Below are 72,089 nucleotides of genomic sequence, written 5' to 3'. Positions count from 1 at the left end.
GGACTTTGTAGAATTTTTTAGAAAAAGTCTAACATAGACTCTCTTTTATTAAGAAATCTAAATAAATATTTCCATTTAGATCACTTCACCTCTTTCTGAGAATGAATACAGAATGAACACTTTCATGAGAGTCCAAACTGCTACATCCTGTATTAGCAGAAGTCTCAGCAGCACACCCTGATATGGAGGACCAGTGATGAATACCGTAATTCAAGTGAGGAATGACAAAAACAGACAATTTCCAGAACTGCCCAGTTAATTAGAAAGCCTGAAACTATTCCCAGGATGCTTTTTTTTTTTAAAGTCTAGACAAAACCTCAAGATAACCTTTGTATAATTGATCTAATGCCAGTGGGATGTGAGAAGAGAGTTAAAGATCTGCATTTTCAAAGGGGTTTTTACAGAGAATAAGGTGGAGTAATAAAGAATAAAATGCAAATGGAGACTAGGACAGAAAAGTAAATACAAATCATTTGTGTGTGGTGGTTGAGGGGAGGGGAGGGGAGGGGCAAAGAAACATTCAAGGGGAAGAAGAAACAGTTCTGCAATGTGGAGGAAGTTGATCAGACTTCAGCTTCCCCAGAGGATAAGCACAATATAATTACTAACTTGTATTTGGCACCAGCTTTATTCTCTACACAAAGAATTAACTCAAGCTAGGAAAAACCCTGAGAGGGAGGAGGAGGCATTTTATTTGAAGGTGGGTGCCGTGGATAAAATAATAATTAAAAATATTTTTATTCTCACAGATGACTTCCAACTGGAAGTACCAAACCCCACAGTGACGAATGGAAAAAACAAAGTTGATGAGAGCACTGTTTAGTTCCCTGTCGAAAAGTATTCTTTAGAGATTACTTGGGGTCTAGGGTGAGCTTTGTATTGCATCAAAGCTCTTATAATTGAGTTTAATTAGAGCACTTTCATCTTTCTAAGAATTTTTAATGACCAGAATATTTGGAACTTTGGCATTTCCTGATAGGCTCAAATAAATCTCACAAATAATTCTCATTCGGCCCATATGCAATATATTAGTGATGTAGTTCAAGTACCTTCTGACTTCCCACTTGCTTCTTGCAATTTTACCTAGAATCACATCTGTTTCATTTGGCCAACTGCAATTATAAAATCCTCTCTAAGAATGTCAAGTAACACAAGTAGATACCAGTAGAAGGTGATTTTTGTCTCCCCTATCACCACTTTTTTCCAATTAGCTAAAGTTTCCAAACATAGCCACTTCTATACTGCAGCAATTCTACTTCTAGGTATGTACCTAAACAGAAATACTTCCACCTCAAAGATATACCAGAATGTTCATAGTTCCTTCATTTATAATAACCAAAGACTTAAACAAACCAAAATGTCCATCCACAGTAGAATATTACAAAACAATGAAAAAGAGCACGTTGTTGTTACATGCAAAAACATGGATGAATCTCACGGACATAGCCTTGAATGAAAGAAGGCAGATACAAAATAATTGTTTCCATTGGTATAAAGTTCAAAGACAGTTAAAACTAACTCATGGAGATAGAAGAACAGTGGTTATCCTTGGAGGATATTGACCTGCAATGGGCACTGGGAAGCCTTATAATACTTTCATGGATGTATACACATGTAAAAAGTAATTAAGCTGTATGTAAGATTTAAGCACTTTATTATATGTATATTACAGCTAAATTAAAAAATATAGAAGGAAATGGAGCCTTTTCAGAAGTTTATACTTGGAGATCCAAAATTTAAGCCCATACTCAAGATAGCAGCACTTCATTGGTGATACACTGATGATACAATGATGGCTGTATCCAGTACTTCTCTATGAATATAGTTTGTGGACCAAATTTTAGAAAAGTAAACAAAATAGAAAATTTTAATCAAAATAGCTTTCCATACATATTGGATATCAACAGTGATATAATCTACTGCTCATTGTACATGTGGTTCACAGTACAGAATGTGGGTTTATTTATTTTCAGCAAATATTTTTAATTGTTTCTTTTATTTTTTTATCTTAACATTTGTATTTAATTTTTTTTTTTTTTTTGGCTATGCTGTGCAGCATGTGGGATCTTAGTTTCTTCCTACAGTGGAAACATGGAGTTTTAACTACTGGACTGCCAGGGAAGTCCTTTTATTACTTCTTGTTGCCTTGAGGTTAAAGAATCCCCTCTGAAGTATGGTGAACTATAGAAACCTAAATCAGGTAAATAGCTCCCTTTATGCAATTCTCATAACAAAGTTTATTTCAGTCTGCTTCGCTGTGTTGCAAATACTTTGCCAAAGGAGACTAAAGAAAATGGAGAGTGAATCCTTCTCATAGAATGGTTTTACTTCGGTTTTCTTCAAATACAATGGCCTCCCATTAGTGCATCTCTGATTCTTGTAGTTAATCTTCAGGAGTAATCAATAAAAGTTTGAGTTTTACACATCATTTAAAAAAGAACCATTTTTTAATCAATTGACTTAAAAATTCTTTTACCTTGATTTGGTTGATTTTTCTTAATGATTCAAATAAACCATTGCTCTACTTACAGGAAATGCATGGTTCCATTCCAAGGAGGAAATGCTCTCTTGTATTTAGGATTTTTGAATCCATTTAAGGAACCAATAGATAATGGGACAACAGAGAGGTGAAGGATGCCATTGATAGGAAAGGTCCCACTGAGGTACAACAGACACTTGTCATGAACGCCAAAGAAACCCAAGAGGTAAAGTCATTTGGGAGCAGTTTCATCCTCAAATGAATATCATTTCATTGGGGGAAAAACTGTGCCCTAATTGTCTACAGTGCAACCAAATGGCTGGGAGAGCACTCAGGTTCATAACCCCTGTCTCTGGTTCAATTTTAAAACTCAGCTTCTTAGCTGCTGTTTTGAAACCATGGGAAGAGGTCAATTGAATTTCAGCTGTGGTCATGGAGAAATCAAAACTTAAAGACAAAACACTGAAACAGTACTTGAGCATCTTGAAGAACCTCTGGAAGCCAATGCTTTTAAGACAGAAACCCTAGCCCCCTAGACTTGATAGGTAGATGGAAACCCAGAAGCAATGTGTAGTTGGGGTCTGATTAATGATAGGGTTTATGGTGCATTCTTGATCACTGCTGCCTGCAAAAGGAGTCTTGCACCAGCTGTTTATGGAGAGTCGTGGGTAAACTTCTTAGTCAATATCATTTGTACAATTGTAGAGGATATATGAATATTAATAAATGTGGGGACCAAAAACGGTGAATGTTATAATGTAGAATTTGGCAAACAGTTGTTTTAGTGGTTTACAATTAGTTTATTCAATGTCTACTTGTGTTGAACGACTACTGAGTACCAGCACTGTGATATACATTGGGTGTGCAGGTAGCCTCTAACCTCATAGAGCATACAGAACTGCTCTGATACTAAATTTCTCTAACTTAAAGCAAACATTTCATATAATTATCATGAGGATTAAATGAGATCATGCATTTCAACTTTTTCTACACTGTGTGGCAAATAGAAAGCCTTCATTTTATATGTAGTCATGGATGCAAACACAAACTTATGAAGGACAGGGTGCTGTGACAACACAGAAGGAGTGTGTGTTAATCACTCAGTCAAGGCTGACTCTTTGTGACCCCATGGACTGTAGCCCACCAGGCTCTTCTGTCCATGGAATTTCCCAGGCAAGAATTCTGGAGTGGGTTGACATTCCCTTCTCCAGGGGATCTCCCTGATCCAGGGATCGAACCTGGACCTCTTGCATTGCAGGCAGATTCTTTACTGTCTGAGCCATCAGGTAAGGAGTACATAAGTTAATCTGAGGGTGGAACATCAAGAAAAGCCTCCTTGAGGAGGTGAGTACTAATGTAAGAATGAGTAGGAGAGAGCCTATAGAAGAGGAGGAGATGCCCTTTGGCGGCAGTGTGGTACAAGGGTGGAGAAGTAGTAGGCACTTGGCAATAGTTCATTTTCAGTACAGCTGGAGAACAGAGCTCCAGCTGGGAGGTTTTAAGAGATGAGGTGGTAGGTGAAATATGTTGGTAAACCAGCTCTGGGGTCTTTGACCAATTTCCATAGACTGTGCCTATCCTGACTGATTTCAATCATCAATAACTTAACAATCCAAATTCCTGGATTGTTAAAAATCAGCTCTGTGGCAGTTGCAAGTGACGTCTAGTATATCCTGGTTGGGGGCTAATAGTTGGACTCTAGGGCAACAGGTAGCCTGTGATATGCTGGCAACCAGGGAAGCAGAACATCAGGTCCAAATTTCAGAAAGATCACTTTGGCTTCTGTAAGGCCATAGAGGCAAAGAGGCTGGTGCAGACCAGAAACCCAGTGGATTTGAAATTTAGAAAAAAAAAAAAATGGACTTAGAAGAGATCAGAGCAACAGATGATTGACCAGATGTGGAGGCTTAGGAAGGGCGGGGCATCCAAGAAATACAAATGGGATTTGGGTTTAGGGGGCAGGGTAGACTCTGCACCATTCCCTTTAAAAAAAACCCTCAGAGAGTAGGAAATATGTGGAGGTGGCAGACTGGTGGACACATTTGAACTTAGTAGTTTTAGCTTCTCATCCAAGTGATGATGTCCAGGAGGCATGTCTCTCTCCTTGTCTCAGCCCAGATCTGGAATGGAGGTTGAAGTTAGAAATGATGATCAAAGCTTTGCTAGTGCCTGAGATCACTGAGAAACCTAGAGCAGAATCTTGGGGACATCTCTGTTTAGGGGATTGTGCCAAAGAAAAGGACCGTTAAAGGGACAGAGAGGGGTGGACGGACTTTTAGGAGCAGAAACAGAAGAAGACGATGGTGCTATAGAGTCAGCAGTGAGCCTTTATAATTAAACACCAATAACAAATCAATAAAGACTGGAAAGAAGCTATTGGATTCAACTAGGAAGTTGTAAATATTATCCTTTTTAAGAATAGATTTAACGAGTTCTATCTGCAGCAAGTTACACTACGAATACAAGGTAATGACACTTACTGTTGACACCCAGTAAGTGTCAACAGTGTTTCAAAAAGCATAGTGTGGTAGTGAGATCCCATAGAGAGGAAAGTGGGATCTAGGGAAAGTGTACTGTTTGTAGGTTTGGTTTGTGTCACAGGAGAGACATTTTAAAATGTGAATGATTTAGTAAACACTTCTATGATATTTGCAATGGATCAGGCACTGTTCTAAATATAGAACAGATATATTCTGCTGCTGCTGCTGCTAAGTCGCTTCAGTCATGTCCGACTCTGTGCGACCCCATGGACTGCAGCCCACCAGGCTCCCCCCGTCCATGGGACTCTCCAGGCAAGAACACTGGAGTGGGCTGCCATTTCCTTCTCCAATGCATGAAAATGAAAAGTGAAAGCGAAGTTGCTCAGTCGTGTCCGACTTAGCAACCCCATGGACTGCAGTCTACCAGGCTCCTCTGTCCATGGGATTTTCCAGGCAAGAGTACTGGAATGGGGTGCCATTGCCTTCTCCGAGATATATTCTATATTTACACATATTCACGGACTTAATCCTCATAAAAGGAAATAATCTTATGGTCCTCATTTTACAAATGGCAAAGAACTTGCCTAAGGCCACATGGCTGTCAAGATGAAGTCAGGAATTGTCCCTAGGCAACTTGGCTCCCCTGGTAGCTCAGTGATAAAACACCTGCCTGCCAGTGCAGGAGACAAAAAAAATGTGGGTTTGATCCCTGGGTCATGAAGATCTTCTGGAAGAGGGCATGGCAACCTACTCCAGTATTCTTTCCTGGAGAATCTCACGGACAGAGGAGCCTGGCGGGATATAGTCCATCGGGTTGTAAGAGTCATGTGTGACTGAATGATTAACACTTTCACTTTCCAAGGTACCTCCAAAGCTGGGAGGGGAATGGGGCCAAGAGCACGAGCAGAGAGATCAACTCCAAGCAGGGAGGAATATTGAAATAGGACAAAAATAGAGAGAAATTATGGGTATAGTTGCAGGTAAATTTGTAAGTTTGGTGACAGTAAATAGAGGCTTTTTCAAAAGTGTGGAGGAGAAATGGTCTGAAAGCAATAGTGGGGAGTAAGGAAGGTCCTGATTTAATTTTCAGTCCCAAAAGCTTTACATAGGATGTGGGAAAAGGAGCAGCTGTCACTCAAGAGCCTGCTTGGTGTCTCAGGAAAGAGCTACATTTTATTTAAGGCAAAGAGAGAAGTGCCATGAAGACGTAGGAAGCGTCATCATGGGATGAGAGTGGTGGGAGACTCAGAGCAAAGATTCAGAAGAGAGAAAAGGAATGGGGAGTTGGGATGAGAGGAAATGATAAAATATCAGTAACCAGTGGGGCTTGCACCTTGACTGGGGATCAAGAAGAGCCAGACGTCTCTTCTGTGTATTATCCAGGCTGAGGAACACCAAGAGGGAACTCCAAGAAGTTAGTCTTCTGGTTGGGGGAGGGAGTGAGTGGGTAAGAAGAAGAAAAAGAGGAGAGGAGGGGACGAAATGGTGGGAGTGGTTCAGTGGTCAGATCACCCTGGAAGAGCAGTACTTCCAAGTAAGTCATTGTTCCGGAAGATGAAAAGACTGCAGCCTTTGGCAGAAGTCACCATGATCAGATCCACTTGTGAAAGTTCTTGAGAAAGTCTTATAATTCTTAGAGAAACATTACAAGCAAATAAAAGAAAAGACAAGAAAATCCCTGAAAGAGAAACAGGTAAAAGATTTGAATGAGAAATTCACAAAGAAAGAAATACGAGTGATTAATAAATATATGAAAAAATGCTGGCCCTTACTTTTTTACCTACTGTATTTGCAAGGATATTGAAAACATGAATTCCACAGAGTATACAGAGCATTGATAGAATACTATATAGCCATTAAAAGAATGAGCTCTGCTATGGAAGGAACTTATATAATGTAATGTTAAGAAAAAAAATGAAGGTTCCAACTAATATGCATATAAGATACTACTTTAAAAATCAGGCTGTATATGTGCAGACATGTGCTTATAAATGGTCAGAAAATGTTTGGAAGAATATAGCAGAAATAATTGCCATATGTAACTCTGGAGAGTGGAACTGGAGGTCTAAAGGGATACAGACCATGGGGATGAGTGGAAGCTCTTTTTAAAAATATATCTTGTTAGGGAAAATTCTAAACATTGTCAGGCTGGAAGAATGATATAACGAGCCACCTGCCCATTTACCCATCACGCAGGTCCAACAATTATGAATATTGCTTTATGTTATCCTTTTGTTCTATTTGAAAAAAAAAAATACCATTGGTTTGTATTATTTTTTCTGCTTAAAAAAAAATCCAACATGATGAAAGTGATTTTCCCCAATGCCTTCACAACCACAACCCAAACTTTAGTTTCTGGAAGCAGCAGAAGGCTTCAGAAACTAGGGATGTGGGGAGGTTTAGCCATGTTCCTCTTAAATTCTGTCAGATCTGTAGCTATGGGGACAGCTTACTTTATCCAGATACTATAAAACGATCCTTAATTTTAAAACCAACATCAAAGGAAGACTGTCTACCCACTAAGGGGAATTTAATTTGTTCACCACCCCCACCCATACCCCCTAGTCCATGTTTTTATTAAGGGACAACTTGATTTATCCTGCAGTTTATTTTTATCTCTTTGTTAAGATTTACTTCATTCCCCACCAAAGCCCCAAACTAAGAAAACAGTACCTTCCTCTTCAGACTGGTGTGTCTTGGACAGCCAAGCAGCTGCTGCCAGATGTTGCCCTTGGTCATGGGGTCTGATGAATGTCTCATGCCAGAGGCTCAGAGGAGCTTGGAAAAATACATAGATTCCCAGGGCCCATTTGGGATACAGTGTGAAGTTCTGCACACTGAAAATGAGGACCCCTCTCTTCTCTGTATCCATCCATCATTTACTCAACAGTCAGTCATTCCATATACCCTACCCTCGGCCAGGCTTTGTGCTAGAGTTAGGGTTATAAAGTTGAGCAACACATGGCCCCTGCCCTTCAGAAGCTTATCAAAACTGGAAAGAAACTTTAAAGATTTTCTCTGCTTCCTCTTCCCAGATTGCTCTTCCTATCTTGTCTATATATTCTTACTCATCGTTCAGAATTTAGCCATGAATCACCACCTCTGAAGAACAAAACTTGCAGTTTATTTCTTCCTTTACCAGGAACACTCTTCCTATCTTGTCCAGCTCAACTTACTCATCCTGAAAAACTGGAGTCACCAGTCCTCATCACTGTAGCCTTGCCTGACTGCTCAAATCCTGGCAGGTTACTATGCTGATCAGATTGCATTGTAGATTCTTACATGTTTGCCTTCCTAGCAGAGCCTTTGATTCTCCAGTTTGTACACAGTGCAGAGTGTGTATGTTCATTGAATTAATGCATAAATAAGTGTAACAAGCATAGTTTTTTTTTTTGGGGGGGGTTCATGTCATTTTATGTCTCACAAGCACCTTGAAGATAATCTCTGTGGCTAGCAACCCCTTCACAACTGTCCTTCCTTTTCTCTGTGTTCTACCAAAACACAAATCTTATTAAATTTTGTCTGAGAAGGCCTGATATTCCAAATAAAAGAGCAGATGTATGTCTGTGGTCCCAGCCCTGAGCAACTAAAATGTAACACTCAGCCCTTTGAAAGAGACATTAGCGTGGGTTTCAAAACCATTGCTTGATCCTTTCCATTTTAAATACTTTAAAAAGAAATTGGAATTTACCAATATTATCATGTTTTTAGCATCTTGCTCTCAAGTCTTTGGACAGAGTGAAGGTCTTTGCAGGGCTTTTGTACAACTGTAGAACTCTTAAGAAAGACTAGGCAACATACAGCTGAAGAATCAAACCAAATAAGCACTAGATCAAATCAGGGGACCTAACTTCTCCTTCTTTTTGAAGCCTTAGTTTCTTCATCTGCAAAGAAGAAAGAGGAGAAGGAGGAAAAGAAGAATGAAGAGAAATAGAGGAAGAAAAAGTAGGAGAAGAAGGAGGAGAACAGGAAGAAAGAGGAGGTGGAGGAGATGGACGAGACATCTGAGTGCTTTCAAGGGCCCCTCATGGCTTTAAGTGCTATGAATCCATGAGTCCATAATCCAGGACACAAATCTTTTCGATAAACTGAAACAAAAAGTCAATTTTCTTATCTGGTCTCCTCTTCTATGAATTGCCGTTGAGATATGCGGTAATATAAATTTTTTTTTTCTGCTAACTCTTTTCTGTGAATTGAGACATTTTTAGGTAACAAGCTAGTAAGCAAGCAAAAAAAAAAGTCCCTTTGGGAAATTGACTCAAGAGAAATTCCAAAGTCCATTGTTTTCTTTGATTTCTTTTTGGCAAAGATATCTTAATTCAAGTTGCTATTGCATGTTTTGAATTTAATCCAATGGGAGAGGAGATTACACACTTATTTATAACCCCCCCTCTGACAGCTCCCATAATGGGTGGTAACTCAAGCTCTTTGGAGCCAGTCTGACATCTGAATTTCCGGGCTGTGGCAGTTCCTGCCTGTCCATTCCACTGCTTTCCCAGCAACAGGACTGGCACAGGACCTTTTTACTGTCCAGCTTTTTAAATTTCAGTGTAAGTTTTTGTCTAGCATCTATGATTCTGCTAAAACAAATCAGGCACCATTAGTTGATAATATTGTCTCAATTCAAATTTACATCAAACACCTAAATAGGAGAGGTAAAAAGTGACCTCTACCCAAAATAAAATTAGAATAACTACTAATAATTTTCATTTGCTGACTATATGCCAAATCTTATCTCAATTCTTCCTCACACAACACTGTGAGACAGTACTATTACATGCCCCATTTTATAAATGAAGAAATTGAGGTTTGAAGAAGTTACTATCAAATCTAAGATTACTCAGTCCACCAAATTTGTGTTTGGATCCATAATATCTGATCCCACAGTCTGTGCATATAACTACTGTACTATATTGCTGCTCAAGATATATTGCTGAATGTGCGTGCTCTCAGGGGCATCCGGGGTGGCGCTAGTAGTAAAGAACCCACCAGCTAATGCAGGAGACACAAAGACATAAAAGAGATGCAGGTTTGATCCATGGGTTGAGAAGATCCCCTGGAGGAGTATCAGATCTGGGAAACTATTCTGAGCAGAACCAATGATATAAGGTCTTTAATGGATTCCAAAATGATAATAGAAGCTAATTATCAGCATGTCTCCTGAATTAGCCACAAGACAAGTTTTGGGTATTATAGAAATAGAAGTCTTTGTTAAATAAAGGATACGTTTAAGAAACATCTGCTGGATATGTAGGAAAATTAATCACATAAATTAGTAAATTATATTAGTTAAGGTAAATGACTTCAGTTGTTATAGCACAATGAACATTTATTACTCCCAGTTCAATGTGGTTGGTAGATGGGCTCTGCTCCACACAGTCATTCAGGGCAGGATCTGGACTAGGGGTGGGGTGAGCAGGACATTCATTTCAGGTACAAAATTGAAGGGAGTCACTCAGTAATCAACAGAAAAAATATTTTAATGCCGTATTTTGGAAAAAATCAAAATTAATGCAAAAATACTCATGATGAATAAAGTATTAAAATTTTAAATTAAGACAGGAGCCAACAGAGCTGGGATAACAGTGAGGTGATTCAGACTATGTCATGTTGGCTAATTAAAGGCAGATTTTTTAAAATCCAACTAAAAGTAGAATGACCTTTTACTCAGAAAATAGAGCATGAGCAAAACAAAAACATGCATTATTGCTCCCTCCTGTCATGCCTAGATCCATGGTAAAGGGAAAAAATATCCCCAGGTCAGTGGGGGAGCAAACACTGCATTTCCCCATCACTCCAGGCAAGAGATGGAGCACAAGAATGCAGGCTGGACTGAGCTTTGCTTTGGCAACCAGAGGACCCCAAGGAACTGGGGTTTGCTGCTCAAGACTGGGCGGAACAACTCCTTCACTAACAGGCTTTAGTTGGTGGCTGCCCTGACACATAGCTCCAAAGAGCCTCTGGTTAAGGTAGTTATTATTTTCACATGCAAGCAAGATACCCAATAACCATCTTAAATCATATTGCTGAGGTATCAAGCATTATCTTACATTTTGAATAATATTTATACCCAAATATAAACTCTTAAGGGGCTTCCCAGGTAGTGTTAGTGGTAAAGAACTCTCCTGCCAATGCAGAAGAAATAAGAGACGGGAGTTCAATCCCTGGGTTGGAAAGATCCCCTGGAGAAGGAAATGTCAGCCCATTCCAATATTCTTGTACTGAGAATCCCCATGGACAGAGAGCCTGACGGGCTACTGTCCATAGGGTTGCAAGGAGTCGGACATGACTGAAGCATGACTTAGCATGCACACATAAACTCTTAAACTACACACAAGTCATTATCCTCCTTTTGGAACCAACTTTGTATTTTCATATTCTCCCCAATTTAATATTTTAAAATTACCTGTACCTTAACATCTCTGAAATCAAGATGTCTTATAATCAACATCTTTTAAGTATAGCATTTCATTTTTTTCTTTAAAGCTGTTATTAAAGTAATGGTATGTCTTTCCATCAATGGCAATTTAGAATCAAGAAAGTGTAGTATTTCTATGAAACATGATAGATAGCTTTATAATCTTAACATATTAATAAGTCATACAAAATTATAATAAATGTAGTAATACCTTGAGAGATAAACAGGCAAAGAACATGAACTTCCCATTCGCATAAGAAAAATATAACTAACCAGAAAATATAAAGAACGTTAGTAGTGCTTAAGTAAGTACAAACTAAACAAAAAGGAAACTACATTTCTCTCTTTCATATTAGCAAAGAATAATTTTTTTAAAATCCAGTGCTAATAAACAGTGAAATAGAATGGGCACTACCATCAAATTTTGGTGAGTATATTGGTACAAAAGTTCTGGAAAGCAATTTGGCTAGCTATATATGTTAAAATCCTTAGTGTTCACACCTTGTTTATTATTTTATAAATGTATTACATGAGAACAATCAGAAATAAGTCAAATTTTATTCACAAAGACAGTAAATGGAAAAGTCAAGATTCTAAATGTACACATTATATTTCAGTTGTGTAAGGAATTCGGAAAAAAAAAAGATACCTATTTATGTGTACTTTACAAGTAGATGCATATTATTTTAATAACCAGAAAGAAATTTAAGAGTTGAAAGGAAAGAAAATGACCATAGAATATTTTGACAGAATTTTTATTTCTTCCCAAAGGAAAAGTAGGAAAATTTCTTACCACAAAGTTTGTCCTTGTTTAAGACTTACCACCCAAAATTACACATGTGGGGGCTTCTGAACATGTATGCAGTATGGTTTTTCAATAGGTGACTTAAAATCTCAATTCTTGAATTTTAAATTTTTAGGAAAATTGTTTTGAAGCTTGCTATTGTAATTATTTGACTCTTTTTTTTCACACACTGGCAGGTCATTGGTTAAACGTATCCTGTTAAGCATCATCTTCCTGGATGAGGATGTTTTCAGTGTATGCACTAAAGATGTTATTAGTCAGCTTTTTTATCTCTTGCAAATAATAGTCAGATAGAGCACCTGTATTGTAAATGTTTATTTATCAAAAAACCCAACAGAAACTATATGCTGCTAATTATCAGCTGTGTAATAAGAATATTGCAAGATTTCCTTTTAATAGGACTCTTAAGTCCAATTCAATATTACCTATGCTCAGAAGAATCTCCCAGAGGTCTCTGGCTGTTTTCTATTCTCCCCACCTCCAAGCCTCATCTCGAATCTTGAAATTTTAGTGTTGCTTACATATTCTTTAAGAAACAACAAAATACAGCATGCCTTGACTTGTTCCTTTGATATCAGAAAAAATAATTAGTTAAAACTGTTATCAGGTTTATATACTATATAACTTCTTTATTTCAATAACTTCCATCTTACTATATTTATTTTTTCATTTATTCATACTTTTGATATTTAACTTAGGTATGCTGATATAATGCATATCATTGAGGTGCTCAAGTATCTTGCATGCTAGTTAGGGGTGGTAGGGTTGTGGGGCAGTTAGATTATCAGTAATTATAGTTGAAAGTGAAGAGTATCACTGATTCTTTTACCCAATATAAGTTTATTAAGTGCGTGCCATTGGCCAGAGAGAGTTCTGGGCATTGAGATAAAGTGAGGTATAAGGCATAGGCTTTGCTCCCTGAATAGGATGGTAACTGGACACTCTGAGAGCATGGAAGACAGGTAAACTTCCATTAGTTGTTAATCCGCAATACTCTCAGTTTCTTTCTCCTCACCGCTTATTTCTAAACTCTAGCCAAGTGGGTTTCTCTTGATTTGTTTTAATGCTCTCCTTGTAATTTTGATACATAGTCAAGTTTGGGAACCACTATAATGACTAAATAGTCATAATGATCTCATTCAAAAGCAGATGAAATTATTAAAAGGCATCAGAAAACGTTTCCTTGAATCATCTTATTTCTATAACATCTTGCTGCTGTTAGAATTTTGTTTTGGAATGTAAAATCATTAATGGTTTTGTCCCTAATTCTGTCCAACTATATGGATAAGACTCTTCTGTGCTCCTCCAGATGATTCTTGGCTTTTGTAAGTTATTGAATTAATAGTCAGCTGAAGTTATTTCTTCTGTTCTCATTTGAAATTATCTTCTTATAAAAATGATGCTGCAATTTAGTGTCTTGTTATTCATCTGCTTGGTATAGGCCTATGACTCTTTTATAGTTTCACAAATGTGCCATGTTTTCTTGCCTCTGGGCCCTTGAACATGCTATTCCATTTCCCACTTATTGGCTTATTTTTATTCAGAAATCAAGTGTGAAAACTAATTAATTTTTATGCATATATGATATCAAAAGATGTAACTTCCATGCATCCTATCATGGCAAGATTTACTGAGGATGGGTAAATCTGGATTGAGAATGACAAGACTTGAGAAAGAGCTAGCTAAGGAACAGCAGCCAAGGGAAGGAAGTCCCAGAATGATGTTGGGCAAAAGGATGCAGAAATCCAGAGTGCAGAACTCTAGGGGAAAGAAAAGAGCCCCTGAGAAAGAACATAGACAAACATTTAGCAAATATGATGGAATCATTAGTCACATAGGAAACTGTGCAAATGATAAAAGAAAGTGAAACAGAAGGTTTTTAATATGGAAAAATATAATTCTTGCATATGCTGTCTCAGAAGTGAATAACAGTTGCATCATCTTTGCAATATGTCTAGTATTTCTTTTACTGTTGTGATATGACTTTATTGAGACAGGGGGAGAAGAGAGCTGAGTGTGTGAGTAGTGGTGTTTTAATGACATTAAATCCTCTATCAATGCAAAAAGTCAATAGGGGAGATAAACCAAACAATAGACATATGGAAAAGTAAGATGGAAAAAGTGCCAGCAGAAATGCCTATGAGAATTCAATTGTTGCTTAAGTCAGGTATGGGTGAGGATGTGTACAAGAGACTGCACTGCTGTTGTTTTCTATCAAAGTCTTTTAAGTATTTCTGTTATCACTGTGTTTGAAAAGTGCCTATATTCCTTGATTAAAAAATCAAATCAACATGTACATATAGTAAGCAACTACTACACGCCTGGTGAAGTGCTGAACTCTGTAAATGATAAAAGGAAGGCTAGAAAAAACATTCTGACCCTTCCGGACCCTAAGAAGCCTTGGAGGAGATGAGCTACTACTCATATCTAAAACAAAGAGTACAAATGAACTTATCTACAAAACAGTAATAGAGTTACTGATGTAGAAAACAAACATATAGCTATCAGGTTGCAAGGAGGGGGACAATAAAGTGGGCGATTGGGACTGACATATACACAAACTACATATATAAAATAGGTAACTACTGAGGACCTACTGTATAGCACAGATAGCACAGGGAACTCTACTCAATACTCTGTAATGGCCAAAAGTCTCACCAATAGCAAGACTATATTGAAGAATTAGCCAGACGTTGCATTTTTTGGAGAAGGAAATGGCAACCCACTCCAGTATTCTTGCCTGGAGAATCCCATGGACAGAGGAGCCTGGCGGGCTACAGTCCACGGGGTCACAGAGTCGGACACTATTGAGGGACTAACACACACACTGCATTTGTAATGACATGGCTGCTTTTCAATCTTCAATCTTAGCTCCTTAAAAAAGTTCTTAAGTGCTTCCTTTCTACCAGGCGCTTTGTTCTTATGAGCACCGAGTTCATGTTCCCCTTTGCCCAATAACTGTATTAAAGGATGCTGCAGAGATGACTGAAGAAGGACAAGCAAGTAAGAAAATCAGAACCACAGCGTCAGAAGAATGGAGACAAAGACGAAAAGAGAGCACAAATGTTGTTTGTCAGGACTTCGGGGGCAGTTTCACATATGCATTTCTTGCCAACGTTGTATATTTTACTTGGACATCCTGTCACTTCCTCTGTACCCTCTGTGACAGATCTATTTGTTAAAAAGGTTAAAATCCCAGAGGAAGTTGTTTATGTGGCATGTTCCATGGCAAGAGATTTATCTTCTGGTCCTCTGAGAAATGTTAAGTTACAGCATTCAATTAAGCCTTTTCAAGTTAAAGAAAAAAGAAAGTGAAGTCGCTCAGTCATGTCCAACTGTTTGCGACTCCATGGACTGTAACCAGGCTCCTCCGTCCACGGGATTTTCCAGGCAAGAGTACTGGAGTGGGTTTCCATTTCCTTCTCCAAGGGATCTTCCCGACCCAGGGACTGAAGCTGGATCTCCCACATTGTAGGCAGATGCTTTACCGTCTGAGTCACCAGGGAAAATACAAGCCTATTCAAGTGAGAGGGTGTCAAATGTTCTTGAATAAAGAAAAAAACAAATCTGGGCAGGGGAAGGTGTATCTCAGAGATCCACCATTACACATACCCTGTAAGAATTTTTTCCCAAAGTTAACAAAACCAACAGTCTCAGAACCTGAGAACTGTCTGCCTTTTAGACTAACAGATTTTAAAGGTAATGCACATCTATTAGATTTTTTAACTTTTTATTTTGTATTGAGGTATAGCTGATTAACAAACATGTGATAGTTTCAGGTGAACAGCGAAGAAATTCAGCCATACATATACATTCCCAGGTGGCGCTAGTCATGAAGAATCCATCTGCCAATTGATGAAAAGTAAGAGACTCAGGTTTGATCCCTGGGTCGGAAAGATCCCCTGAAGGAGGGCATGGTAACCCACTCCAGTATTCATGCCTGGAGAATCCCATGGACAGAGGAGCCTGGCGGGCTACAGTCCAAAGGGTCACAAAGAGTTGAACATGACTGGGCAGCTTAGCACCGCATGACTAGTATATTTTAGTTAGCACAGTATTTTAAAGGTTCATTCATGTTTAGTATATGTTAGAATGTCCTTTTTTTAAAGGCTGGATAATAATCCATATTATGTATATACCACATTTGTTTATCCATTCATTTTTGGGGACGAGTAAAGAATATTTTTATCAATTACCGTTTGAATTTTGTCTCCCCTTGGTGTCTGTGGCAGACTGGGAGATGATAATTTTAAGGTCCTTCTTCTATAGTGGAGAGTTGCTAGACCGCATCGCCCAGATAGAGATTACATTTCCTGGCCCCATTTACGTCAAAGTGGGCCTCATGACTAGTTATTGTCAACAATGTGGGAGGAAGTGATATGTCACTTCTGAACTGATCCTCTAAACACCTGCTGGCAACTTTAAAACCACGGGAAGGCAGGGCCCCAGGGAGAAATAGCCTGAGTTACCACCTTGAGGAAAGCCTCCCTGAAGAGCCCTCCTGTCTAGAATCAAATCACATGGGATTTTATTAAGCCTCTGTGTCAAGCCTCTGTGATTTGGGGGCTCTTATTCAACTCAAATGGCTTTCTTGGTGGCTCAGTGGTAAAGAACCCGCCTGCCAATGCAGGAGACAAGGGTCAGGAAGATTTACTGGAGAAGGAAACGGCTACCTACTCCAGTATTCTTGCCTGGGAAATCCCGTGCACAGAGGGTCCTGGCAGGCTACTGTCCATGGGTTGCAAAAGAGTCAGACACAGCGTAGTGACTCAATAACATGCAACCCTAACACAGCTTTTAAGACTCACTTACTTCAAGTTTCTTTTCCTGCCTTTCCAGCTCTTCTTTCCTATTGTCCACGGAGGACTTTTACCCTCTGCCTTAACTCTTGCTTTTCAGCTGCGAGGTCACATTTCACTTTCTTTTTTTCATGGAAGGGCATTAAAGTTTAAATATGGCAATGTATACATGTCAGTCCCAAACTCACGCCGCTTTGCCGTAGTGCCTCTGTCAATCCTCTCCTACCTAAGTGCTCTGCTATGATTTAATTAGGCAGAGACAGACCAAGCAGTATGTCAGGCCAGCTGAAAGCTGGAATGCTAGTCTATAAGAGGTGCTTAAAGTTGATTGAAAATTTTGTTTATACTGATAATTTTTTAAGGACAACCCTGCACTAGCTGGAATGAGGGCTGAGACCTTCATGGCATCTGCTTCAGTAACAGCAGGTGGTCTCTAAGCTGCCTTAGGAAACAGGTGGGTTGTGGGTAATGCAGGGCTGGGTGTTTGCTGAGTGGGGATTAGCACCCAGCTCCTCTATACAAATATGGAGCAAATATGAGAAAATACCAGTTACGGGGGTAGATAGTTAGACAACTCATGTTCCCCACGTATCTTAGTCTGGCCGTGAGTTCAGGCCAGCAGTTTTTCTTTCTCTTTCTGAACTATTATATTTAATTCCAAATGGATCTGCCAGTCATTCTCCCTGCCATCATGCTATCTTTGCCTTAAATCTCTGAGGTTGCAAATTGCCTATGGTCAAACTCCTTTGAATGGATCTGATACACCATGCACTGGGAAGACAGCAGGAGAGAAAAACCATTTAAATAGTTCAGGCTATCAGTGCAAATTTGTTGTCTGATGTGAGGAGCTCAAATCAGGTGCTCTGTGATAACCTAGAGGGATGGGATGGGCTAGGAGGTAGGAGGGAGGTTCAATAGGGAAGGGATGTACATATACATATGACTGATTCATGTTGATATATTACGAAACCAACACAAAATTGCTTACTGTAAAGCAATTATCATTCAATTAAAAATAAATAAATTTAAATAAATAGTGCAGGCTATGATGCTACCATCCCAAATCATGAGCTCATACCAAAAGATGAGGAGATGCAGAAGACATGAGTGTGCTATGCCTGGCTGTTTCTCATCTCTGAATCTTTACTTAGATTGTCCCTTCTTCCAGAATTCCAGAAGACTATATACTCATCTTGTAAGTCTTAGTCCAACAGATATCCTTTTTGTGAAATCTTTTCTGACAAATCTCCTCACACTCCCCACTACCTCCACTCCCTCATTATCAGTTCTTTTCTGTCTTTTCTCCCTTTCCATATCCAGGCAGTGGTTGAAGTATAAAAGCTTAGATTTTTCCAGCACTTAATCAGGTCCCATGGCAGTGTGAGAATAGTCACTGTTGTTGTTTTAAGGGAAGTTATATACATCCTGGTTACAATGAGGGGCACTGGGGCTCTATGGTTTATGCTATGTGCACACATGTTTAGTAATTGCTCCCCACTGGACCCCAAGACTGCCAGCATGTGGAGAACAGACCTGTCCTGTGACCTAAACATAAGAGTTTGAATGTTTCCTTTGGGCAGAGGAATGCCCATTTATCTTTTCCTCTTCCTGAATCCCCTTCTTCATCTGGGTGCAATCAATCATCTTTTTGTTGAAAATAAATAAATTAAATGCCTTACAGGGAGTTTACTTTGCAATTGAAGTAAAGATAGAGGAAGATTATTCTTTCTGTCCACATTTTGACAGGAAATCTCTGCCTTTCCAAACGTGACCCAAAGACCTACTAACCTGAAAGTGGTTGGTTTGAACTTGAGCCAAAATAATTACTTAAAAAATATCTTTACATCACCACCTGCTGCTGTTGCTACTGTTTAATTAATAGTCTCCAGGTGACAGGCCAGAAAGATTGGACCAATAAGCACAAACAATTGAAATTAATAACAATCTTGAGATGCATGAGTTTTATTCCACTAAATGCTCATTATAAAGCTATGGTTTTGAAGTTTTATAAGCAAAGAAGACAGCTGTGAATAAAGCCTCTGTGTGGACTCTACTTACCTTGAGTTCTACCACTAGCTCTGAATTTCCAGCTACACTTCCTTGTTATTAAACAACAGTGTACCTTAAACATAGATTTGGTACTAAAAAGAGATGCTTACTCCCCTGTTTAAGAGTTTTTGCTTTAGGGGAGTTTTTTTTATTTGTTTTTGTTTGTTGTGGAAGTGGTCAGACACTGAAGTAGCATGGCTAAATGGTTCTTTCTTTTTTAAAAGACTTTACTTTTTAAAAATAGAATTGGAAGAAGAGTATAGAGATTTCCCATATATCCCCTATACTTGCACATGCATTGCCCCCACCATTATCAGCATCCACCATCAGTGATCGAACCCAGGTCTCCTGGACTGCAGGCTCAATCTCTAGGTCAGGAAGATTGCTTGGAGAAGGAAATGGCAACACAATCAAATATTCTTGCATGGAAAATCCCATGGACAGAGGATCCTGGCAGGGTAAAGTCCATGGAGTAACAAGAGTCAGGGATGACGTAGCAACTAAACAACAACAAGATATATTATTATGCATTCATCCAAACCCATTGAATGTACAACATCAAGAGTGAGCCCTTAGGACTTTGGATAATTATGAGATGTCAATATAGTAATAACCTCATCTGAGGTTAAAAATGTACCATTCTGATGGGGGATGTTGATAATGGACATGTCAATCTTCAGTTCCAGGGTTGATGTGTTCCTATTCCTTTGAGGCCAATTCTGGGAATTGTGACAGTTTATTTAATGGCTACGGTCTGGTCATCATGTAGTTAACTTCTACATGGTAGGAGTTTCAGTATCTATAAGAAAACTCACAGGACATGGCTTAGAATATTATCTATAGTCCTTGAGAAGGAACTAAAGATTCTTGACTATGCTTAATGACTAAACTGGGCTTCCCTAGTGCTCAGACAATAAAGAATCTGCCTGCAATGCAGGAGACCCTAGTTCAATCGCAGGGTCAGGAAGATCCTCTGGAAAAGGGAATGGCTACCTACTCTGGTATTCCTGCCTGGAGAATTCTATGAACAGAGGAGTATAATGGGCTATGAGGTCACAAAGAGTTGGATGTGACTGAGTGACTAACACTTTCACTGTCCTTCACTTTCAATGACTCAACTATTATTATTTAGTCTTATTGGACTGTTTGCCTTTGTTTTTGCATTTTCTCATTTCTTTGATTTAAGGTTTTCCCACAGTCAGGCAGAGGACATAGTGGGAAAGGACCATAGGGTCTTACTGTTTCACTATGACTATCCCTTGGCGGGATTTTGTGTGGACATAAGTTTTCAACATCACTTTGCCAAAAAAGGTCCTTATAGTCAAAACTGTGGTTTTTCCAGCAGTCATGTAAAGATGTGAGAGTTGGACAGTAAAGAAGGCTGAGTACCAAAGAATTGATGCTTTCAAATTGTGGTGCTGGAGAGCACTCTTGAGAGTCCCTTGGACAGCAAGGAGATCAAACCAGTCAATCCTAAAGGAAATCATCCCTGAATATTCATTGGAAGGACTGGTGTCGAAGCTGAAGTTCCAATACTTTGGCCACCTGATGCAAAGAGCCGACTCATTTGAAAAGACCCTGATGCTGGGAAAGACTGAAGGCAAAGAGACAAGAGGGCAGCAAATGATGAGATGGATAGCATCACTGACTCAATGGACAAGAATTGGAGCAAGCTCTGGGAGATATCGAAGGACAGGAGAGCCTGGCATGCTGCAGTCTGTGGAGTCACAGAGTCAGACATGACTTAGTGACTGAACAACAATGAACAAAATTTTCAACTCATTTAAGAAAATACCTAGGAGAGTGATTGCTGGGTCGTATGGTAAGAGTATATTTAATTTTGTAAGAAACTCCAAAATTGTCTTCCAAAGTGGCTGTGCTATTTTGTATTCCCCCCAGTAATATATGAGAGCTCCCGTGGCTCCACATCCTTGCTGTATCCTGGTAGCTAGACATGATGTACCAGGTGAGAGGAAATGCTGTCAAAGCACCATTCACAGTATGGTGGTGAAGTGTGGGGGAAAGGGAAGTGTTCTGAAGTCTCTGACTAGGTCTCAGTCTTTTAATGAGCCTGTGCCTCGAGTGGGAACTTCAGAAGTGTTTGTCATTTTTCCCTCCCTGCCTTAGGCCAGACAGAATGACTAGAACAGGTTGGGGTTGAGTATTTTCCTATATTTACATGGAAGGCTAGAGGTGACTGTAATTAGATAATGTTCTTCCCTCAGATCAGTTCAACTCTGATAATACCCCAGCAGGTTAGGCTCTGGTTAACTAGTTTCCCCTGAGAAGTTCATAATGCAGATAACTTTTACGGTTAAAGGCAAAAAACCTAAGACCACATTTATTCTCAAGCCTTAGTTTATGCTGGAAAATCAAAGGTTGAAGTGTGTTATTTAATTGTTGTTTAGTCGCTAAATTGTGTACAACCCTTTTTCAATCCCATGGACTGTAGCCCACCAGGCTCCTCTATCCATGGGATTCTCCAGGGAAGAATACTGGAGTGGATTGCCATCTTCTCCTCCAGGGGATCTTCCCCATCCAGGGATCGAACCTGAGTCTCCTGCATTGTAGGCGGATTCTTTACCACTGAGCCACCTGGGAAGCTACATTATTTGATTAGAAAATCTCGTAATTTGTGTTTGTTTTCCCTGGTGGCTCAGACAATAAAGCGTCTGTTTACAATGCAGCAGACCTGAGTTTGATCACTGGGTCAGGAAGATTCCCTGGAGAAGGAAATGGCAACCCACTCCAGTTACTCTTGCCTAGAAAATCCCATGGACGGAGGAGCCCGGTGTCCATGGGGCTACAAAGAGTCAGACACGACTGAGTGACTTCACTTTCTTTCCTCCTAACACTGGTTTAATTACTCCTGGCCCCAACATAGCAGAGCCACATTTTTCAGTGGGAGAAGATATTAAACTGATAAGAACAGAAACTACACTTGATTCTAGCCAAAATACCAAGAAGTGATGAGAAAGGATTTTAATTTCCTCTTTGTGGTTCATAAAACAGCCCACTTACCCCTGGTGGAATTTTTTCTCCCTCACTGACAAGGTAGCCACAAAATTTCCTTCCTCAAAATCTTTAGTTAGTAAATAGTGCAATATGGAGCTTGTAGCTGGAAAGTGGAAAGGGAATTGCCCACTGCTTTGCCCTGCCGTCTTAGGAGTAAGCCTGCACCTCAGCTCTGAGATTTCACAGGCATGGAGGGACTCTCTGCTTCTTCCATCCAGAGCTTCTCCTCTTTTCTCCTCAAAATTGCCTCAATGAGGTGACTGACTCCCTCAGTCAATGACTGGAGATGAAGCTTGAAGAGCAAGTATGCCCAGAGCAAATGCTTTTTGTTCTTACCCCTAGGTGTAAACGCTTAAAAACAGATTTGTAATCAGAACAATGAGGAAGTAGGAGAAAGCTGGCTAGTGTGGGGAAAGGGAAATGGGGCTTTCCCACCAAGAAGATTCTGAAATATGGACTGGGGGAGGGGAGAGGACTTACAGTGGCTTCCTCACAATTTTAACCCAGTCTCATCTTTCACTAACACTGAGAAAGTACTTGACAGACAACTTGGGTGTCTCCCAAACAACTCCACCAATGAGACTCTTCCTCCCTTCTTGTCTCCATTGCTCATCCATGGATTGCTCTTCCCTGCCTAGAAAGGCAGTGAATTCCTGGATCTTGTTGACTACTGAGGGAAGAAAAGAATCCAGGACATTCAGCTGCTGCTAAGAAAGGTCATTCCTTTGTTTCAGCAGCTGGTTTCATTTTGTGTTTTCTGAGAAAATGCCATGTGTAGAAGAAATGATCCCTATATTTACCCTGAAATAGAGCATTGTGTGGAATAGTTGACAGTATGAGGGCTTTCTGTGCCATTCTTGACTTCCATTGGCTGAAGACCCAGAGAACTAGATGCCTCACTGCATTTATGACACTGGTTTCTCTCATGCTCTGAGGTGCTTTGAAAGCTGACTACTTCTCTAATTACTTCCTTATGCCTCTACACCTCTTTAAGGACTAAGGGGCCATTTCCTTTACTAGTTTTAACTCATTCCAGAGTGTCTCTTCAATGTTTGATTAGAATGCTTGTTATGTGTATTTTACTTGGCAAATAGAGTGCCACATTTTAACAGTGGTGTCCAAAAGATATGAATTCAATACACGCCCTGTAGGTTTCTAGCTGAATGATCCTTGTCCAGTTCTGTGACCTTTCTGAATTAGTGTCATTGTCTTACAGTGGGAATAGCAATACCTAATTGGGTGGTGAAAAATAGTGTGAAAATATGTGCATTCTGTGTACATACATGATAATATTATTATATTGACATGTTCTAATTTTTCAAACAGTACAGCTGAACAGTGAGTGAATTGTTATAATGAAGTGTGTGTGTGTGCACACTCAGCCGTGTTCGATTCTTTATGACCCCATGGACTGTAGCCCACCAGGCTTCTCTTCTCTCCATGGAATTTTCCAGACAAGAATACTAGAGTGAGTTGCCATTTTCTTCCCTACCCAGAGATCAAACCTGAGTCTCTTGGGTCTCCTGTATTGGCAGGCGGATTCTTTACCTCTGCGCCACATGGGAAGCCATGTTCTAATTTTTGAAACAGTACAGCTGTTTCAATGAGCAAATACAGTTGAACAGCTGAACGGTGAGCAAATTGCTGCTGTAATGATGTGTTTGTGTGTGCTCAGTTGTGTTCGACTCTTTTTGACCCCAAGGACTGTGGCCCACCAGGCTCCTCTTCTGTCCATGGAATTTTCCAGGCAAGAATACTAAAGTGAGTTGCCATTTCCTTCTCCAGGGGATCTTCCCTACCCAGGGATCGAAGCCAAGTCATTTGATTTCCTGTATTGGCAGGCAGTTTCTTTACCACTGTGCCACCTGGGAAGCCATGTTCTAATTTTTGAACAGCGAGAAATTTGCTGCTATAATGGTAAAAACAACAGTAATATCTATAGGACATTACATTTCACCAAACCCTTTACATTCACTTTCTCTTACCAACCTGGTTTGGCATAGCAGGTATTTTTAAATATCTACTTTAGAAATTGGAAGTTGAGAATCAGAGAGACAAACTTAAAGTCACACAGTTGGTTAGCTAGATATTGTGTATCCTGTTGTTGAGAGGAGGATACTGACCAAAAAAAGATAAGTGACTTGTTGAAAGGAGCAAAGCTAGTAAATAGAGAAGGAAACTGGAACTTAATAGAGATGAGGGCAATTTGAATTGATATCAAACTCCATGATGTTTTAATGATAGCTAATTAATTTTAATTCTCAAGAAAATTTCTGCTTCACATAACACTTTCTGAGACATGAGTCAGTATTTCCAATTACCAGTAGCAGCTTCTTGAACTATTATTCATTTTCTCAGCACTAGAGAACACCCCTCTTCCACACTTAGGATGTTTTTATTTTCAAGTGCATTTTGATATTAAAATTACTATCCTGGCTTTCTTTTGGTTCATATTTTTCTTTTCTCCCTTTAGTTTTAACTTTCTTTATCTTTTTCTTATAGCTGGTTGATTCTTGTAAACTACTTACTCCTGGTCTTGGTTTTGAGAACATAAGCTAAGACTCTCCTCTTTTGATCATTAAGTTTATCCATATGTTTTATTTTAACTACTCATATTAAAACATTTCTAGCTCATTTAATATATTCTAAACACCTTGTTTTTCTTACAAATAATCCTTTTCTGCCTCTGTTTGGGTGTATCAAATTATACTCTGGTTATTTAAAAATTATATTCTATTTTTCTTTTTGGATGGTTTTCTTATACAAACTTTCTTCTATCAATTTATTACCCTTCGTATTTCCCTTCTATACAAGCAGACAAACATCTTAACACATTTTAATCTCCTTTAAAAAATTCCTTTTTGTCCCTGTCTCTAACTTTTGTCTGTTATTATTTTCCGCAGTTTTAGTTCGGGGTTGATAGAAATGATCTTGAGCATTGGATTTTTTGTTTGTTTGTTTTGGTTCTTTTTTTAAAGATAGCAATAACTTAAAAAAATTTTTTTTAAGGAGCTTCCCTGGTGGTTCAGTGATTAAGAATTTGCCTTTCAATGCAAGGGACTTGGGTTCAATCCTGGCCAAGGAGCCAAGATCCTACATGCTGTGGGGCAACGAAGCCCACGTGCCACAACCAGCAAAGGCCCAGTGCAGCCATTTTTTTTTAAAGAGCAACAATAATTTTTAGTAAGTTTATTAGCCCAGTGTTTCTATCTCTGGGTATAGCTCTCTCCTCCCCTGTACTCTGCCCTGAGAACTCTAACCACCTTGATCTCCCCAGACTCTCAGCTTGGCCTCAGGGAATTTCTGAGCTCTGTGATCACTCTCCCCCCGACTCGGTCCAAAAACTCTCTCAAGTCAGTAATGGGAGGAATCATAGAGTTTACTTGTTTGTTTTCCATTTCTCGGGGGTTACCATCACTCATTTTCTAATTCAAATGTCTTGAAATCCATTGTTCATATATTTTGTCCAGTTTTCGGCTTCAGACTAGAGAGTAAAGCTGGCCTTTGTTACTCTATCTTTGTTGAAAGCAAAAGTCCTTGTGCCTCAATCTCTCAGTAAATGTTTATCCTTCTAACAAATAGAATGTAGTAGAAATGAGACTCTTGAGAGAGAATTCTCTATGGGTCTGTTGCACTTCCTCACGTCTTCCAAGCAGAGGCACTGACCATATTTGTTCTACACTAACTTTTGAAGGATATTTAGGTAATAAACTGACCTAGAAGATAATATCTCCCTCTGGGGCAAAGAACAGATTTGCTTAAAGTCTTAAAATAGAGAGTGTCTCTCTCCAGAGTGAAGTATAAACATGTTTATTGCAGTAAAATATATTTGGATTTCCTAAGCTCAATGCTCCTGTTCTAGAAACGCAACGCAGTGTGTGAGGAGCTTGACCCTCTATGCAACACCCTGTGAAACCGGGCCTCAAGGCGTTGGTGGGAGAGAATGCTTATTCTTCATCTACTGCTTTTACTGCAATTAATGAACTGTCCTTTGTCTTTGACCTAGGAGTCTTGTGCCTTCTGCCAGCGTTCACGAAAATGTGGCAGGCTAACCTGTTAGCTTGTAAGCAATGGAAACTCTCATACTCATCACAGTTCTTGACAGAAGAATTGAATAGTCTAGGTTAGAAAGCAGTACAACTTCCACTTGGCTTATTCTCTTGAGGCGCATGCCTTGGGAGTCCTGAGTTGATATGTTATATGTTTGACTACCTTGAAGCACGTGTGCTGGAAAGATTACATGGAGAGTCTACATTTGAGATACTGAAGGAGTTCCAGCTGCTCTAGTTGTTAGGGGTTTGAGTTTCCTCAGTCCAGGTGCCAGTCACATGAGAGAGTGAATCTTCAGATCATACTCAATACCAGCCTTTGAGCCATACTGATAAGCAGTGGTGGGAAGCAGGCAGAGAGAGTCTGCTCGCCTAATTTGCAGATTAGCGAGCAAAAGAAAGGCTACTGCTTTAAACCACTAAGTTTTGGGGTGATTTGGTATACAGTACTGGGTAACTGAAGCACTATGTAATCTATAGCTTCCTTCTGAACTTTTTGCTGATTTTGCTAAATCACTTTCTCCAAAAGGTTTATTATTTTTGTTGTTGTTGTTTAGTTTTTAAATTTTTGTTTATTTATTTGGCTATACCAGGTCTTAGTTGGGACACATGGGTTCTTTGTCTCCATAGTCAAGATCTAATTCCCTGACCAGGAATTGAACCTGGGCCCCCTGTTTTGGGAGTTCAGAGTCTAAGTCACTGAACTGCCAGGCAAGTGCCTCCAAAAGGTTTTTGATTTTTTGTTTTGTTTTTTTTCAAAAAAGGTTCTTGCATAGTAAACTTGTGAGACCTAATATGCCCAAAAAGAAATGTATTTTTCAATCACATTTCAATAATAGCTTAGTTGATTGTGAAAGTACAAAAGTGAAGTTCTTTTCTTTCAAAATAATATCTGTTGTTTTCTTACATTCCAGTTACTGTTAGAAAATCTGATGTTACCTTTATACTTACTTCTTTATAGGTGATCTGTGGTTTGTCCCAACAATATTTTAGATTTTTTCCTTACTTAATTTTTAATATTTTATTATGAGATGTTTAGGTATAGTTTTTTTTCTTATTTACACTATTTTATACTTTATGAGCTCTTTCATTCCAAGGTCTGAGTAGTATTCAATTGTATATATGTACCACATCTTCATTATTCATTCATCTGTTGACAGACATTTAGGTTGCTTCCATGTTTTGGCTATTATAAACAGTGCTGCAATGAACATTGGAATGCATATATTCTTTTGAACCACGTATTTCTTCAGATATATGGCCAGGAGTGGGATTGCTGGATCATACAGTAGTTTTATTTTTAGTTTTTTAAGGAACCTCCCATACTGCTTTCTTCAGTGGCTGTACCAATCTTTTGATTCTGCTATAGGATTTAAAGGAAAACTATCGCATTATTCCTGTTGCTGCTGAGTCACTTCAGTCGTGTCCGACTCTGTGCGACCCCATAGATGGCAGCCCACCAGGATGCCCCGTCCCTGGGATTCTCCAGGCAAGAGCACTGGAGAAGGTGCCATTGCCTTCTCCGATTATTCCTGTTAAGACCTCATTATTCCATTCTGCTCTTCTTCCAAAGTTCAGTGACCTCCTGGAAAGATCACCACTCCCCTGCTCATCTTAGTCTTACCACTGCTGCTGCTAAGTCACTTCAGTCGTGTCCGACTCTGTGCGACCCCATAGACGGCAGCCCACCGACAGCCCACCAGGCCCCGCCGTCCCTGGGATTCTCCAGGCAAGAACACTTGAGTGGGCTGCCATTTCCTCCTCCAATGCATGAAAGTGAAAAGAGAAAGTGAAGGTGCTCAGTTGTGTCCAACTCTTAGCGACCCCATGGACTGCAGCCCACCAGGTTAGTGCCAAATCCAAAAGATGAAACCAAATCCAGAAGATGGTGATAATCAGGTCTGATCATAGACCTTCCACTAAGAGATCACCAAGATGAATCCCATCTCTTTTTATGTCCTTCTTAATAACTCCAAGCTTCAATATCAATAACTCTGTGCATTTCTTTGTTGTTGTTGTTCAGTCCCTCAGTCTTGTCTGACTCTTTGCAACCCCATGGACTGCAGCATTCCAGGCTTCCCTATCCTTCACCATCTCCTGGAGCCTGCTCAAACTCATGTTCACTGAGTCAGTGATGCCACCCAACCACCTCATCTTCTGTTGTCCCCTTCTTCTCCTGCCTTCAATCTTTCCCAGCATCAGGTCCTTTCTAATGAGTTGGCATTTTGCATCAAGTGGCCAAAGTACTGGAGCTTCAGCTTCAGCATTAGTCCTTCCAGTGAGTATTCAGGGTTGATTTCCTTTAGGATGGACAGGTTTGATCTCTTTGCAGTTCAAGGGACTCTCAAGAGTCTTCTCCAACAGCACAATTCAAAAGCAACAATTCTTCAATGCTCAGCCTTCTTATGGTCCAATTCTCACATCCATACCTGATTATTGGAAAAACAATAGCTTTGACTAGATGTACCTTTGTCAGCAAAGTAATGTCTCTGCTTTTTAATATGCTATTTAGGTTGGTCATATCTTTTCTTTCAAGAAGGAAGCATCTTTTAATTTCATGGCTGCAGTCACTATCTGCAATGATTTTGGAGCCCAAGAAAATACAGTCTGTCATTTTCTCATTGATTCCCCATCTATTTGCCATGAAGTGATGGGACCAGATGCCATGATCTTTGTTTTTTGAATGTTGAGTTTTAAGCCAACTTTTTCACTCTCCTCTTTCGCCTTCATCAAGAGGCTCTTTAGTTCCTCTTTGCTTTCTGCCATAAGGGTGGTGTCATCTACTTATCTGAGGTTATTGATATTTCTCCTTGCAATCTTGATTCCAGCTTGTGCTTCATCCAGCCTGGCATTTTGCATGATGTACTCTGCATATAAGTTAACTAAGCAGGGTAACAATACACAGCCTTGGTGTACTCTTTTCACAATTTGGAACCAATCTGTTGTTTCATGTCTAGTTCTAACTGTTGTTTCTTGACTTGCGTACAGATTTCTCAGGAGGCAGATAAGGTGGTCTGGTATTCCCATCTCTTCAAGGATTTTCCACAGTTTGTTGCCATCCACACAAAGACTTTAGCATAGTGAATGAAGAAGTAGATGTTTTTCTGGAGTTCTCTTGCTTTTTCTATGATCCAACAGATGTTGGCAATTTGATCTCTGGTTCCTCTGCCTTTTCTAAATCCAGCTTAAACATCTGGAAGTTCACAGTTCATGTATTGTTAAAGCCTAGCTTGGAGAATTTTGAGCATTACTTTGCTAGTGTGTGAGATGAGTGCAATTGTGTGGTAGTTTGAACATTCTTTGGCATTGTCTTTCTTTGGAATTGGAATGAAAACTGACCTTTTCCAGTCCTTTGGGCACTGCTGAGTTTTCCAAATTTGCTGGCATGTTGAGTGCAGCACTTTAACAGAATTCATCTTTTAGGCTGGAATTCCATCACTCCACTAGCTTTGTTTATAGTGATGCTTCCTAAGGTCCACTTAACTTCACACTCCTAGATGTCTGGTTCTAGGTGAGTGATCACCCCATCATGGTTATCTGTATCATTAAGATCTTTTTTGTGTAGTTCTTCTGTGTATTCTTGCCACCTCTTCTAAATATCTTTTGTTTCCATTAGGTCCATACCATTTCTGTCCTTTATTGTGCCCATCTTGCATGAAATGTTCCCTTGGTATCTCTAATTTTCTTGAAGAGATCTCTAGTCTTTCCCATTCTATTATTTTCTTCTATTTCTTTGCATTATTCCCCTAGGAAGGCTTTCTTATCTTTCCTTGTTATTTTTTGGAACTCAGCATTCAGATGGGTATATACCTTCCTTTTTCCTCTTTGCCTTTCACTTCTCTTCTTTTCTCAGCTATTTGTAAGGCCTCCTCAGACAACCATTTTGCCTTTTTGCATTTCTTTTCTTGGGGATGGTTTTGATCACTGCCTCCTGTACAGTGTTATACACCTCCATCCATAGTTCTTAAGGTACTTTGTCTATCAGATTTAATCCCCTGAATCTATTTGTCACTTCCACCGTACAGTCATAAAGGATTTGATTTAGGTCATACTTGAATGGCCTAGTGGTTCTTCAATTTAAGTCTGAATTTGGCAGTAAGGAGTTCATGATCTGAGCCACAGTCAGCTCCGGGTTTTGTTTTTGCTGACTGTATAGACCTTTTCCTTCTTCAGCTGCAAAGAATATAATTAATCTGATTTCAGTATTGATCATCTGGTGATGTCCATGTGTGGAGTCTTCGCTTGTGTTGTTGGAAAAGGGTGTTTGCTATGATCAGTGCGTTCTCTTGGCAAAACTCTGTTAGACTTTGCCCTGCTTCATTTTGTACTCCAAGCCCAAACTTGCCTGTTACTCCAGGTATTTCTTGACTTTCTACTTTGGCATTCCAGTTCCCTATGATTCCCTTATTCTGTGCCAATTTATTGGTCTTCCAAGACTTTCACTGTGATCTCTAGAATCTAAGATTAGTTATCTACAAACTCTCTGATAATCTCTACCTTCACTAAGCCTTTCTTTCGTCTTTTTAGTACAATATAAAACTGGCTTGGTTTGATAACACTCTTTCCATTGGAGTCCTGACCTATGGTGAGCAAGATATGCCACTGAACTTAAGTTGAGATTAAGGATCTTTCTTCTTCTCAGTGCCAATTCTCAAGCATTGGTCTTCTCCACTACCTTTCAGAGTCCATCTTCTTTAAGGTCCATAACTTCTGATGACCCTACTTTATTCATTAATTATTTTGACATGTGATTCAATCTCTTCCTCTCCATTACTCCTACTTTTAACTTAATAGCTCAAATACCTTCATGAACCTGACCTCTAAATTCTTTGACCTCTTTGCTCATAACAATCACTGCCTGTGTCAAACCTTAGTCATTCCCTCTCATAGTCATTCTCTAAAATGTCATCACCCAAACTATTCCTAATTGTAATTTTGGTATCAAGATTCCCTTTTCTTTTTTTTTAAACTTTTTTTGATGTGGACCATTTTTTTAAATCTTTATTGAATTTGTTACAATACTGCATGTGTTCTATGATTATGTTTATGTTTTTGACCCTAAGGCATGTCAGATCTCAGCTCCCTGACCAAAGATTGAAATCTCATCCCCTATATTAGAAGGCAAAGTCTCAACCACTGCACCTCCAGGGAAGTCTCCAGATTCCTATTTTCTGACCGCTAACTACTTATGTTTTCTTCAGTTCACTTACTGTTCTACAATCCAGATTTAATAGTTCTTTGATTCTGTCTTATTGCTACCATATACTGTATTCCAGATTAACCCTCACCTCCTGTGTCCTTATTTTTCTCCATTGTCCATACCTGGCAAACCCTGAACTTTGTTCATTCCAACATTACACCATGCAGAATTTGCACTGCTGAAGCTAAACCTGCTTGGGGCAAAATCAGTGACTGTTTTAGGAATGTGATTTCTTAAGATGTTCATTTCACACCATATTCTATATCTCAGGCTACTCACACCTTTTTATAATAGATAAAAGAAAATGGGAGGAGGGATTTCTGAAAGACACTCACCACCCTCTTTTTCAAACACTTTGCAACTTTCACCTGGGGTTTGCTTTGTTTCTCTGTCTTTTCACACTTTCCCTCTGCTAGTTCACTTCTCTTCATATTTTTTGTTTAGTTCTACTAGAATGTGGACTTCACGAAAGCAAGCAGGGATATCATTTGCTTTGTCATCACTGTATTCTCGAGGATCTAGAACAGTGCTTGGCACATAGCGGGCAATCTGTTCCTTCCCTGGTGGTTCAGATGGTAAAGAATCTGCCTGTAATGCAGGAGACTGGGTTCGATCCCTGGGTTGGGAAGATCCCCTGGAGAAGAGAATGGCAACCCACTCCAGTATTCTTGCCTGGAGAATTTCATAGACAGAGGAGCCTAATGAGCTACAGTCCATGGGGTCACAAAGAGCCAGACACAACTGAGCCACTAACATTTTCACTATTCATCTATTCGTTTTGTCACCAACCTTAGCTGTGGAGAGGAAAGAGACATGTTTATTTCCAGAAGTTCAAGTACAAACATTGGGACATGCAGAGTAAATACAAGAGCCCAGAGCCTCAGCCAACAGCTGAAAGTTTGTTTAAGGCATAAAAAAGCAATAGCGTCCATTTTTTAAAATGCCATGAGATAAGATTTCCATGAGGTTCCTGCAAAGAAATACGTGCCTTGCAAAATGACCTGTGTTGGTTTACTTAGACTCATAAAACCTGGGCAAGCAAATATTTGGCCAGCATGTCTATGGTTCTTTAGCTACTCATTTTTAGCCTAGAAATCATAATGATGAAAGGGAAGGACTTTGTAAGCCATGTATCCTGCCCCTTTCTGTTTTGCAGATGAAAAATCTTGGACCCTGGAAGTAAAGTCTCAGTCTCTAGATTACACTTTTATTTATAGAGGCAAAACCCAGGTGTCCTTACTCCTGACTACTTCTTTTTTCTTCATGTTTCTTGTTGTTTAGTTGCTAAGTTGTGTCCTATTCTTTTGAAACCCCATGGACTATAGCCTGCCAGTCTCCTCTATCCGTGGAATTTCCCAGGCCAGAATACTGGAGTGGGTTGTCATTTCCTTCTCCAGGGGATCTTCCTGACCCAGGGATTGAACCCTTGCTCCTACACTGCAAGTGAATTCTTTACCTCTGAGTCACCAGGGAAGCCCATTTTCTTCATGGCATCATACAACTGTTAAAATGTCTTCCTAAACAGTTTAGTGCAATGCTGAGCTACAATTCTTAAAATGGGTTTAAGTTACAAAAAAAAATTGTATGTTGTTTAAGAATATGGGAATTTCAGCACATAAATTTAAACAATTATGTTTTAAAGGGTGATTTCTTGTGCTTTAGGGGAAAAATATCTAAGCTAGTCATAGATAGATATGCTAGTCAAATGGGAGAAAAATATTTTTGTTGTTTTTACACAAAACTCTGGTCAGGGTAAATCCTAAGACTATTCCCAAATAAAAAATGTAATTTATTTATAGATCTAACATATTTTGGTTTAGACTGATTTTCTCCCATCGTATTTGCTTTTTCTTCTTTCTCATGTTTTTATTTGTCCCTATCTACCATAAGCTCATGAAATGCCCTCTCCAAGTCTCCCCTTACAATGTAAACAGATGTTTCATAACAATTTTGGAACAGATGGGGACTTGAATATTTTCATCTCCTCAATTCCTTAGTGTTGCTCATGTTGCAAATGAAGAATGGAGTTAGAATCATTTGGGGCCAGGAAGTCGGTGGGACAGTCTTATGGTACTGGTTTCTGAGGAAATCCCACTTAAAACTGACTGGAGGCAGCTCCAAGAATGGTTAGGAAGTATGTTTTGATGCTTAGGGGCTCTAATTCTCCTTCTAAACTCCAACAAGAGACAAAGAGAATTTCTCTTTTGAAGTTAGAGTCTTAGCCACCAAGAGTGAATCTGAGTGGGTGAAGGGTGGGAAGAATGGATAAAGGGGAATCAAAAGGTATACACTTTCTTGTTATAAAATAAGTCACAGGTGAAAACTCTAATTTGAAAAGACTCATGCACCCCAGTGTTCGTAGCAGCACTATAGTAGCTAAGACATAGAAGCGACCTAAATGTTCATTGACAAATGAATAGATATAGAAGATGTGGCACACATATACAAATGGAATATGTACATTGGTACATATATACAAATGGAATGTACAAATCGAATACCCCTCAGCCATAAAAAGAATAATGTAGTGCCATTTGTAGCAACATGGATAGACCTAGAGATTATTATACTAAGTAAAGTAAGTCAGAGAAAGACATCTATCATGTATCACTTAACATATGGAATATAAAAAAATGATACAAATGAACTTATTTGCAAAGTAGAAATAGACTCATAGACATAGAAAACAAACTTATGGTTACCAAAGGGGGAAGGAGGGAGGGATAAATTAAGAATTTAGAATAAATACATGTATACATTACTTAACATAAAATTGATAAAGAAAAAAAACCTAATGTATAGCACAGGGAACTATATTTAGTATTTTGTAATAACCTACAATGGAAAAGAATCTGAAAAGAATTATATACACACACACACATATATATGTGTGTGTGTATATAACTGAATCACTTTGATGCACACCTGCAACGTTATAATTCAACGATACCTCACTAAAACATAAAATAAAATAAGTCATGGGGATGCAATGTACAGCATAGTGAAACTTAAATTGTTAGTCACTCAGCGGTGTCTGACTCTTTGTAACCCCATGGGGTGTAGCCCCCTAGGCTCCTCTGCCCATGGAATTCTCCAGGGAAGAATACTGGAGTGGGTTGCCATTCCCTTCTCCAGGGAATCTTCTTGACCCAGGGATTGAACCTGGGTCTCCTGCATTGCAGGCAACATGGTCTCTATAGCTAATAACACTGCATTGTATATTTGAAAGTTGTTAAAAGAGTAGATCTTAAAAGTTCTTATCACAAGAAAAAAATGTAACTATACGTGGTGATGGATATTAACTAGATTTATTGTGGTGATAGTTTCACAATATATACAAATATTGAATCCTTATGTTGTACACTTGAAATTAATGCAGTGTTACATGTGAATTATACCTCAGTAGGAAACTAAAAGTCAGTCTGAACACTGTGTTCCCATACCGTCTGCTCATGCTTCTGATTCTTCTACACCTGCAGCAGATTCTGAAGGCTCAGCAAAAGTTGTTCCAGTACTTAGCCTTCAAAAATGGCCAGAGGTGGGAATTAGCAGAGAGTAGAGGAAAGTTATCCCAAACAGTAGAACTGAAATACACAGACACCTTTGTCCGTGTGAAATGTTGAACTTAAATATGTGGGATAGTCAAAGCACAAATGATTAAAGCCTAAATTCTGTGAAATATACTTATGAAAGGGAAAGGAGAAATAATATTTATATTGGCAGTCTTCTTCCTATTATTATTTTGTCCAATAATTAATGCCAGATTAAAAATTCAGTAAGTCACTCTTATCAGGTATATATATTCATTAAATAGATATTTCTTAATGATAAGTAATAGGTTCCTCAAAATTCCAGAAGCCACAATAAATCCATGATGAAGTAGAATTTAACCAATGATCCTTCCTGTAGTTTGTTTTCCAGAAAGTGTCAAATTTATATCAGGTTGCTAAAATATATTTTATTTTATTTCTTTTTATTTATTTATTTGTTCTTGGCTATGCTGGATCTTCATTGCTGTGTGGGCTTTTGCTAGTTATGGTGAGTAGGCATCTCATTGCTGTGGCTTCTCTTGTTGCAGAGCAAGGACTCTGGGGCACACGGGCTTCAGCAGTTACGGCCTGAGGGCTCGGTAGTTGTGGCGCCCAGGCTCTAGAGCACAGGCTTAGTAGCTGTGGCATCTGGGCTTAGTTGCCCTGGAGCATGTGGGATCTTCCCAAATCCTGGATCGAACCCTGCATTGGTCTCCTGCAATGTCTCCTGCACTGGTAGGTGGATTCTTTACCACTGAGCCACCAAGGAATCCCACATTCCATTTTCTAATTATAGACAAAGATAATCAAGTGGCCTCTCAATTATATGGAAGTTCTTCTCTGATATGGTGCAGTTATTCTTCATTCTGACATGGGAATTATGTTCACCTTCATTTATATATCCCCAGGGCTAGCATGTGCCTGTATGGTGTTTCTCGGTAAACATCTTTTGAATTGAGCTGAATTTGGAAACTGTGACAGGCATTGCTAATTGCCTTTTTATTATCCATTATCTTTTTCTTATACACAGAATTGTGATTTATTTGGGGACAACAATGTATTCAGTTAAAATGTTCAATCTTTCATCTTTTTCAATGAGATGTAACTGGAAGTCACTCCCTGGGACTTCTTGGAAAGCTCTTTAAAAGGGGATAATCTCCAATGGTTTTTTCTGTTTGTCCCTTTGCCTTTCTCTGGTTTTCTTGCCTGAAATACAGATGTGATGTTTGGAGATGAAGCAGCTGTCCTATGATCATGAGGATTAGTGACAAGCTATAGATGACAATCCCTTAAACTAGAATAAATCTTGGTTTTCAAAGTTTTTCTAAAGTAGCTGAAACAGCCTTGAACTGCATATCCTTACTCTCATATTTGTTAAGTCACTGTGAGGGACTCCTACTGCATAGGGCTTAATGGAGTAACAGACATTGATTTTTTTTAAGCTATCCAGAGCACTTCTCAAAGTGGGGAGGAATTGACATTGTAGAATCTACGGAAGGGGTCTTTTAGGTTCCCTTCTCATTCTGATATGCCCTCCTGAAAAGGAATTTCTCCTCCTCTCACCTTGGTGAGTGTGGCTGCATAAGAAATGTCACTTACTTCTGATGTGTTAGAAAAAGTGAGGAACTTTAGCTCCAGAGAGCCCCATATCATAACAAGGTGATGACTTGGAAGTCCTGAAATAGTTGCTACAAGTGTGGTGGTTATGAAACCAGCTTAGAGAAGTACTCTTGAAACTTCTCAGGATCCAACTAGAGTAGCATCAGAAGATGCTTATAATTTTGAAATGGACAACGAGGGGATTGGTGAAGTTAGACTACAAACGATGGATAACACAGAAACAAAATCTTAATATTAGAGGTTACCTTAATTGTCACCCAGTTAGATATCTCATAGAAACAAAACCTGACTTCTATCACATTTTTAGGAGGTGTCACCAACCTCGCTTGACAACCTGCAGTGACTAGGAGTTGACGAATTCCTAAGGGGACCCATTCCACTGCTGAAAAGATTTAGTAACTAGAATGTCCTTCTTCATAGTGAACTTAATAGGGTTGTATTTGAATATTATTACATATCACTTTGCTGTTTATATTTAAAGAGATTTCACACAATCACTTTTGATTTGATAATCATAAAATCATGTGAATTACTTGACATGATACTATTATCCCTATTTGAACATGTGTAAACAAAGTTCAGAGAGGCTACCTATGCTTGTACAAGCTATACTTCCTACATAAAGTAGTGGATTTGTATTTAAGACTAATGACATCCAAGTCAAGATCTCTTTCAAATTGTTAATTTGTCCATTAAGTGTTGATTTACTGAGCCCCCTACTATCTACTGGTCACTGTATTAAGTGCTGAGGATCTACTGGTGAATTGGACACATACTCCTGATCTTCTTGCTGCTAATAATCTAGTAATTACTACCAAAAAACTCTACACTTAGCCTTTGATATAACACAGTGCAGCAAGTATATTCCTTCCTCTGCACATCAGTCATTAAGTTATCCATGGCCTTCATGTGTCTCTTATACAAACTAAATATCCAATTCTTTCAACAGCTCCTACCAGGCTAGGGATATTGGAGTCATTTATCGCCCTATCACTTATTCTGGACACCCTCTATTTTGTCATTCTCTCACATAAGGCCTAGAACCTTGAACTGACACCTCTACTCCCAATATGGTCTTAGAGACCATGGCCTCAGGTGATGTGAAGATTGAATGCTTTCTTGACTGAGTGCACATTGAGGTTATCAATATCTATTTTGGTTTCCCATGGCACTGCTGGCATGTGTACACATTGTCATTCACTAAAACCATCACTCTTCCTACGATGACCATCAAGTCAAATCTCTTTCATATTTTACTCAAGATATGAAATTAAAAGACGCTTACTCCTTGGAAGGAAAGTTATGTCCAACCTAGATAGCATATTTAAAAGCAGAGACATTACTTTGCCAACAAAGGTCCATCTAGTCAAGGCTATGGTTTTTCCAGTGGTCATGTATGGATGTGAGAGTTGGACTGTGAAGAAAGCTGAGCACCGAAGAATTGATGCTTTTGAAATGTGGTGTTGGAGAAGACTCTTGAGAGTCCCTTGGACTGCAAGGAGATCCAACCAGTCCATTCTGAAGGAGATCAGCCCTGGGATTTCTTTGGAAGGAATGATGCTAAAGCTGAAACTCCAGTACTTTGGCCACCTCATGGGAAGAGTTGACTCATTGGAAAAGACTCTGATGCTGGGAGGGATTGGGGGCAGGAGGAGAAGGGGACGACAGAGGATGAGATGGCTGGATGGCATCACTGACTCGATGGACGTGAGTCTGGGTGAACTCCGGGAGTTGGTGATGGACAGGGAGGCCTGGCGTGCTGCGATTCATGGAGTTGCAAAGAGTCAGACATGACTGAGTGACTGAACTGAACTGATGTTCTATATTTAAGTGTGGGACTTTAATGCATTCCATTAAATGTCACTTCATCATCTGGACAATTATTACATCTTTTTGGATCATCCTTATCTTGATTCTAAGGTTAGCTATCTTTCTCTTGCTTTATGAATGCTAAACAATCAGATCTTCTATGTTAATGATAAAAATTTGAACTGAACAATTTCAAACACAGAATACAGTAATGCTCTATCGAGTCTCAATATGTTATCTTTATATTTGAATTTCTATTCAATCATTCATTGTGTGAATTTTAATGAATACCTTATTCTAGTCTAGATGCAATAATGGAGAATGAAACTATTTGAGTTCTGTCAGTTAGGAACAATCAACATGTTAAGAGGTAAATGCAGCATGACAAGTGCTTCACTGCCAGTGTGCTCTTGTGGAGAGGTCACAGAGGAGAATACAGTCATCTCACCCTGGGAGGAGCAGGTAGGATCTGAAATGGCATCCAACTCAAAGATACCATGAGGTACTTTTGCTGAAACAACTATGAACTAATTCAATAGATTAGATATTTCCCCAATGTTCCAAGTTTAGAATCCTATTCAAGTGTGAAACAGAAGTTTTTTTGCAATAACTTGTTCTTGGTGATCTCGTTTTGGGATCCTATTGTTCACTTTTGTCTTTACACTCCAAAGAATTACACTGAAATTCCATAATTGCCTTTCTACCTCTTCTGAGTTAAGCAGTCAACCTACATGGTTCTGATCATCTTCTTCCATGACATGAGCTTGTAAAGGATCTGTAGATTACTTCAGTTCAGTTCAGTTGCTCAGTCATTTCCGACTCTTTGCCACCCCATGAATCGCAGCACACCAGGCCTCCCTGTCCATCACCAACTCCTGGAGTTCACTCAGACTCACGGCCATCGAGTCAGTGATGCCATCCAGCCATCTCATCCTCTGTCATCCCCTTCTCCTCCTGCCCCTAATCCCTCCCAGCATCAGAGTCTTTTCCAATGAGTCAGCTCTTCGCATGAGGTGGCCAAAGTACTGGAGTTTCAGCTTTAGCATCATTCCTTCCAAAGAAATCCCAGGGCTGATCTCCTTCAGAATGGACTGGTTGGATCTCCTTGCGGTCCAAGGGACTCTCAAGAGTCTTCTCCAACACCACATTTCAAAAGCATCAATTCTTTGGTGCTCAGCTTTCTTCACAGTCCAACTCTCACATCCACACATGACCACTGGAAAAACCATAGCCTTGACTAGACAGACCTTTGTTGGCAAAATAATGTCTCTGCTTTTCAATATGCTATGACCAATAGGTTGGTCATAACTTTCCTTCCAAGGAATAAGCGTCTTTTAATTTCATGGCTGCAATCACCATCTTCAGTGATTTTGGAGCCCAAAAAATAGTCTGACATTGTTTTCACTGTTTCCCCATCTATTTTCCATGAAGTGATGGGACCAGATGCCAGGATCTTAGTTTTCTGAATGTTGAGCTTTAAGCCAACTTTTTCACTCTCCACTTTCACTTTCATCAAGAAGCTTTTTAGTTCCTCTTCACTTTCTGCCATAAAGGTGGTGTCACCTGCATATCTGAGGTTATTGCTATTTCTTCTGGCAATCTTGATTTCAGCTTGTGCTTCTTCCAGCCCAACATTTCTCATGAGGTACTCTGCATAGAAGTTAAATAAGTAGGGTGACAATATACAGCCTTGACGTACTCCTTTGCTTGTTTGAAACCAGTCTGTTGTTCCAGGTCGAGTTCTAACTGTTGCTTCCTGACTTGCATATAGGTTTCTCAAGAGGCAGGTCAGGTGGTCTGGTATTCCCATCTCTTTCAGAATTTTCCACATTTATTGTGATCCACAAAGTCAAAGGCTTTGGCATAGTCAATAAAGCAGAAATTGATGTTTTTCTGGAACTCTCTTCCTTTTTCCATGATCCATCATGTGTTGACAATTTGGTCTCTGGTTCCTCTGCCTTTTCTAAAACCAGCTTGAACATCTGGAAGTTCACGGTTCACGTATTGCTGAAGCCTGGCTTGGAGAATTTTGAGCATTACTTTACTAGCGTGTGAGATGAGTACAATTGTGCGGTAGTTTGAGCATTCTTTGGCATTGTCTTTCTTTGGGATTGGAATGAAAACTGACCTTTTCCAGTTCTGTGGCCACTGCTGAATTTTCCAAATGTGCTGGCATGTTGAGTGCAGCACTTTCACAGCATCATCAGCAAGTAGATTACTTGCTCATCAGCTAATTTTGCCCGAAGCTACTTTTCTGATCCTTAGCTATTTGGCAAATGAAGTCACACTTACATGTTCTTACAGTCAGTAGCTGCTTCCACTTCTTTTTCTCTCCTCATCCTTGAATGGGAGCCTCCTCTGCACCCAAGAGGAGGTCCAGAACGTCTCCAGCCCTGAGGAACAGTTATTAGTTCCAAATCTCAGTTATGGTCTTCCTCTGTCAAAAGGCACAGGGCTGTTTATTGTACACATCTCTTGGAGTCTGTGAGCTTTGGAATTTTTTTTTTTTAGAATCCAACATTTTTTCTCATGCAGTAGTTACATATTATTGCTAACATTTTGGAAGTTTCTTTTCCAAATTAAATTTTAATTTAAACTACTTATGGTTACACTTCTTTGGTACCCGCTAAGTGTTAAAACATGCATTAGACTTTGGGAAGGCAGAAGTAGATACAATGATGAACAAGAACTGATCTGAGACCATGGTAGGAACTGATGATCCACGGGGGAGAAAGACCTGCACATGTATATCGCAAGGAAGTGGCCGTTCTGGTTTCTTTATGATGGGCAGGTGTTATGCAAAGACTGAAGTACACGTGTGCAAGGCAAAAACAGCTATTTAAAAATACCTTTTAAAAAGTCATTTCCTTAGAGGGGAAATAAAGAGCATAAAATTGTTGTCCTCATCTCATATAAGAGGAACAAATTATTTTTCATGTTTTAAGCTTTTGTAGTTAAGTCTCACATTCTAAGAGATTTAACACTTCAGAGGAATTCCATCAGTTGCATATGAGTCTGCATGTAAGACTTTCAATTATCCAGCAACTGAATTGAGAATTAATAACTTTTCTAAAACAAAAGAAGAAAATATTTATCCTCCTTTGATAGCATTCCATTATTCTCTACTCAAGAAAATCATTTCAGAAACTTGATTTTTGCTGCCTAAAAAACTATTTTGTGAATAAAATATATGAAACTCAGAAGCTACGCTGTCTCCCTTTTTAAAAATAATTCATCAACAGAAAGCATCTTTTCCTTTTTCTTGCAAGAGAAAATATAGTCTCTGTTTTTGAATTGCAAACATATCTTCATAATGGAGAAAAATCAGTTCACATGACATAGTGCTTGTTCAGCCACTTCAAGAACTAGAGTGTAATTTACTCTTTCTCTGTCTCTCTTCTCTCCAGTTGGATTCAGAAAATCTCATTCTGAAACAAACATTAGCTTCATGCAAAAATATCCTTTTGCAATGAAAAGCAAGGAAAAGTTTTAATTTTTAGCCTTGGAAGTGTTTTCTTTCTCTATGATGGACAGAGCAGTTTCAGTACTGAGTGCCACGGAAGGGGTTAATGCGGACTTGGCTGGGTGTCAGTTAAACTTTTTTTCTGGCTCTGTTTCAGGTTTCCCCTTGAGGGGATTTTCCTCTGCTTCTGCATCTGTGCAACAAGACCCTATATAAAGAGCCGACTTTCTATTTCATTCCTCACCGACCCTCACCGGCTTTAAGAGCTCAAGATTCTTCCCAGGAAGCTTCAAGAGGAACAGAAAGAAGCGTTTTGGAATCATTATTTTCTCATAAGAACAGCAGTGTAAATGCCTAAGAAGATGTTTGTGATCTTTGGAGTCTCAAATATACTTTGGATGGTGTTTGTAGTTTGTAAGTTCTTCTCCTTGATTTGCTCCAAATGCTAGCATTCCATTGTAGCCCTGACTTTGACTTCACCTTGTTATGATAATAAAGAAGGGCAATGTGCATACTTCGTCATTCATGTCCAACCCTTTGCAACCCCATGGACTGTAGCCCACCAGGTTTCTCTGTCCATGGAGTTTCTCCAGGCAAGAATACTGGAGTGGGTTGCCATGCCCTCCTCCAGGGGCTTTTCCCAACCCAGGAATCAAACTCTCCTGCATTTCAGGTGGGTTCTTTACTATCTGAGCCACCAGGGTAGCCCTGGATTTTTAAAGAATCGAAAAACTTAATTTAGCCTAACTTTTAGTGTGCTACTGACTACTGCTATTAATATGTACCATTATATTGTCATAGTTAGAGCAGCAAAGTTGTTGTTTTTTGAATTTTTTAAATGTTGTGTGAGTAATTGGATTCTGTTTCTAGGAAGGACTGTCTCTTTAGTTTCCTACGCTTGATAATGAGATAAAACTTGGCAAGTGACAAAACAACTAATATATGGGCATCAAGGTCAGAAATGAGAATTCTCAGAAGCAAAGATGATTTTAACAACTTCTTTTGGCAGTGACTCCTGAGCTGCCTTGCGTTACTTAGAAGCAGTTTAGGAAAGAGAGCAGTCAGATCTGAGTGTTATACTAGAACAGAGAAGATGGAGTAGAATACTAAACAGACCAGTGGTAAGCTTGTTTTTCTCTTTTTGCCTTCACAGCTCAAGCTATCAAAGTTGACATGTTCCCAGATGAATCCAAGATTTTTGCTCAGATTGGTGACTCTGTTTCACTGACTTGTAGCGCAACAGGCTGTGAGTCTCCATCATTGTCTTGGAGAACTCAGATGGACAGTCCACTGAATGGGAAGGTGAGAAATGAAGGGACCACATCCACGCTGATCATGGATCCTGTTAGTTTCAAGGATGAACACCAGTACCTGTGCACAGTGATTTGCGGGGCTGCGAAGCTGGAGAAAGCAATCCAAGTGGAGATCTACTGTAAGTACTTCAGTCGATATTTGATTTTCTCTCCATTTTGCTTTAAAATAAATTTTCTAAAAGGATAATTTTAAAAGAAAAAAAGAAAAAGATACTCATGTCCAGATTCTTGGCTAGGGGACATAGGGCAGCAAGAAATCCAGAAGACAGCTGAATCTACCACCAGACTAGAGACCCAAATCTTGGCTTTTGTTTCCAACTCTGCCACGAATATGGTGACCACGGGTGAGGTTCAACTTCTCTAGGCTTCAGTTTTCTTAGCCATAAAGTGAAGTTCTCTAAGGTTCTTTTTATTTTATTTGTGTGTGTGTGTGTTTAATTCAATTGGTTTCTTGCATGTTTACTTGTCCATATGTCCAAATGACTTATGAATTCCATACTTCAGGGATTTTCTATTTATTCTTATGCAATTTGGTACTTAAAATTAGTTTAAAGTTTAAGGAGGAGGTATATAATTTAATACTGGGCTTTGGTACAAAAGCTTCCCCCTTAGACAGAAGAAAAATATCTGTAAACTTTTCACTCATTTGACTTCGACAGAGATAAATTTAGAAGGTTTTACTTTTGTTTTTGTTCGGTGCAATTAACTCTTAATGCTCAACAGCTTAACTTTAAGGGTATTTGGAAAATGAACTCGATTTGCCTAGTGAATGTGAATGAATAGCCTGTGTTTACTAGCCTACCAAAATGTATTTCAGTCCATTCTCAATCCAGCAAGAAAGTTAGCAAAAAGGAGTGAAAAAATAACCTGAAATACATCACTTGCATTCTGGTTACTGCTTCTGCCAGAAAACCGGAATCCTTGATCGTCATCTCTTTAGGAAGATCTTATTTGATTATCTTTTCTAATTATTTTGCTTTTCTTTTGCTATAGTGGAGCTCAACTTGGTCCAATAACCTTAACTGATTCTTCAATAATCCCTTATGTAGCTAATGCTTCTCAAGAAACTGTGCTTGGCCAGCTGCTTTCAATTATGCTGGTTGTACATGCAGAGTTTATGTCTGCGAAGCTTTCTGAGGTCCATGAAAGGCTCCCTTATGTAAATACAGGGGAAAGTAGCAGTTCTTACATTATCTGACAGCAAACTATGTGGATTATAGGCACATCTCTTTCAGAATACAAGGAACAAAATTATTGGTGGAAAAATGAAAAGTACTGTTTCTTCAAATAACAAATTTTTGCCACTTCCTTTGCCTCTCCTTGCAGGAACCAAACAGTTGAAGATTTAAAAATGAAAATGAAGGCCATTCTGGCTTTAGTTATCTTGCCTGAAGTTTCATTTGTTCTTTTTTTTTCTTCAAGAGTGTCTGTCTTTCATTATATTTAACAGTCCTGTCTCCATTCCACATTTGATTATAGTATTTTTTAGAGTTGGGACCTTTGTATTCTTCTTATTTCACAGTCTTGAATCAAGCCAATATGTTATCATCATGGCGGTTTGCAACGGAAAGCAGCCTTGTGAAGAAAGCAATGGCTCACTGAACTAGTGCTTTCCTTGGCATTAAAAATTTCAAGTGGGATATTAGTTAGATGTTGAGTCAGGCGTTTGGGAGGCAAATCTGCCTTCCCATAACTTCAAGATTGCCCAGGTGTACGTCTCTGGTGGATGAATGCCTGTTCAAAGCCAATTATTTGAGCTGCTCTTTTCATTTCTTAGCATGTCTTACCTAATAATTATTCTTTGCAATGCTATTCTAAGCTTCAGGTTCCTTATCTGTAAGATGAAATATATCTACCCTGACCAAAATAAAAGACTGTGATATAAACACAATGAAAGTCCCAGTAGTCATATGGAATAATAAAAATCTTGAGTTTAAATCCCAGCTTCACCATTACTAGCTGTGTGACCTTAGGAAAGTTATGCAAATATGCTGAGTCTATGCTTTCATATCTACGAAATGCGGTACCTATTTCTTAGGGTTGTTGTGAGTATCAAATAAAGTCATCAATGTTAAATGAATAGCACAAGGATGGGCATGTATCAGTATTCAATAAACATAAGTTTCTTCTCCCTCCTTTTACTTTAGCAACATGCAACCCTTTGTACATGAAGAATCAGAAGAACTGAAGAACTCTCTAACAGATTGTTCTGATTTTGAATGCACCCCAAACCATGAAAGGCTATTTAAACAATTCATTCTGCTGTATTAAGATTGTATTCACAAAAATATTAGACTCAGATTCAGTTCAGTTCAGTTCAGTTGCTCAGTCATGTCTGACTCTTTGCGACCCCGTGAATCGCAGCACGCCAGGCCTCCCTGTCCATCACCAACTCCCGTAAGGGACTTTACACAATATGAACAAAAAATCCACATGCATGTACTCATTTGACTTTTTCAGCTTTCTCTAAGGGTCCAGAGATTCATTTGAGTAGCCCCGCAGAGGTCGGGAAGCCAGTCACAGTCACGTGTTCAGTGCCTGATGTTTACCCATTTGAAAGGCTGGAGATAGAGTTGTTGAAAGGCAACCATCCCATGAAAGTACAGGACTTTCTGGAGCCTTCAGAAAAAAAGGCCCAGGAAACAAAGAGCTTGGACGTGACCTTCTCGCCTACTGATGAGGATATTGGGACAGCTCTTGTTTGTCAAGCTACATTACACATTTATGATGATGATTCTCCACCCAAAGTAAGGAAAACTACAAAAGAACTGGAAGTCTACAGTAAGTACTTGTGTCTGTCTATGGGAATATACTCTTGGAGGTACACAGCAATAAACTGAGTAGCTATAGTCAAGAAGAAACATGTTTGTAGTTTTTATACCATTTTGATTCACTGAGAGCATAATTCTTGTCAACTGCAATAAAAAGCACACTGAATTAAGGTTGAGAAAGTTGAACTTAAGGTATGGATGGCTTCATTAATTGTGATTTTGCTTCACTTAATTTCTCAGTCTATCAAAGGGGAATAATAATAATACCACCTGATTGGGAAGCTTCCCTGGTGGCTCAGTTGGTAAAGAATCTTCCTGCAATGCAGGAGACCAGTGTTCTATCCCTGGATTGGGAAGATCCCATGGGGAAGGGAATGGCAACCCACTCCAGTACTCTTGCCTGGAAAATCCCATGGACTGAGGAGACTAGTGGGCTATAGCCCATGGGATCACAAGAGTCGGACCCTACTTGATTAAATCACCACCACTTGATTGGGTAGTGAGAAATAATAGGCTCAAGTGATAAAATTTTTTAAATTATGTTTTGTAAACTTTTATATCATGCATTGAAATATCAAGGTATAGAAGTTCTACAAGAGCACTTTGTGTGTGAGTGTATATGTGTGTGCACACCTGGACACATGTGCATGGGGTGGGAGAGAGGAGATGAGATTTGATTGTCTCCATTCTCTCGGAGATGGCTGGGGGATTTGAGGCAGTCTTGTCATCCCAAAGTCGTGTAGGAGTGACTCACTGTGCTCTTTCTAGACTAAAATGCCCTGGTCTTCTCTAGACACCATAGTTAAAAGGAGCATTGCCTTCTACAACATGTTCACCTGAGACAGAATGCGATGGAAAGAATTTTATCAATGCTTTGAGAAGAATAGTCAGAAATAGGAGATATTTTTCCTAGGAACATAAAACTTGGGAATGAGAGCTATAATTAAGTATCTGAATGGCTGTCATGTAGAAGTGAAATTTGGATTATTCTTTAGCAATAGAGGACTGAACTATGACCGGTGTATAGAAGTTAGTTACAAAGAGAAAGATTTCAGCTCAATAGAGGGAAAACGTTCTAACAATCAGAGCTGTCCAAAAATCACATGGACAATATTTCCTATAAGGCCGTGGACTGCCTTGTGCCCCAGAAGTACTGAAGCTGTCTTGCGTGAACATTTGGCGAGGAAGCTGAGCTGGAATTTGTACCTTACCTGGGAGATTGAATCACATAATTCTAAGGGTTTTTCTTAATTTCTGAGTGTCTATGGCCATCTGAAAACACCAACCATCAAAAAAAGTAACTCCATCAAATCAGTCAGAAACTGGATTGACCAATTTTCATGACTCAGCAATTCTTATACTAGTTTGGCAGAGTAAGTTTGTCAGATTGAGAAAGCTGTAAATACAGTCCATGAGAGTATTTACAGTCGCCCTGTGGGACCATTATGCTGCCTAGCAATGACTAATACTGTGCCCTGCCTTCTCAGTCTCCCCCAAAGACACGGCTATATCCGTGAATCCCTCCACAAGGCTGCAGGAAGGCGACTCCGTGACGATGACGTGTACCAGTGCAGGTTTACCAGCTCCACGGATTCTCTGGAGCAAGAAATTAGACAATGGGAACCGACAGCTCCTTTCTGAGAATGCAACTCTCACTTTAATTTCCATGAGGGCAGAAGATTCTGGGATTTATGTGTGTGAAGGAAATAACCCTGTTGGGAAAGACAGAAAAGAGGTGAAATTAACTGTTCAAGGTAAGCAACAATTGAAAAGGGTGCTGTCATTCAGATTTAAGCAATAGTGAAATAGCTTCAGTGCCAGAAATACTTCATTATGTTTTGAGAGAGTGCGTGAAGTCGCTCAGTCATGTCCAACTCTTTGTGACTCTATGGACTGTGGCCTGCCAGGCTCCTCCATCCATGGAGTTTTCCTGACAAGGATACTGGAATGGGTTGCCCTTTCCTTTTCCAGGGGATTTTCCCAACCCAGGAATTGAACCGGGTCTCCCACACTGCAGGCAGACTCTTTACCGTCTGAGCCACCGGGGAAACCCTCATTATGTTTTATGATGATCCATTTGTCTGTTCTGTACTGTAGCACAATTATATACTCACCTTGCTCATGCTTTTTGGATGAAACCTTTTCTGCCAGAGCTTCCTCGGTTCTGCTGTGTTGGTTCCTTTTCATTTCTCATCATTCTTTCATTGCCTCAGCCCTTGGCTTTCTCTCTTCCTTCTGCCCCTTGTATATTAGTATTCTCAGTTTCCCATGTCTAGTCCTCTTCCCTTGTCACTTCCAATATTTGAGCTATGTATTATGGATATATGCTGTTTACTCTGAAGTTCGTGTTCCTATTCCATATCATCAAAACCTGTTGGTTCTACTTCAAAATGATCCCTCTTAGAATCTGACCTCTATTCTTCAAACCTCTTGCCATAGCTTTACTTCATCATCTCTCATTTGGGCTCCTGAAAGGAAAGTGAAAGTCACTCAGTCGTGTCCGACTCTTTGCGACCCCATGGATAGAGGAGCTGACTGTAGCCTACCAGGCTCCTCTGTCCATGGGATTTTCCAGGCAATAGTACTGGAGTGGATTGCCATTTCCTTCTCCAGCGGATCTTCCCGACACAGGGATGGAACCCAGGTCTCCTGCATTGTAGACAGACGCTTTACCGTCTGAGCCACCATGGGCTCCTGAAAGATATTCCTAAATAACCTTTACTGACCATCAGCTATATTCCAGGCACTTTACATGTTTCCTGTGATCTTTAAGAATGACTAAGGAGTAAGTACTTTGTATTCATTTTAGCAATGAGAGAATAGTGTCTCACAGAGATTAATAATGACTCTTATTTATTGTACATCTAATACTTGCCAGGAGTTTCCTTGCTACTTTATAAATGTTACCGCTTTAGGTTTTGCCACAACCTTATGAAGTGAATAAGCTCAGGCTCAGAATAGTTCCAATTTGCCACATCACATAACTCATTCGTGGCATTTACTGTGATTTTAACATAGACCCGTTTAACCTCCAAACTCCATGATTTTTTAACTATGGCTAATTGTTTTTAAATGGTTCTCCTACTACCATTCTGTCCCCCAACATAATGCCTTGTACTGCTGTTGCTGCTGCTGTTAAGTTGCTTCAGTTGTGTCCGACTCTGTGTGACCTCATAGGCTCCCCATCCCTGGGATTCTCCAGGCAAGAACACTGGAGTGGGTTGCCATTTCCTTCTCCAATGCATGAAAGTCAAAAGTGAAAGTGAAGTCGCTCAGTCGTGTCCGACTCTTATCGAATCCATGGACTGGAGCCCACCAGGCTCCTGCATCCATGGGAGTTTCCAGGCAAGAGTACTTGGAGTGGGTTGCCATTGCCTTCTCCTATCAGAGTTATCTACTTGAACAAGAAGACTGCATGTTTTATATGACTTCAATTTGACCCTAATTGCATATAAATTAAAACTCACATTTCTTAAAATAGTTGCATAGAACTCTTCAGAATCTGGTCAGAAATGACCTTTGCATCTTTGTGGGTGACTGTGTCTGTTTATGCTATAACTTCTGCTTCAAATGTCCTTTCTTTCCTTACCTGGCAAAGTTTTATCCATCCTTCAAGATCAAGCTCATGTCAGCCTCCCAATTCCAGTTTGTGTTAGGCACAGCTAGTTTTTTATCCCTTCATGTACATTCAATACTTCTTATGAACTTGTGTGTGCTTTTGTTCAGCTTCAGTTCACTTCAGTTCAGTTCAGCCGCTCAATTGTGTCTGACTCTTTGCGACCCCATGAACTGCAGCACGCCAGGCCTCCCTGTCCATCACCAACTCCCGGAGTTCACCCAAACTCATGTCCATTCAGTCGATGATGCCATCCAGCCATCTCATCCTCTGTCTTCCCCTTCTCCTCCTGCCTCCAATCCCCCGCAGCATCAGAGGCTTTTCCAATGAGTCAACTCTTCCCATGAGGTGGCCAAAGTACTGGAGTTTCAGCTTTAGCATCATTCCTTCCAAAGAAATCCCAGGGCTGATCTCCTTCAGAATGGACTGGTTGGATCTCCTTGCAGTCCAAGGGACTCTCAAGAGTCTTCTCCAACACCACAGTTCAAAAGCATCAATTCTTCGGCGCTCAGCTTTCTTCACAGTCCAACTCTCACATCCATACATGACCACAGGAAAAACCATAGCCTGGACTAGATGGACCTTTGTTGGCAAAGTAATGTCTCTGCTTTTGAATATGCTATCTAGGTTGATCATAACTTTCCTTCCAAGAAGCAAACGTCTTTTAATTTCATGGCTGAAATCACCATCTGCAGTGATTTTGGAGCCCCCCAAAATAAAGTCTGACGCTGTTTCCACTGTTTCCCCATCTATTTCCCATGAAGTGGTGGGACCAGATGCCATGATCTTAGTTTCCTGAATGTTGAGCTATAAGCCAACTTTTTCACTCTCCTCTTTTATTTTCATCAAGAGGCTTTTGAGTTCCTCTTCACTTTCTGCCATAAGGGTGGTACCATCTGCATATCTGAGGTTATTGATATTTCTCCTGGCAATCTTGATTCCACCTTGTGCTTCTTCCAGTCCAGCGTTTCTCATGATGTACTCTGCATATAAGTTAAATAAGCAGGGTGACAATATACAGCCTTGACGTACTCCTTTTCCTATTTGGAACCAGTCTGTTGTCCAGTTCTAACTGTTGCTTCCTGACCTACCTATAGGTTTCTCAAGAGGCAGGTCAGGTGGTCTGGTATTCCCATCTCTTTCAGAATTTTCCAGTTTATTGTGATCCACACAGTCAAAGGCTTTGGCATAGTCAATAAAGCAGAAATTGATGTTTTTCTGGAACTCTCTTGCTTTTTCCATGATCCAGTGGGTGTTGGCAATTTGACCTCTGGTTCCTCTGCCTTTTCTAAAATCAGCTTGAACATCTGGAAGTTCACAGTTCATGTATTGCTGAAGCCTGGCTTGGAGAATTTTGAGCATTACTTTACTAGCATGTGAGATGAGTGCAATTGTGTGGTAGTTTGAGCATTCTTTGGCATTGCCTTTCTTTGGGATTGGAATGAAAACTGACCTTTTCCAGTCCTGTGGCCACTGCTGAGTTTTCCAAATGTGCTGGCATATTGAGTGCAGCACTTTCACAGCATCTTCTTTCAGGATTTGAAATAGCTCAACTGGAATTCCATCACCTCCACTAGCTTTGTTCATAGTGATGCTTTCTAAGGCCCACTGGACTCCACATTCCAGGATGTCTGGCCCTAGGTTGTTCAGTTTAACATACATTAATTAAGGTGCCTTGTCCAAGAATTGAAGAATTGTGCTTGGTCCCGGGGGTACAGACATAAAAAGTTACAGTGATTACCTTAGAGGAACTTATAATCTAGAGATTGGCAGATGTATAAATAGATAATTTAAATATTTTTAGTAAGAGCCAATCCTTATGTAAGTGTGTCTTTCCATTAAACTGGAAACTCCTTAAAGTTAGGGACTGGTGTGTGTGTGTGTGTTTTACAAGTACCTGCCATGTAGAGGTGCCCAGTAGATACTGAATGAATAACTTGTGAACATAAATTAAAAACATACTTTTAAAATATGAAAACATGAAATTTGAACTTACATGGCTAAAAAGATACAAATCAAACTCTCTCAAAAGAGGAACCCGTTGGCTTTTAGGTCAGCACTTCTCAAGAAACCAGGAAAAACATTACACTGATAAAAGCATGTAAAGCTAATCTTTCATCTGGAATAACTCTACCCTATGATTAGCTGTATCCCATTTCAATGTGAAAAGGAAACGTGTCCTGGGATTAGGCTTTTCATTTTGCATCACAGGACATTAGCAACTTAAGTGCTGAAGAGAGAATTGAACTTCAGTTATCTTAGACCTGGAAGATCTTCTGGAGAAGTGGAGAAGGGAATGGCTACCCACTCCAGTATTCTTGCCTGGAGAATTCTGTGGACAGAGGAGCATGCAAGGCTATAGTCCATGGGGTCACGAAGAGTTGGACACAACTGAGCGACTAACATTTTTTTCTATCTCAGAGTTACTCTTTCAGGAGTCATGCATTTACATGGTAACATATGCAGCCACTGTAAAATACAATCTGAGACTGTTCACAGGCAGGAAGTAGATCTTTATGTTCTCCATTCTCACATTAGCATATAAGGAATTCAGAAACACTGGTTATTGTTCTGAATGAACTTTCTCCTTCAAAAATCTGATAGCATGTCAGTTTGTTATGGTAATTTGAGGGAAGCATTCTTTGGAAGATACCATAATGACCATGTTAGACAAATCAAACTGAAAAAAATCTTCTGGCATGGATGAGAACCCTTCAAAATGTAGTGCCTTTGGATTATGTATATGCTGTGATTTCTTTTTTCTATCTCTAGCCGGCTATTTACAAGGGCAAGTTTTAGTGAGTTTTCTGTGGAGTCTCTGTCACTTTAAGAGGTGCCCAACCACTCCCACTTTTGCTAGGGGAATAGAGTCAAGATTTAAAATTATTTTTCTCCCTAGACAGTAGTCATCCTAAAGCAGCTGGGGTGCTCCGCGGGGATTGCATTGGCAGTCAAAGAACTTTGCTAGATATTTCAGACTTAGGAGTTTGCCCTGGCATTTCAGCCATTGAAATAATTGTAAAGTATTTTTATGTTGTATTAAGCAAATTTAAGAGGTGGCTTGCATACCACTTTAATGCTTAGATTTTGACTTTTCAGTGTGATTCTGAAATCATACTGATTTCATACTGATAATGGGATTTCAGTATGTGTTTTCAGTGTGATTCTGTGTGACTTTCATGTTACAACTATATTCTGTTGATACAGAAGCTCTAAATACTGGTCTGTTACAGGTAATGTTTCTAGTCAGAAGCCATATTTATATAGCTTTTTTTCAGTACTTTCCTTAGATTTGGTTTTATCTCCACTTGAGGATATTTTGATTTAGTTGTTTAAGTGAGAAGCTGGGATTTTAAATCAGACTCACCTGGCTTCAAGTCCTAATTTTGCCACTTGCAGGTTGGGTGGTGTTATTGTTCCTCAAGAAGAAAGGGGAGGAGAAGGAAAAGGAGGAAGGGAAGGAAAATAAGGAAAAGTAGAATGAGACACTGAGAGTCAAGGAGAAGAAGCAAGGATACCAGATCCTGAAGTTGTGTGGATTAAATGAGATAATTTTCATATATGTGAAGTGGTTTAAGCAGTGCTTGACACACTGGAACCTTATATTTTTGAGCTATTGTCCCACAGTTATAAGAATATGATAAACACATTGAGTGGAGAATGAATTTTTGTTATGAAAAGGTGCCAATCTCTGTCTTGACACATTTTTATCCCTGTTCATTCTGTTGAATGAATGAATCACAGCATCCTGTATGTTTGTTCTTAAAAGATGTGGTTCCCTTCCTGATAGTCCCAATGTGGAAAGGAATAGTATATTCTTGGCACAGATGTTAGATAAAAAGAAGGGAAAAAAGACTGTACATTGAACTTCGGTGAAAGAATTTTATTTTTGTCTTGTTCTTTTCTTCCCACCAGAGAAAATGTTTACTGTTGAGATCTCTCCTGGACCCCAGATTGCTGCTCAGGTTGGCGACTCAGTCGTGTTGACCTGTGATGTCAGGGACTGCGAGTCCCCATCTTTCTCTTGGAGAACCCAGATAGACAGCCCTCTGAATGGGAAGGTGAGGAGGGAGGGCTCCAAGTCCACGTTGACACTGAGCCCTGTGAGTTTTGAGAACGAACATTTTTACCTGTGCACTGTGATATGTGGGCAAAAGAAACTGGAAAAGGGAATCCAGGTGGAGCTCTACTGTAAGTAGATTTCAAAACTGTTTACTATTTTTGTTGTTGTTGTTGTTCCCGGTTCCATTGGAAGAAGCGGAATGCAAATCTGTGATACACAACAAGACCTTTGTGTTTAGGAAGGGAATTTAACATTGGGAATGGTTCTCAAATCTCCAAACCAAGGTTTTTGATGCAACTTTGATGTGTATATTGCATATGAATCCAGCATCCCTGATCCTTAGTTTGTGTCTTGTCTATACTCTCTCATCATGGACTTGAACATACTGCGTGTCCCCTGCTACCCACCCTACTCTGGTTATACATGGTGTGTACAGAGATGGTTGTCTGCAAAGAGTAAAAACAGTGCCTATTCACATAATGGGGTGGGATGATGAATTATTTGAATTGGAGGGTGAGGCCCAAACCTACTGTTTTGAAGGCACATTTGAAAGCTGATTGGCAGGATGGAGACCTGAGGCAATGGGGAGCAGGAGAAAACCTGGGAGTTAGAATGATCACCGGGGATGGTCAGCACAGCAGCTCAGGTGAAAAAAGAAGCAAAGGATTGCACTGGATTTGAGTATTGATTTATACCACATACGTATACTACACTTCTTGCTATTCCTGTCACCTTAACAAAATCGTAGAGCTTAAAATCTCTATGAATTGACATTGCTGGAATTCCTCAGTTTATAATGAATGAGGACAAGATACACAAAGTGATCAGAAAGTTCCCTGGTGGCTCAGATGGTAAAGAATCTACCTGCAATGCAGGAAATGCGAGTTCGATCCCTGGGTCAGGAAGATCATTTGCAAGAGGAAATGGCAACACACTGCAGTATTCCAGTCTGGAGAATTCCATGAACAGAGGAGCCTGGGGGTCTACATAGCCCATGGGGTTACTTAGTGTCAGACATGACTGAGCGACTAAGCACAGCACACACATTCTGCCTTTTTTTTTTTTTTTATTCAGAAGAATCCAAGAGAACAATTGTGGATATTTTCCTCCAGAAATCCTGCCCAAACTTGTGTTACCCCTCAGGATTTTGCTCAAAATGAGTTAGAGTATGTCTGTAAAGGGATTTGAATCTCTCAAAAGACAGGTTAATTTATGGCTTTATCTTATTACCAAGAGTCCAGGAGCTGCTGATGCAGGCACACTCCCAACAGCAATGAGAACCAGCAGTGAAGCCTTATGGTCACATGGAAACATTAGAGAATCTGTCACTTGACAACATTTTGCTTCAGGAGAAAAAAATTTTAGCATTGCTTTTGATAACTGTTCTCATCTCACTTTTGTTGATTTGTATTGAGATGTTATAAATATTACTTAGAATCTGAATCTCTTATATTTTTTTCTGAACTACAAGTGTTATTCAAGAAACATTTTAAAACTTTCTGCCTAAACCTGGCCATTCAAAATAAAAATGTCTAAACTGCACGGCTCTGTGAACCCAAGCCTGGGCTCTGAGCTCAAGGAAATAGAAATTCTGATCTCAGCTGGGTGACTTACTAGGTATGATGTCAAATGGCAGACTCTTAGCCTTTATAAGTTTAATGTCTCCCTAGCTATCAAATGCATTCTCTGTGTGTTTTTCTAGCTTTTAAATAAGTTAATACCCATTAGCTTACGCTGTTTTGAAGACTGAGATAATGAATATTAAGGGACTAGCACATAATAAACGTCCAATACATCATGGAAAATATTTAAAATGTTTAAAATATATGTATACTAAGTAAGATGGTGGAAGCTGATATGTCCTTTGAAAAGACTAGTCCTTAGCTGTCAGCAAGACTGTATTACTAAGGAGAGAAGAGTAAGAAGTATATTTATTTCTCAATGATTTGATGTGCTAGGTATTTTTTGTTTCCAGCAGTATTTATATTTGATATCATAAATATTTATATTTAATGGTGTGATGCATCTATTAGTAATCATTTTATCCCAGGTGAATTAAAACCTTCATTTTGAAAACTTTGCACTTAATAAAGATTAGTTTGTTTTTCTTCTAGTGTCACGTATAAACCTCATATTTTGCTTGATATTTGCAGCCTTCCCTAGCGATCCAGAAATTGAAATGAGTGGTCCATTAGTGAATGGAAACCCAGTCACTGTAAGCTGCAAGGTTCCTAATGTGTATCCTTCTGACCGGCTGGAGATTGAATTGTTTAAAGGGGAGAGTATTATGATGAATAAAATCTTTTTGGAAGATGTAAGTAAGAAAGCCCTAGAGACCAAGAGTTTAGAGATGACCTTCATCCCCACCGTTGAAGATACTGGAAATGTTCTTGTTTGTCTGGCTCAGTTACCTATTGATGAAATGGAATTTGAACCCAAACAAAGGCAGAGTACACAGATACTTTATGTTAATGGTAAGTACATGTGTGATGCATTCACAATTTAATGTGAATTTTTTTTTTTATCATGTTTGCCAGGTAATAGTTAACATGAAGTTCATAGTTAGTTAAAAACATTGTGAAATGAAATAATTGAAAAGAAACTACAAAATAATGATTTTATATTAAAAAAAAAACCCTCAAACTTAAAACAACTGTTTATTTGCTTGTGATTCTAAGCTGGCAGTTTGGGAAGAGGTCAGATGAGCAGTTTATTCAATATGATATCAGATGAACTCACATATTCATTTTCAGTCTGTTGGAAGTTCAGTGGGGGATGGTCTCAGGTAGCCTCACTACAAGCCTGAGCCTTCTCTGGGAGTTCCTGGACCTTCCTTTCTTCATATGAAGAGAGGTAGCATAGATTTAGTCACCAGAGTGCAGGGCTTCAAGAGAGTGAAAATGAAGGTGGCTTCTTGGGCCTAGGCTTGAAAGTCCTACAGAGTTGCTTCTTCCAGGGTACATTGGTCAAAGTTAGTCACAAGGACAGCCTAGATTCAAGAGGTGGACAAATAGAGTCCACCTTTTCATAGGCGATTTACATAGTTCATGTTCATGTTTAATGTACTATAAATGTCAATACACACTATCATTGACCATCCATTTTTGACAACAAGAATGTTTCTATAGAATTTATTTCCATTAGAAAATATCCATGATATGTTCATATTCTACTCTGGATCATTCTGTATAGGGCTTCCATGGTGGGTGAGTGGTAAAGAATCTGTCTGCTAATGCAGGAGACTGGATTCAATCCTTGGGTTGGGAAGATCTTCAGGGGAGGAAATGGCAACCCACGTCAGTGTTCTTGCTTGGGAAATCCCATAAACAGAGAAGCCTGGCAAGCTACAGTTCATGGGGTCACAAAGAATCAGACATGACTTAGGGACTAAACAACAAAAACAATCATTTTGTATCTGCTAAAGTAAATGAGGGCAGAAAACTCCTTTGGTAAACTTATCAGGGTTTATAAACTGTTCTAATCCACAAATACATAGCCAATTTTGCAACACTGATAAAAACTCTTTGGAACTTGGGGTATAAACAGCCCAGCTAACAAGTGTCTTTTACCTTTTCAGTTGCTCCCAGGGATACAACCATCTTGGTCAGTCCCTCCTCCACCCTGGAGGAAGGTAGTTCTGTGAATATGACATGCTCTAGCAATGGCCTTCCAGCTCCCAAAATCTTGTGGAGCAGGCAGCTAAGTAATGGGGATCTACAGCCTATTTCTGAGAATGCAACTCTCAGCTTCATGTCTACAAAAATGGAAGATTCTGGCATTTATGTCTGTGAAGGCATTAACCAGGCTGGAATAAGCAGAAAAGAAGTCAACTTAATTATCCAAGGTGAGCTAAAGTGATTAAATGAGTTATTAGTGCTAGTCTTATTTTGGTTGTGTTACTGGTTTTGAGTAAACGCCTTTTAAAACAAATTTTCTAAAACAAAATGCACTGAACGTTTTGAAGAGCTCTGCGTGGAAATCTGGAATAGTACTTCTTCATGAACCATTCCAAGTCACTTACCTTTTTTTTTTAATTTTATTTTTAAACTTTACAATATTGTATTAGTTTTGCCAAATATCGAAATGAATCTGCCACAGGTATACCTGTGTTCCCCATCCTGAACCCTCCTCCCTCCTCCCTCCCCATACCCTCCCTCTGGGTCGTCCCAGTGCACCAGCCCCAAGCATCCAGTATCGTGCATCGAACCTGGACTGGCGACTCGTTTCATACATGATATTATACATGTTTCAATGCTATTCTCCCAAATCTCCCCACCCTCTGCCTCTCCCACAGAGTTCATAAGACTGATCTACACATCAGTGTCTCTTTTGCTGTCTTGTACACAGGGTTATTATTACCATCTTTTTCTTAAAATTCTTTCAACCTCAAGTGGAAGGCTAGCTCTAGGAACTGTGCCAATAGTTCCAGTTACACTTATGAGGCACTGATTATGGTGTTGAAAAAAGGATAGGAAGATGTACAAACATATTTTGGAATTACTTAGGGCCCAGGTGGCACTAGTGTTAAAGAATCTGCCTGTCAATGCGAGTTAGATGTAAGAGGTGGGTTCGATCCCTGGATCAGGAAGATTCCCTGGAGGAGGGCATGGCAACCCACTCCAGTATTCTTGTCTGGAGAATCCCATGGACAGGAGAGCCAGGCGAGCTATGCTCCATAGGGTTGCAAAGAGTCAGACATGACTGAAGTGACTTAGCACCTAGCATACAAAATCACCTTATCTAACTGGGTTAAATTCCTCATGGTAATCTCATAAGATGACTGCTAGGATTTGCTTAGAAGCCTAAGAAGGCACTTAAATCTTTTATAAATTCAGAGATTGAGCAGCACTGACCTTTCACTCTGATTCATAAATTTAATGGCACAGAATCACTAGGATGGATTAAGTTAGGAGATCCAGACCTATTCTTTGCAGGATGGAGAGGCAAAACTGAGAACAAAATAATATCTAGTTGACAGGTTGAAGCTCTAGGCAGTTTTGGGCAAAGTCATGAAGTGGTCAGTTTGGATTTCCCTCATATCTTCCCTTTTGGGGTTCGAGGTCCTCTTCTTCACTAGGGCTGTCAGTTCCTCTCTTATCCCTTGGTATTATTTCCACTAAGGTGTTAGTGACTGTCTTGTTACCTTGTTACAATAATTATTTGTATTTTAAAGGAAAGGAAGAAACTTGGAAAAACAATGCACTACCATAAAGAAAGCTCTTAGGATGTAGATTTGGTTGAGGAAAGAGTATCAAGTCACAAAGCAAATAATCTTAATGGGAACCTCACTTATACAATGGTGATGTGGTACCTCCCTCCACAGGTTACATATTAACAGAGATGTTTTATGTCAGATGCTAAGCCCAAGATAACAACTGGTGTGTTAAGGATTATAAGAGTCATCTCTGCACAGCTTAATTTCTTGATCTGGAATGATCTAGCTCAAAACTCAGAAGCCTTTTATATTTTAAGAAATAGTTGCATAACTTAGTGACCAAAAAAAAATGTTATTTTCCACATTTGAAATCTCCAACTGTTTTTAAACACCCATTCGTTGGCTAAGGTTGGGTAAGAATTACATTAAGGCTGCAGTCCCCAGACTTTTTGGCACCAGGGACTGGTTTTGTGGAAGACAGTTTTTCCATGGGTTGGGGAGGGGGCTCATTTCAGCGTGATTCAAGTGCAGAAGGGTTCATTCTTCTATGAGACTCTCATGTTGCCACTGATCTGACAGGAGGTGGAGCTCAGGTGGTAATGCTAGCCATGGGGCGGGAGTATAAATATGGATGAAGCGCCACTTGTCTGCTGCTCACTTCCTGCTTGTGACTGGGTTCCTAATAAGCCACAGATTGGTCCCAGTCCATGGCCTGAGGGTTTGGCACCCTTGTATAAGCGACATGAGAGAAGCATGAGATGTCTTCTTTTATTAAAAATATGATCATTTATAAGAATCCAGTAAATGTTTGACTTCTTTAATTGTCCCTCTAAATATTTAATGCAAACAGTAAGCACAAATACTACCTTGACAGCTATTGTTACTGTCATTAAATTAATACGGAATTTGTTTCTATTTCATTCAATCAGAGGTATCTTTAAATTCTTTCCACAGTTGCTCCAAAAGATATACAACTTACAGCTTTTCCCTCTGAGAGGGTCAAAGAAGGAGACACTGTCATTATCTCCTGTATATGTGGGAATGTTCCCCCAACTTTGATAATTCTGAAGAAAAAAGCAGAGACTGGCTACATAGTGCTAAAGTCTACAGGTGGTGCATATACCATCCACAGGGCTCAGTTAGAGGATGCGGGAGTATACCAATGTGAATCTAAAAATGAAGTTGGCTCACAGCTAAGAAGCCTAACACTTGATGTTAAAGGTTAGTTTGGGTTTTTTTGTTTCTTGTTATTTTTATAACAGGTCTGAAGCTTGGTGGATTGTAAAGAATTTCAAGGGTTAGATGAATGAGTTGGCAAAATGAAACTGAATTCCATGTCAATTATGGTTATTTCTTAGTGTTTCCTAAAATAATCGTGTACAGGTGTTGTGTCCCAAGGAGTTTAGCCAGGATGCTGACATTTATCATACATCAGTGTAGAATTCCCATTTGCTATTTGAAACACTGACAATTTATCATTGGTCTCTGAGGTCCTGCATATCTTGCGTGTTTAAATGTATTTTCAAAACCTTTCTTTGGGAGTTATAGGGAAACTAAAGAAGTAGAATTGGCACATGGAAAAAGAAAGGTTTATCTAGACCCATTTCCTTCCTACCGGAAGACAGTATCACTCTCTGAACAAGAAGTGACTGCATATTTTCCAGATTGACTCTTTTCTGGATTTGAGAATGATGATCTTAATGCTGAACAATGTAAAGGTGTCTCTAGACTACAAAATTATTTCCTTAGAATATCTAAGCTCCTTGTCCATCCTGCTGTATTCTGATGGAGAAAGGGAGGGAGGGGGCAACGGCCCCAGCAGAGGAATTTCAGGGGCCAGCTTAATTTCAATCCATCTGTGAACTCACAGTAGAATCTGTTGATCTTATTAGTGGAAGTAGCAAGTGTCAGCGTTTATTGCTCAGTCTTCCACGCCTTGAGTGGTAAGCAGCTCCCACTGTGTACTGGAAGCCAAACTTGAAACAAACGTGATTGTAAACAAATACAACTCTTAAGAGCCTTTGGCACTGGACTCCCAGAGACAACAAGTATCAATGTAAAGAGAATTTAAACCTGGGTCAGAAAATGGGTTCAAATTTTACTCATCTCATCAAATCTCTCAAGATTATAAGCTTTACCATGTTTTCTTCACAATACCTCCTCGAAACACAACAATATCCCTTGGATCATGTCACTCAAAATGACACAGGGGTATATATAATCAATGCGTCCAGATTTCTGGATGATTGAGATCTCAGTTATGAGTAGGTTGAAATTCATCTATTCCTATTTAATCCTTGATGTCTCCAGACTACCTTTAATTAAGCCTAGTTCCAGGGACTTGGGTTCCTAACATTTTTATAATTCTTTTTGTAGTCAATGATTCTCTTTTAAAGACATATCAAAGCTTCTTCTCTTCTTTTTAACTTTCTCATACATTGTTGTCTTTTCTAATTGCTTTATTAAGTTGATAACTTTACATATTTGCTATTTTTCACTCATTACTTAAATGAACAATTAAAGCACATCGTGGGCACTCAGCTGCTACTACTGCTAAGTCGCTTCAGTCATGTCCGACTCTGTGCGACCCCAGAGATGGCAGCCCACCAGGCTCCCCCGTCCCCGGGATTCTCCAGGCAAGAACACTGGAGTGGGTTGCCATTTCCTTCTCCAATGCATGAAAGTGAAAAGTGAAAGTGAAGTCGCTCAGTCGTGTCCAACTCCTAGCGACGCCATAGACTGCAGCCTACCAGGCTCCTTCATCCATGGGATTTTCCAGGCAAGAGTACTGGAGTGGGGTGCCATTGCCTTCTCCCGGGCACTCAGCTAGAACCCCCAAACTAAATATGGTTTCAACTAACTACAAATGAATGGAAACAAAAATTTGACGTTTTCCTGGGAATTTTGAACTAGTCATCCTTTGCATTTAGCTGAGATTTTAAACTAATTTTGGTTTGTTTTGCTTTAGAAATACATTTGCTCGAATGTATTTCAATGATAGAAATGTTTGGGAGTCTTTAGAATTTTTAGTATTGATACAGTTAATAGAAAACTATATTTGAAGGTTGCCCTGGTAACAAACTCAGCAGCAAAAATGTACTTTACTGCAGATGCCTAGGGGAAAAACCAAAGGCAAAAGACAGTATAATACTTATTAAATTGAAAACAATTGGATCAGAAATACCATTGCCTACCATGTCATCAATACTGATGCCTAAGCATAATTATGATAATGAATACGTCATTAAAATATTACTCTCATACTCTTAGTTCTACTCTAGTAAGGAAAAGTAGAAAAATAGGGTAATTATCATTATGTTTATGATGAAGTTTTTTTTAACGTCAGTAATTCAAAAGTCAGCTTCCTTTCATCTGACCCCAGTGATTCTTTTCTTCTTGGTTGACATCTGGTGGTTAGAAACCTCTAGAAATAAAGCAGTGATTATCAATGTCAAATCATTCATTTCTTCTAGAACAGAAACAATATAGAAGCCTCTTGAAGAAACTTACTATTTATGAGGCCATACTGTGCTGTGAAAACATAAATATAAATAGAGATGAATCGCCAGTAAATACCATGCTGTCTTCTTCAGATGTGCTTATAAGGTTAAAATGTTAAGTACTATTGTAACTGTCAGATGATTTTTAGTGTAGTAGAAAGAGTACTAATTTAAAAGTTTTGTGACACTATTACTTTATGAACTCAATTTATAACTAAATGACAATGACAGGATGTAGAAAGAAAACAATATACATTGCTATTCAAAAGATATTTATTGGGGGAAAAAAAGATATTTATTGGGTGCAAGTTACTCCAAGCAGTGAGCCAGTTACTAGTTATTGAGTGGTGGATCAAAAGAAACTAGATACATGCCCTTATGTAATTCAGTCTGAAGGAGGGAGCAAAAATTAATAGATAATCAAACACACAAATGTTTAAATATAAGCTGTGATGAGGGCTATGGAGGGAAAATGTAGTGGGTTATAAAAGCATACGGGGGAAAAAATGCATTGTTGTTGTCCAGTCACTTACTTGTGTCTGACTCTTTGCGACCCCATGGTCTGCAGCACGCCAGGCTTCCATGTCTTCACCAGCTCCTGGAGCCTGCTCAAACTCATGTCCATTGAGTTGGTGATGCCATCCAACCATCTCATACTCTATTGCCCCCTTCTCCTCCTGTATGTTAAGATTCCTAATTTAGGCTGGTGGTAATGCAGGTCAGAGAATGCCTCTTTGAGGAAGTAACACTTAAGCAAAAATATAAAGCTATCCAGAGAACTTCATATTGTCAAGAAATGATATAAATGCTGAAGAAGAATAATGTATATTGAGATGCCCTACTTCAGAGATACAAGATATAAAATTTTCTATATATTTCTAAGAAAACCATCAGCAAGAATTCTTTCTCTTATTATCTCGTACATGATGTTTGACTATAATGGTTGCACTGTAGGTATTTCAAGACCTTTCTTGGAGAATTGGTTAGTTATTTTAATTCATTAATAATCAGAGTCCTAGTTCTTTAGTACATACTTTTATTTCCCAAAGCAAACACTCTTGTCCCATTCTTACTCTTCTAAATGAGCCCTAAAAAGTTGCACCCTTCCTTCCATCCTGTTATTGGACCTGCATCTATGTGAATCCAAGTTTGTGAAAGTCAGCAGCTGTCATCTTTAGACTCATTATGACCATAGCAACTGCTAACTGATTATCTGATTAATTCAGAGAAATGTGCATTGGAGTCCTGTTGGTTCTTATCACTGATTTAATTCACTTTTCTTCAGAGAACTAGTGGTACTATTAAAATAAAACTTGTGACCGTTATTATTAAAAAATTTCTTTTTATACCAGACATTAATTGCATCCATTTTGTTATTTTCCAGGAAGAGAAAGTAACAAGGACTATTTTTCTCCTGAATTTCTCGTGCTCTATTGTGCATCCGCCTTAATATTAACTGCCATTGGAATGATTATTTACTTTGCTAGAAAAGCCAACATGACAGGGTCATACAGCCTTGTAGAAGCACAGAGAACAAAAGTGTAGCTAATGCTTGAAAGGTTCTACCAAAGACACTATCAGTTCAGATCCTCGATACTGCTCATCATTCCATGAGGAAAACAGAAACTGAATCTTGAATTCAGTGAACGCTTGGAAAGAAATGGCTGCCTATGGCCTTACTGTGAACAAGAAGCCAAAGGAAAATTTCTGCTTAAAAACTAGGCACTACCACTGAGATGACTGGAGTAATTTCTTGATGTGTATATACAATAACATGATTTGTATATATGTAAAACTATGCTGTAGCAAGGTTGCTTGGAATATCAGCACACTAGAGTCACTATATCTAAAATTATTAAAATGTTGCTTGAACTGACTGTTGTAACTTAATGCATCTTAATATCAACTGGCAGCTGAGCTATGTCATCTTTTTAATATTTTATTTCTTTTAACAAAGTTTTATTCCTATAAAGTTCATGGGCAACAATTTCATGTTGTGTAAAGATGCCAGGGTTTTATATTCTCATAGGCAAACGATAAACCAAGAGGGCACTGGGTTGACTTTCAGGTACTAAACACTTCAACCTATAGGATAATGGTTAACTGGATTTCTCTGGGTGGTACTGACACGGTACGGAGACGTTTTTTGATGTTGTTTGTTCATCAGACTCTTGTGTAATTTTCCCAAGTGGTTTAAAAATTCAACCTCTTTTGATTTTCTTTTGTAAATGTTTAGGGTTTTTTGTATAGTAAAGCGATGATTTCTGGAATTGAAAGAGTTGTGTGTTTATTTATTATAAGTTGCCTCCTTTAATCATGTTGTAGCTCTTTTGATAATGTCAAGTTGCAAATACCGGAGAGTTCAAACCCACAGAAATAATATCTACTTGAAGTGTGGTCTTCAGATTACTTTTATCAGAACCACCATGAGAACTTTACAGATATTTACTTATCTTGGGGCCATCCTCATCCTAACCTATTGAATTGAAATACCTGGTTTAGTAGCCTTGGAACCCGCAATTAAAAAAAATTTTTTTAATATAGTATGCACAGAAAGAGTGAATGCAGATGAACATGGACATGTTAAAGGGCAGCAAGTAAACAAGTGAAGAGGTAGAGCGTTACTGTTCTTCAGAGCCTCTTAGATGCCATTCATTGATTGTAGCTCTGTTACTGAGACTTCAACAATATCTTGAATTGTACATTAACCTTTCCCCTCCTTTCTTTGGGGATTTTATACCTATGTATGTTCTTACTCAGTCGTGTCCAACTCTTTGCAACCCCATGGACTGGAGCCTGCCAGGCTCTTCTGTCCATGGGATTTCCAGGCAAGAATACTGGAGTGGGATGCCATTTCCTTCTGCAAGGGATCTTCCCTACCCAGAAATGGAATCCACGTCTCCTATGTCTCCTGCTTTGCAGGAAGATCCTTTACCCACTGCGCCATCGGGGAAGCCCTTATACCTATATAGGTAACCCTAAGTAGAACACTGTTTCGTTTGCCAGCTTTTGAATCTTACACTCATGCCTGCTAAGTCACTTTAGTCGAGTCTGACTCTTTGCTACCCCATGGACTGTAGCCCTCCAGGCTCCTTTGTCATGGGATTCTCCAGGCAAGAATACTGGAGTGGGTTGTCACTTCCTCCTCCAGGGGATCTTTCCAACCCAGGAATGGAAACCCTGTCTCTTGTGTCTCCTGCTTTGGCAGGCGAGTTCTTTACCGTTAGCACCACCTGGGAAGCCCCTAAATATAATCAAATGGTATATTTGATAGTGACTTTATTTTTCACTCAAAATTATGTTTTTGCTTAATTAATCCATAATGTTATATTTAGCTATGTCTATTCATTATAAGATTTTGCCACAACTTATTTATATAGGATATATATATGTGTGTGTGTGTATATATATCTCCTACTGTTGATGGATATTTGGGCTACAGTTTTTACAATATGATCAAAATTTCTATAAACACTGTTTTACATTTTCCTGAATTACATGTAACAATTAACTTAGGGTGCAAGAATTCCTCTAAAGTGTATATATTCTAATGAAATCACTGGATTGTAGGAAATGTACACTTTCAGGTTTATAAGGAAAGCTAAACTATTTTCTGAAGCAGTTGAAATAATTTATATTCCCACCAGCAGCAAATAAATGCTGCTTATTACTAAACAGCTTACCTGTGACATTGTCTGACTTAGAAATTTGCCTTTCTTATTGCTTAAAATCATTTCCCATATTTTTTAAACTTGTATTTTCCTGATTACTAGTGAGGTTGAACATCTTATCATATATCTAAGGACTCTGTGTTTAGGATCATTGGAGCTGGCCCTTTTGTGGAATATCTGTACATTTCTTTTGCTGATTTCCTGGTGATTGGTTGTCTTATTGATTTCGGGGAGATTTTAAAATATGTTTATATATTTTAGAATATGTACATGTATTACCTTAAAACAATGGGCTTCCCAGGTGGCTTAGTGGTAAAGAATCAGCCTGCCAATGCAGGAGACACAGATTCTATTCCTGGATCATTATATATATATATATATATATATATACACACACACACACACACACACATATATTTATTCTGGATGCTAGTCCTTTGTTGGTTCCCCCTTGTATCCTTCTGGGAGTTTTACAGTTTCAGGTCTTATGTTTATGTCTTTTCTCTTTTGAATTAATTTTTATATATGGTATAAGATAATCCCACTGTTCTTTAATCTATAGTTCCTCTTTTTTGGCTTTATTTTGGGTTATTATATTTTAGCAATTACATTTTATCCTTCTTGTTGGCTTACTTGTATTTTTTTAGTAGTTACTTTAGGGTGTTTGCTGTTTAGTAGCTAAGTCATATCTGGCTCTCTGTGACCCCAGGAACTGTAGCCCGCCAGGCTCCTCTGTCCGTGAAATTTCCCAGGCAGTCATACTGGAGTGGGTAGCCATTCCCTTCTCCAGAGGATCTTGCTGACCCAGGAATTGAACCTGGGTCTCCTACATTGCAGGCAGATTCTTTACCATCGGAGCCACCAGGGAAGCCTTTATTTCTTCCTAGTGCTTTCATAGATTTCTTCATTCTTACCTTTCAGCTCACTAGCTTGTTCTTCAACTGTCTTTACTCTCCTATCATATCATGCATTGAGTTCTTTATTTCAAATTTTTATTTATGCTGTAGTATTTCCACGTGGTTATACCATATAACTGCTAGCTCTTTCTTTACGTTAATAATATCTTCCTCATCTTTCTGAAGATGATTATAATGCTCACTTTAAATCTCTAGCTAATTAAGTGTTATTTTTCAGGTATAAGTTTCTCTGTTTTTTTTTTTTAATCCTGGTATCAAACATCTTGTTAGTGTGCCTGTGAACTCACAGTCTTTCGGAGTATTCACTAGCCTTCATGAGAAGGCTAAATTTCAGGTTAACTGTTACCCTTGTGGTAAATTTAAGGATAAGGGTAGAGTGGGGAAGCCATCCCAGGAGGGGTGTCAAGACTCTCCATTGTCTCTTTATTATTCCTCTTCCCCACAGTTGACACTGTTCTCTGGCTAATTTTGTCATGCTTTCACTTAGGGGGCTGCTTTTTCTTTTTCCTTTCCTTGTAACATGCTAGATCTCTGTATCAGTCCAGGAAGAATCATTTGAAGGAAATATATCTATTTCTCTATATTAAGGGATTTGTTATAGTGATTCAAGCCTACACAGTGGAAAAGAGCTGGTTAAACTGTCTCTGCAAGGCTGTTGTCTTCATTTCTGATGCTAGAGTTTGAAGCCTGTAGGGAAGTCAGTCAGAAGGGAAATGTGGATGTAAAGTCAGAGACAGCAAGGAAAATTTGGAACTTATAAGCATCAGCTGGAACCTGCAATGGTGGATGGGAACCCATGTCAGTTCCCACTGCTTTCAGTCTCAAGGCAGTAAGACACTGGGACCCTTCATTGTGGACCCAAACACAGACTCTTGAATCAGAAAAGATGAAGGAGGTTCTGGAGAGTCTGGATCATTTGATGTCCATGAAGTAAGCCAGCAAACTGGCAATGCTTATGAGTTTGGACAGCTCCTGGTTATCTTGCTTTTGTTTGAGAAAATAAACAAACAAGACAAAAACAACCAAACAAGAAAACAAAATAATCTGAGTGTTACTTCACTTCTACCATCCAATATTATGCAAAAGTCTAACTGGAAATACAGAGAAATGAATTCTTGGCAATGCAGTTCGTACTAGCCAAGTTGATACATTCCAAAGCCACCACAACCTCAGCATATGGAAAGTGATTAACTTTATTGGTAATGTTGTTTTGCTTTTCTGGCAATATGTTTCACACAGCTCTCTTCTTTTCTGACAAATCATTCTGAGGAGAAAGAGACAATTAAGATTATGCTCTGATCATAGGATTTTTAAAGAGTTCTTTATTGTACATTTCAGCCTAGGCATAAGAGTAGATGCGCATTTAAGGAAAGCTGGTTGCCTGAACTGCTCCTAAAGATAAGAAGATATAGCTATACCTTGACCAACATCTGCTCTTATTAGTACAAAATATCATTCACCTAAGAATATCATTCTTTCCTTTGGATCCACAAATTAGAAACCAAGAGGGAAAAAATTCACAACTCTCCTATGCCTTTAATTTCTGGCACTGGCTTGTGACTGGTTAGTGCAACTTAATAGCATCCATCCTGGTCAATGTACTTCTATGTTGAATTTTCCACAACATACTTCTATGTGGCTCTGTAATACTAGGCCACAGGAAATCCAGGAAAATAAAATATAGTTGAAATTTTATTCTTATTTGGACATAATAACTGAATTTAAACTCCCACAAATGACTAAAATTAAAGCCTGTAGGGAAGTCAGTCAAAATACCAATAAATATAGTACTTATACCATAAATAATGATGTATTAAAATTGTTTATTTTACTCAATATTTGGATCTTTCTTAGAAGTCACAGAGCATGCTGGTGAAATAGTTATTATAAAAATGCTCCTAAATTAAGTAAAAAAAGATAGAGAGAGAAAGCAAGAGATGTCAATGCTCTTGCTGTAAACTATTTGGAGAAGATATTTTGGAAGATAAGTCTTCCAAATTAAGGACAGGCCAGATATTATGCTCTTTCATTGTCTTAGAAGATCTGAGAGACTAAGTAATCAAAATTGAGCAAAGAAGAAGAGTCTTCAAAACTTTAAACTTCACAAAGAAGTTTACCAGCTAGAAGGGGACAAGTGTATTGACTGATTTTCCTGAAAAATGACAATGTCTTGACAATGGCTATGAAAGCTTGATGACCCTTAACATCTCATGAAACAAAGGAGTCAGTAAAACAAGGTGAAGATGTTAAAGGGGGAGCATAAGAAACACAAAAGAAAGATGTCAAGGTGACAAGTTAAACATAATCCACGGAATAAGAAACGTCAGAAGCCTCCTCCACAGTACACCTACAAATATCTGCCCTTTTGTTAATACATAAAACAGAGCCTCTCACTGTAACCCCTTCACTTCCTCATGAGGGTAAATTAGATGACTAGGCAGGGTGAGGGTGCCTAGCGGGAGAGATTTTACTGGGCAGCCAACTGGACAACGCATCCAGTGAACTGCATTTTACATTAACCAGTCTTTTGTTTGTTACTTCCAAATCCTGGATATTCAAGTCTTTCGACTGTACCTCATTTCTCCTGTATCACTCCACTCACAAAATCACAAAGGGGTTAATACATTAAAGTAGGCATATTCACTGAATAAACCTTTTGTTTGTTAGGGAAGTATGGTACAGGATCCACTTTGACCCGAAAGCTTCTAATTTAAGCCAACTTTCAAAGACAGAAGGTAATCAGATTCTTGTGGTATCTTTGATTATATGAGACCTTACTCAAATTTGTAATCTACAAATGAGAGCCACAGATCTCTCATGACCTTGGATGTCTGTGACCTGGCGCCAGTGGAGGACACACTATGATCTCAAAGAGTCCACCCATTTGCCTTGGTATTAAATTCCACCACAGCCGAGAGCCTTTTAAGTTTTGTTTCTACCTAATAGTAAAAATAGTATTATAGCAAATACCACAATGGGACACAAAAAACAATGTCTAAATAAGTTATTCATATCAATTTCTCTAATGAAGAATTGCTATAGTTAATTAGTTTCCAAGGCAAACCATTCAATATCACAGCAATCCAAGTCTATGCCCCAACTAGTAAGGCTGAAGAAGCTGAAGTTGAATGGTCCTATGAAGACCTACAAGACCTTCTAGAACTAACACCCAAAAAAGATGTCCTTTTCATTATAGGGGACTGGAATACAAAGGTAGGAACTTAAGAAACACCTGGAGTAATAGGCAAATTTGCCCTTGGAGTACAGAATGAAGCAGGGCAAAGGCTAATAGAGTTTTGCCAAGAGAACACAATGGTCGTAGCAAACAGCCTCTTCCAACAACACAAGAGAAGACTCTACACATGGACATCTCATACACTAGTAATGCTCAAAATTCTCCAAGCCAGGCTTCAACAGTACGTGAACTGTGAACTTCCAGATGTTCAAGCTGATTTTAGAAAAGGCAGAGGAACCAGAGATCAAATTGCCTACATCCATTGGATGATCAAAAAAGTGAGAGAGTTCTAGAAAAACATCTATCTCTGCTTTATTGACTATGCCAAAGTCTTTGACTGTGTGGATCATAATAAACTGTGGACAATTCTGAAAGAGATGGGAATACCAGACCACCCGACATGCCTCTTGAGAAATCTGTATGCAGGTCAGGAAGCAACAGTTAGAACTGGACATGGAACAACAGACTGGTTCCAAATAGGAAAAAGAGTATGTCAAGGCTGTATATTGTCACCCTACTTATTTAACTTATATGCAGAGTACATCATGAGAAATGCTGGGCTGGAGGAAGCACAAGCTGGAATCAAGATTGCCGGGAGAAATATCAATAACCTCAGATATGTAGATGACACCACCCTTATGGCAGAAAGTGAAGAAGAATTAAAGGGCCTCTTGATGAAAGTGAAAGAGGAGAGTGAAAAAGTTGGCTTAAAACTCAACATTCAGAAAATTAAGGTCATGGCATCTGGTCCCATCACTTCATGGGAAATAGATGGGGAAACAGTGGAAACAGTGTCAGACTTTATTTGTGGGGGCTCCAAAATCACTGCAGGTGGTGACTGCAGCCATGAAATTAAAAGATGTTTGCTCCTTGGAAGAAAAGTTATGACCAACCTAGACAGCATACTAAAAAGCAGAGACATTCCTTTGCCAACAAAGGTCCTTCTAGCCAAAGCTATGGTTTTTCCAGTAGTCATGTATGCATATCAGAGTTGGACTATAAAGAGAGCCGAGCACCAACGAATTGATGCTTTTGAAATGTGGTGTTGGCGAAGACTCTTGCGAGTTCCTTGGACTGCAAGGAGAGCCAACCAGTCCATCCTAAAGGAAATCAGTCCTGAATATTCATTGGAAGGACTGATGCTGAAGCTGAAACTCCAATACTTCGGTTATCTGATGAGAAGAACTGACTCACTTGAAGAGACCCTGGTGCTGGGAAAGATTGATGGTGGGAGGAGAAGCAGACAACAGAGGATGAGATGGCATCACCGACTCAATGGACATGAGTTTGAGTACACTCCGGGAGTTGGTGATGGATAGGGAGGCCTGGCGAGCTGCAGTCCATGGGGTTGCAAAGAGTCGTACACGCCTGAGCAACTGAACTGAACTGAACTGATAGTTAATGAATGAGGATCAAAAGAAGGAAAAGTCTTCAATGAAGAGTTGAAAGAAAGAGATGAAGAGTTTGGAGAGGAGGCAACAATTATTTCCTTAACAAATTCCATTTACATAATTTTTCCTTTTCTGGACTTCAGGGGATGAGTTAATTATTCCCTCAGTTGACACATTATCATCACTGCTCAAAGCAAGAGTTCTTTTTTATTTTTTTCTCTTTTTTTTTTTTCTGTTTCTCATTCCCATTCCTTCTCCCCACAGGCAGCCATTTTTATTGTATTCAACATGTACCTTTTGGTTTGTACATGTTCTTGTAAAATGCATGTGTTTTTGCTTGCATTTAATTTATATAAATAATATCGTGCTTTGTGTTTCTATTTACTTTAAAATTTTCTTTTACTCAGGACCATATATTTAGGATTCATCCATGTACTCTGTGGGCTTCCCATGTAGCTCAGCTGGTAAAGAATCTGCCTGCAATGTGGGAGACCTGGCTTCGATCCCTGGGTTGGGGAGATCCCCTGGAGAATAGAACAGCTACCCACTCCAGTATTCTGGCCTGGAGAATTCCATGGACTGTATAGTCTGTGGGGTCACAGAGAGTTAGACACGACTGAAAGACTTGCACATGTGCTGTGTGGTGGCTTCCCTCGTGGCTCAGCGTTCAAGAATCCTCCTGCAATGCAGGACACATGAGTTCAGCTCCTGGGTCAGGAAGATCCCCTGCAGAAAGGAATG

General features: G+C 39.2%; 1 protein-coding gene and 1 pseudogene across 2 annotated transcripts; one reads left to right on the top strand and one right to left on the bottom strand.

Annotated features, from left to right (window-relative positions):
* Nucleotides 1-21,794: 21,794 nt before the first annotated feature.
* LOC112446147 (uncharacterized) lies at nt 21,795-22,001 on the bottom strand (annotated as a pseudogene).
* A 19,957-nt stretch (nt 22,002-41,958) lies between these two features.
* On the top strand, nt 41,959-64,410 carry LOC534578 (vascular cell adhesion molecule 1-like). 2 transcript variants are annotated; one of them, NM_001101158.1, is made up of 9 exons: nt 41,959-42,130; nt 42,870-43,148; nt 45,490-45,810; nt 47,288-47,554; nt 53,332-53,607; nt 55,633-55,953; nt 57,057-57,323; nt 59,589-59,855; nt 63,519-64,410. In NM_001101158.1, exons 1-9 carry the CDS (start codon nt 42,067-42,069, stop codon nt 63,677-63,679), a joined length of 2,223 nt encoding a protein of 740 aa, NP_001094628.1. In that variant the 5' UTR covers nt 41,959-42,066; the 3' UTR covers nt 63,680-64,410. The 2 variants fall into 2 exon arrangements, with proteins under 2 accessions (NP_001094628.1, XP_059740686.1); XM_059884703.1 differs by lacking the exon at nt 59,589-59,855 and having other exon boundaries at nt 63,519-64,404.
* The last annotated feature ends 7,679 nt before the right edge of the window (nt 64,411-72,089 follow it).

The sequence above is a fragment of the Bos taurus genome, chromosome 3 (genome assembly GCF_002263795.3).
Source record: "Bos taurus isolate L1 Dominette 01449 registration number 42190680 breed Hereford chromosome 3, ARS-UCD2.0, whole genome shotgun sequence".
NCBI lineage: Eukaryota > Metazoa > Chordata > Mammalia > Artiodactyla > Bovidae > Bos > Bos taurus.
This window is presented reverse-complemented; position numbering and strand designations above follow the sequence as displayed.

What these genes read in the sequence shown, in the direction of transcription:
- LOC534578 (NM_001101158.1), top strand. Translation starts at nt 42,067, where the DNA reads ATGCCTAAGAAGATGTTTGTGATCTTTGGAGTCTCAAATATACTTTGG. An exon ending in TTGGATGGTGTTTGTAGTTT is followed by an intron (nt 42,131 to 42,869) that starts GTAAGTTCTTCT and finishes TTGCCTTCACAG; the next exon opens with CTCAAGCTATCAAAGTTGAC. An exon ending in ACAGATACTTTATGTTAATG is followed by an intron (nt 55,954 to 57,056) that starts GTAAGTACATGT and finishes TTACCTTTTCAG; the next exon opens with TTGCTCCCAGGGATACAACC.